At 43.2% G+C, this 71,565-nt stretch overlaps 3 protein-coding genes and 1 pseudogene across 3 annotated transcripts in view; 2 read left to right on the top strand and 2 right to left on the bottom strand.

Moving 5' to 3' along the window:
• Positions 1–2,359, top strand: part of GM2A (GM2 ganglioside activator) — a 12,633-nt gene extending 10,274 nt beyond the window's left edge. Inside the window, exons 3-4 of the mRNA XM_008692489.2 lie at positions 1,220–1,402; positions 1,782–2,359. Coding sequence (XP_008690711.1) covers positions 1,220–1,402; positions 1,782–1,937 — 339 coding nt within the window. The 3' untranslated portion in view covers positions 1,938–2,359. The remainder of the gene's footprint in view (positions 1–1,219; positions 1,403–1,781) is intronic.
• Positions 2,360–16,261: 13,902 nt separating this feature from the next.
• SLC36A3 (solute carrier family 36 member 3) lies at positions 16,262–39,982 on the bottom strand. The gene is made up of 10 exons (XM_008692729.1): positions 39,843–39,982; positions 36,737–36,827; positions 34,206–34,294; positions 31,421–31,516; positions 26,772–26,856; positions 25,597–25,815; positions 23,687–23,785; positions 23,143–23,309; positions 20,051–20,220; positions 16,262–16,530 (listed from the first exon to the last, which is right to left on the bottom strand). The coding sequence occupies exons 1-10, from the start codon at positions 39,980–39,982 to the stop codon at positions 16,262–16,264; spliced, it is 1,425 nt and encodes a 474-aa protein (XP_008690951.1).
• LOC103664580 lies at positions 29,876–31,007 on the top strand (annotated as a pseudogene).
• Positions 39,983–43,945: 3,963 nt separating the features above from the next.
• SLC36A2 (solute carrier family 36 member 2) lies at positions 43,946–68,113 on the bottom strand. The gene is made up of 10 exons (XM_008692488.2): positions 67,827–68,113; positions 64,758–64,848; positions 64,098–64,186; positions 63,454–63,549; positions 60,005–60,089; positions 57,192–57,410; positions 55,739–55,837; positions 49,812–49,978; positions 48,072–48,241; positions 43,946–45,386 (listed from the first exon to the last, which is right to left on the bottom strand). Exons 1-10 carry the CDS (start codon positions 67,988–67,990, stop codon positions 45,115–45,117), a joined length of 1,452 nt encoding a protein of 483 aa, XP_008690710.1. The 5' UTR covers positions 67,991–68,113; the 3' UTR covers positions 43,946–45,114.
• Between the last annotated feature and the right edge of the window lie 3,452 nt (positions 68,114–71,565).

The following is a 71,565-nucleotide window of genomic DNA, read 5'->3' as shown; positions in this document are numbered from 1 at the left end:
AAACACAAAAGTCCTAAATCAAGTGAGCCTGGAGGCTGGGAAACATGGAATTGCTAAGATGTCAGAACTGAAAGGGATCTTAACATTGTGGTTTCCCTGCCATAACATCCACAAGGAATCAGATGCTTGAGTGAGCTAACTTCCTCCTGCCCTTTCCTTACTGTTTTCCCTTGATACATTTTGGGGAGTTGAGGGCACGAACATGGTCGAGAGAGACAACTCACTTAGTGAATGCCTGGCACACACCAGGCACAACTGGGACTGTCTGCCTTGAAGTCCTGGCCACTTCTGGGTCGGCTGCAACTTCTAGAACAGGAATAGCATCATGATGGCATGGAGGTGTGAAGCACATCATAGATCTTCTCGTCCAGCTTCTCTCTGGATGTAGGGCTCCTTTGGTGGCTTCCCCGACTGAGTCCAGGGAGCCCACAACTTCTTGGAGTAGTTCTGTCTGTGGCAACCTAGCTATCTGTAATGGTTAAGAAGACCTTCCTTTATATCAATCCCAAAGTGATCTCCCTATAAATTCCTATTGTTTTGAATTCTGTCTTGGGGCGCCTGAGTGGCTCAGTCAGTTAAGCGTCTGCCTTTGGCTCAGGTCATGATCTCAGGGTCCTGGAATTGAGCCCCACATCAGGCTCCCTGCTCAGTGGTGAGTCTGCTGCTCCCTCTCTCTCTGTAATCTTTCTTGCTCTCACTCTCTCTCAAGTAAATAAATTAAAAAATCTTAAAAAAAATAAATTCTGTGCTTGATGGCTATACAGAGAAAATTTGATCCAAGGATAGAAAATAGGTTTCTGTTCCAATCGGCTGGCAGGAGCTGAGATCCTACACAGACAAGGGCTCTGAAGCCAAGACTGGGCTGAGAAGGGAAGTCTAGGAAGTGATGCTAGTTAGCCAATTAGCAGTTAGATGACAAGTTCATTTCAAATCCAGTGTTACCTTCCACTGATGGTAGTAACACCATAAAGAATTCCAAGACTGTGGTTCAGTGAAGGGGAAAAAAAAAATCACAGCAATGATTAATACCTGCCACGGTCACAGGGAAAGTTACCATTGGGATACGTGCCACCTTATTGTCACTTCTGGATCAGAGTATCTCCAAGACCCCATCCGATGAAAAATTCTGTGATTAAAACAAAATGCTGATCTTTTAAGAGGTAGAAGGGCTGTGATGTTTGCCTTGGAATTCATACTGATTCAAACTCTTTCTCACTAGCTGGAATTACATATAGAGAAGGAAGTGGGCGGCTTCTGGGCCAAAGTCCCATGTGTGGAACAACTTGGTAGCTGCAGCTATGAAGACTTCTGCCAAACACTTGATTCTTTAATTCCCCCTGGACAGTCCTGCCCAGAGCCCCTGCACACCTATGGGCTTCCCTGCCACTGTGGCATCCAAGCAGTAAGTACTTAGGAAAGGAGAGTATTATTTCTGTGGCTGGCGTAAAGACATGGGGTTTGGAGAGAAGGGTTCTTGCATTCTCCTCCTGCAGATCTGGATGTCTGTGGGTGTACATTGGTGTGATCTATCCCGAATTGCTTATGTCGGGGGGCCTTGGTTTATCCATCTGTGAATTGGGAGACTTGAACTGCATTGTGACCTCCAGTGCCCATGAGCTGTAACATTCCATGCTCTGTAGTACTCTGGCAATCTCTAATCTCCTGTGGCTCTCAGGAGAGTGGGAAGAGGGGCAGTTCATGGCTGCCGTCTTACAGGAGAGTTCCAGGAGAGTCCCATCAGTAGGCTCCCACTGACCTGTGATCCATTGGTTTTCCCGCAGGGCATCTATTCACTGCCCCGGACCGAGTTCACCCTGCCCAAGATGGAGCTGCCCAGCTGGCTCAGCTCCGGGTCCTACCGCATCAAGAGCATCCTCAGCCGTGATGGGGAACGTCTGGGCTGTGTCAAGATCTTTGCCTCTCTGAAGGGCAAATAATGTGGTGGCACCAGCCACAGCAGAATGAAGGGGTATGAGGAAGATGTCCCTCTTCTTCTGTCTTGCATTTGCCAAGGTGAAATTCTGTCCCCCTTCAAGCCCCTTTCTACAATGATGTCACTTCCCTCACTGAAAATCATTTTGTGCCACCGATGTTTTAGGCATGGGCAGGCAGCCCTAGCCTCAGGAGGAGCTCGGCAGTTCTAGATGGCCCACTACACCTGCCAGGCCGGCCGCTTCATTTTCCTCCTCCAACCTATGATTTTCTGTCTTAACACCTTAACTTGTTTTCTGAATAATCGAGGAATGGGACTAATATATTTTGAGACCCCAAGTTCAGACTGACCCAGTCTTGGTTTCCTGAAGTACCTTCATGATTTTCTTAAATTTTTTTTTTTTTTTTTTTTTTTTTTTTTTGGTTTTTCTTAAATTTTTTTTTTTTTTTTTTTTTTTTTTTTTTGGTCATGGAGTTAAAAGCAGAATGAGAGTATTAACAGTTTTTGTTTTACTCCAGTCCCCTCTTACAATGAAGGGACTGAAGTAATTCACCTTAGTCTCTTCCTCCATTAACGTCTGTGATTAATTCAGTTTTCTTTTCTAGATTTGCCCAATGAACAGTGAGGCATAGCGTATCCTGGGGAGGTAGGGCACGTGGTGGAGGGCTTCACTGGGAGAGGTATTTAATAATGCTCTATGTATTGCAACTAATGAATCATTGAACTTTACATAAAAAACCAGGGATGTACTGTATGGTTACTAACATAATATAATAAAAAAATATTTAAAAAAAATAAGGAATCTTTAAAATAACCAGAAGACAAATGACACCAAATTAATAAAAGTGTAGATCAAAAAAAAAAAAAAAAAAGAATGCTCTATGTATTTAAGATAGTTTACAAACTCTCATGCTTCCTGGGCCAAGCATGAGACCTAAACGAGTGAGGATGACCACAAGGAACATATTACTTCCAGGCATGTCCTTTTCCCCCTTTGTGTAGCAGCTCTTATCCACTGTTACTAGGCAGCTGAGGTCCAGTCTTGAGCTTGGGCTATTATCAGGGATGATGGGGCCTGAGTTGAATAGAGAGGGTGCCTGCATTCAGCCCTTAGGGGCAGCTGCTATGTAGTGGTGGCAGCTGGTGCCACATGAGAATGCTGTGGGCCCAGTATTACCAAATAGTCTCAACTTTTTTTCCTTGGAGAAGCCAGAAATCGAGACTTTTATATGAAATCTTACAGTTTTTAGATATTGACAACTAATTATTTTTTAAAACACTATGCAGGCCAAAAGGGCCAAACAGACTTGTCAGGGGGGAAATCTGGCCCAGTGTGGCCAGTTTGCCACCTCTGATGTAAGAACGTGCATTTCTTCTCCTTTCGGTCTTGAGACAACTCCTCCAATGCCGTTTCTTCCTCCCTAGGGCCAAATCCATAGTGTCTGACCCACAGAGCAGGCTCTTCCAGGGCTCGGGGAGGGGGAGGCAGCCTCTCAGAGATGTGAGCTGCCCCAGCCTAGGAATGTTGTCGGGGTGAATGGGGTAACCACTGAAGAGTTGGAACCCACCAGCAGCTGCTCTGTGGAGCAAGGATCCCACGAAAAGGGGTAAACTCACATCAGGTGCCTGGGTTTGTCCATCATCCCGTCCTCCACGACAGCCTACTGACCCATGGATCGCTCCCAGCTTCTGGGCTCATTTGAAGCCTGGAATGGCAATAAAGCTTTTTAACTTCCTGAGAATTCCTCCTTGTCTTGGCTGCCTATTTGTCCGTCTTGGGATTTTAGGAGCTTGTTTGCGGTGGGCTGTTCCTGCTGGAAGGGTTGGTTATGGCGGCACAGATGAGCCGAGGTGATTCCAGGGACTGTCTCTTCTGTTTCCACCTTGTGAGCTGCTTGTTATCCCTGCTTCATTCGGCCTCGCCACTGTCCGGTGTCCTGGGTTTGCTTTTTTGCTTTCCTATTACTCTGTGACCATGCCAGTCTTTACCCCTTTTGGCTTTTTTGGCTTGATTCTCAGAGTTGTTCTCAGTTCATATCCTAGAATGGAATCTCATTAGCTCAGTGTATCTTTCCATGTCATGCCAGGCTCTTGGGTCAAATGTTCCCCCAGGTCTCATTGGGGAGGGGACAAAAAAAATCTCAATTCACAGGCAAAATAGACTTTAAGGAATGGTACTGAGCCAACTCAAAGCCATTTAGAAAAAGTTGAAAATAGATTCATACTTCACACCATATGCAGAATAAACTCCAAATGGATCCAGGGTCTAAATGTCAGAAAATGAAACCATACAAGTACTAAAAGAAAACAGGTGAAAAACCCAGAGGTGATAAAAGATTGATACATTTGACTACATTAAAAGAAAAAAAGTTGCTGCTTAAGAAATACCATAAAGTCGAAAGACTGGAAGAAAACATTTACAGCACATATCATAGACAAAGCGTTAATATTTCTAAATTATAAAAGAATGAAACATTCAAGGGAATAAAAACCTAATAGAAAAACTGAGAAAAAACATGAGTAGACAACTCTCCTCTCTCTCACACACACTCACACTAACATGTAAAAATGGCCCTTCAACATGAAAAATGTACAAACTTACCCATGATTAGAGAAATGTCAATTGAAACAATAGAGAGAATGTCACATCTCAGACTGGTGAACAATGGAAGTACAACCACACAGCTAGGCAAGGCTATAGGGAGACAGACATCCCTACACCGCTGGTGGGAATGCAAAGTGGTACAATTCTTGACAGGATTTTGTCAGTACCTAACCAAACTTCAAAAACGCTTACTCTTTGACCCAACATTGCACCACTGGGAATTCCCTCTGAAGACACACTTCCAGCAATACAAAAATACGCCCGCACATGATTATTCATTGCAGCACTGTGACCACAAAGACTGGAAATGTAAATGTCTATAAGAAAGTGAGTGAATAAACCACAGTATGTCCACACTGAGTACTTTAGCTATAAAAAAGAATGCGGAAGAGGCTCAGAGAACCCCCCTCAAAATCAATAAAAATAAGTCAACACCCCAACATCTAATAGTAAAACTTACAAATCTCAGACACAAAGAGAAAATCCTGAAAGCAGCTCGAGACAAGAGGTCTGTAACCTACAACGGTAGAAGCATTAGATTGGTAGCAGACCTATCCACAGAGACCTGGCAGACCAGAAAGGACTGGCATGATATATTCAGGGTACAATAACAAGAAAAATATGCAGCCAAGAATGCTTTATCCAGCTAGGCTGTCATTGAAAATAGGAGGAGAGATAAAAAGCTTCCAGGATAAACAAACTAAAAGAATTTGCAATCACCAAACCAGCCCTACAATAATATTGAAAGGGGTCCTCTAAACAGAGAGCCCCAGGGTAACATAGACCAGAAATATACAGTAACAGTCACCTTACAGGCAATACGATGGCACTAAATTCATATCTTTCAAAAGTTACCTTGAATGTAAATGGGCTAAATGCCCCAATCAAAAGACACAGGGTATCAGATTGGATAAAAAAGCAAGACCCATCCATATGCTGTCTGCAAGTCACTCATTTTAGACCCAAAGACACCTCCAGATTTAAAGTGAGGGGGTGGAAAATCATTTGTCACGCTAATGAATATCAAAAGAAAGCTGGGGGTGGCAATCCTTACATCAGACAAATTAGATTTTAAACCAAAGACTGCAATAAGAGATGAGGAAGGACATGATATCATACTTAAAGGGTCTATCCAACAAGAAGATCTAATAAGTGTAAATATTTATGGCCCTAACATGGGAGCACCCAAATATATAAGCCAATTAATAACAAAATCAAAGAAACACATCGATAATAATATGATAATAGTAGGGGACTTTAACACCCCCCTCGGTGCAATGGACAGGTCATCTAAGCAAAAGATCAACAAGGAAATAAGGGCTTTAAATAACACACTGGTTGAGATGGACCTCACAGATATATTCAGAACATTCTATCCCAAAGCTACAGAATACAAATTCTTCTCCACTGCACATGGAACATTCTCCAGAATAGACCACATCCTGGGTCACAAATCAGGTCTCAATTGTTACCAAAAGATTGGCATCATTCCCTGCATATTTTTGGACAACGATGCTTTGAAACTGGAACTCAATCACAAGAGGAAAGTTGGAAAGAACTCAAATACGTCGAGGCTAAAGAGCATCCTACTAAAGAATGAATGGGTCAACCAAGAAATTAAAGAAGAATTTAAAAAATTCATGGAAACAAATGAAACTGAAAATACAACTGTTCAAAATCTTTGGGATGCACAAAGGCAGTCCTAAGAGGGAAGTATATAGTAATACAAGCCTTTCTCAAGAAACAATAAAGATCTCAAATATGTAACCTAACCCTACACCTAAAGGAGCTGGAGAAAGAACAGCAAATAAGGCCTAAACCTAGTAGTAGTAGAGAAATAATAAAGATCAGGGCAGAAATCAATGAAACAGAAACCAAAAGAATAATAGAACAGATCTACAAAAGTAGGAGCTGGTTCTTTGAAAGAATTAATAAGATTGATGAACCCCTGGCCAGAGTTATCAAAATGAAAAGAGAAAGGACCCAAATAAACAAAATCATGAATGAAAGAGGAGAGATCACAACCAATGCCAAAGAAATACAAACAATTATAAGAACATATTATGAGAAATTATATGCCAATAAATTAGACAATCTAGAAGGAACGGGAGCGTTTCTAGAGATGTATAAACTACCAAAACTGAAGCAGGAAGGAAAAGAAAACCTGAGCGGACCCATAACCAGCAAGGAAATTAAAGCAGTAATCAAAAATCTCCCAACAAACAAGAGCACAGGGCCAGATGGCTTCCCAGGGGAATTCTACCAAATATTGACAGACGAATTAATACCTATTCTTCCGAAACTGTTCCAAAAAATAGAAACGGAAGGAAAACTTTCAAACTCATTTTATGAGAGCAGTATTACCTTGATCCCCAAACCAGACAAAGACCCCACCAAAAAGGAGAATTACAGACCAATATCCCTGATGAACGTGGATGCAAATATTCTCACCAAGATTCTAGCCAATAGGACCCAACAGTACATTAAAAGGATTATTCACCATGACCAAGTGGGATTTATGCCTGGGCTGCAAGGTTGGCTCAACATCCGCAAATCAATCAATGTGATACACTACATTAATAAAAGAAAGTACAAGAACCATATGATCCTCTCAATAGATGCAGAAAAAACATTTGACAAAGTACAGCATCCTTTCTTGATTAAAACTCTTCACAGTGTAGGGATAGAGGGTATATACCTCAATATCATGAAAGCCATGTATAAAAAACCCACAGCAAATATAATTCTCAATGGGGAAAAACTGAGAGCTTTTCCCCTAAAGTCAGGAACATGGCCGGGATGTCCACTATCACCACTTTTGTTCAACATAGTACTGGAAGTCTTAGCCTCAGCAATCAAACAACAAAAAGAAATAAAAGACATTGAAATCAGCAAAGAAGTCGTCAAACTCTCACTCTTTGCAGAGGATATGATACTCTATGTGGAAAACACAAAAGACTCCACCCCAAAATTGCTAGAACTCATACAGGAATTCAGCAAAGTGGCAGGATATAAAATCAATGCACAGAAATCAGTTGCATTTCTATACACCAACAATGAGACAGAAGAACGAGAAATTAAGGAGTTGATCCCATTTACATTTGCACCAAAAACCATAAGATACCTAAGAATAAATCTAACCAAAGAGGCGAAGAATCTGTACTCAGAAAACTATAGAATACTCATGAAAGAAATTGAGGAAGACACAAAGAAGTGGAAAAACGTTCCATGCTCACAGATTGGAAGAACAAATATTGTGAAAATGTGTATGTTACCTGGAGCAATCTACACATTCAATGCAATCCCTATCAAAATACCATCATTTTTTTTTCACAGAGCTGAAACAAATAATCCTAAAATTTGTATGGAACCAGAAAAGACCCCGAATAGCAGAGGAATGTTGAAAAAGAAAACCAAGCTGTGGCATCACAATGCCAGACTTCAAGCTCTATTACAAAGCTGTAATCATCTAGACAATATGGTACTGGGACAAAAACAGACACATAGATCAATGGAACAGCATAGAGAGCCCAGAAATGGACCCTAAACTCTATGGTCAACTAATCTTTGACAAAGCAGTAAAGAATATCCAATGGGGAAAAGACAGTCTCTTCAACAAATGGTATTGGGAAAATTGGACAGCCACATGCGGAAGAATGAAACTGGACCATTTCCTTACATCATACACAAAAATATACTCAAAATGGATGAAAGACCTATTGTGAGACAGGAATCCATCAAAATCCTTGAGGAGAACTCAAGCAGCAACCTCTTTGACCTTGGCCACAGCAACTTCTTCCTGGACACATCACCAAAGGCAAGGGAAGCAAGGGTAAAAATGAACTGTATACACAATGGAATATTATGCTGCCATCAAAAATGAAGTCTAACCATTTGCAATGACATGGATGGAACTAGAGGGTATTATGCTAAGCGAAATAAGTCAATTAGAGAAAGACAATTATCATATGATCTCTCTGGTATGTGGAATTTGAGAAACAAGGCAGAGGATCATAGGGGAAGAGAGGAAAAAATGAAACAAGAAGAAATCGGAGAGGGAGACAAACCATAAGAGACTCTTAATCTCGGGAAACAAACTGAGGGATGTTGGAGTGGAGGAGACGGGAGGGATGGGGTGGCTGGGTGATGGACATTGAGGAGGGTATGTGTTGTGATGAGTGCTGTGTATTGTGTAAGACTGAGAAATCACAGACCTGGACCCCTGGAGCAAAAAATACATTATATGTTAATAAAACAAAAGAATGAGGAAGATCTTTGAATTGATATGGAGTTATTTCCAGGATATAGTGTTACGTGCAAAGTTCAGAGAAGTGTAATGTGCTACTTTTCACGTAAGACAGAAGGGGTGGATATAAATAAATATATGTGCATTTGCTCATTAGTAAATATGAGCCAGGACCAATGAGATTGTTTTGTGTAACTGTGACTCTTAGAACCATAACAATGTTCCTCACACCCAGAACATGATTAAGATCATCCAGGAGATGAGGGAAATTCAATATGGAATACAAACAATAACAAACGAATTGTATTTCAAATGAACGCAACTGCATTGAAGGAGGTGAGTAAGAAAGGTAACTAACTGAAGTTATAGTATTTCAATGGGATACTATAAAGCTAAAGACCAATGGATCTGCACACAAATATTGGGCTCGAATTAGTCAATCTGTTTTTCACAGGAGTAGGGGTCAGCAATTCTGAAAATATGTGTATGTTAGGATTGAAAAAATAAATATATTGTGGGTAATGAGAGCATCAGGGCATACTGAAAGGGCATGGGAGCCAACTTGAAGGAGTTTTCAATGGTCAAATCTTGGACATTTTGAGCAATAAAATAAATAATGACAGTAATGCATTCTAATCCATTGAATTAAAGAAAAATCCATGAGTCTATTCACAATAGAATCACAGTTAAATGTAGAAGGAATGTCAGGAAAAGAAAAAAAAATCACCCTTAGGCAAATAACATTGTAATAACAAGGAATACCTATGGATACTAAAATTATTGGGTCAAAGTATGATTAAAAACAGGATTTTGCAGGGTGCCTGGGTGGCTCAGTTGGTTAAGCAACCGACCCTTATTTGGGCTCAGGTCATGATCTCAGGGTCAAATCGAGCTCCCCATTGGGCTCCACACTCAGCAGGGATGTGCTTGAGATTCTCTCTCTCCCCATCTCCTCCCACTCTCCCCATCCCAGCTCGTGTGTTCATGCCCTCTCTTTCTCTCTAAAACAAAACAAAACAAAACAAAAAAGGATTTTCATGGTTTCAAGGTGTTTCCTTACAAGATACGAAGTGCAAAGGGGAAAACAGTCACTTTTTAGTGAGAAAACTGGCAGACGCCATCTTAACCAAATGTACATCACTAAGTTAACATCACTAGTAATAAGACATTGACCGTGTGCACCTCCTGATATGGTGCACTGATGAAGCACAATGAAACTGCTGTGGTCTTGTCAAAAATAGGTTAACCTCAGTGAGAAGAAAAGAGGAGACAAACCCAAATTGAGAGACACTACAAAGTGAATGGCAGTGTTCTTCAAAAGTGCGGGGCCATGAACAGTAAGGAAAGACTGAGGAACAGTCACAGATTAGAGAGAATAAAGAAACTGTGGGCTCTTGAATTGGATGCTGGATTAGAAAAAGGCCCAGAAACAGGATTTCACCTATGTTACTTACTTGGCTTTGACCCTTGTATTGGGGTTCTGTAAGATGTTAACATTAGTGAAAGCTAGGTGAAAGGTATATTGGGAACTTTGTATTATTTTTGCCACCTTGAATTTTTTTCAAAGGAAAAAGTTGTAAAAATATATTGCTGAAGTTCCCATTTGGAGGGACAAAAAGGTTATGCGCTAGCTCTCATGCAACTTCAGTCCAGGAAGGGAGACAAACAAATAAATACCGCAACTGTGATGTGTTACAAAATAGAAGTTCCTGGGGACTGCAGAGTCTGGGTGGGTGCGTGAAGTCAGAGAGGGTTTTCTTGAGGAAGTGGTAGCTGACATCTGAGAAATGAGGAGGAATGAATCAGGGAAAGAGAGGAATAGTGTATGTGGAAGCTCCGCAGCTAGGGGGAACATGGTGTTTTAGGGAACTCGACAAGGGCTGTTAAGACTGGAAGGAAAAGGTGCTGCTGCTGCAGGAAGAAGCTGGAGAGGTGGAGAGGCACCAGATCACCCAGGGCCTTGCAATTGGGTTTTTGCCAGTTTTTGCCAAAGTGGCACAGACAGTGGAGAATTTATCCTCCATTGTTGCAACTAGACTGATCAGTTTGGGTCCTGTCGGTGATCTTCAGAGTGCTGATTGCCATCAGAGAGTGTAAGCAGTACCGGTCACCTGGTGCCTGAGGTTCCTTGTCTGGTAGCTTAACAGCCTGACCTGTAAGTCCAGCTTCTTAAGTTGGAGTCCTCCTGAAGATCTTCCCTTCTAAGAGTCCTATCACCTCAATTTCACTTTCAAGTGGTATTGGCATACCAGGCAGAAGTTCTGCCCCCTCACCCATTTTCTTTATCTTTGAACTCAGGGACTTGCTTGAGGCTCTCCTGTGTAGGTTTGAGTCAGCCTGGACATTGTTTGTCAAGAACAAATTTTGTGCGTCCCTAGGAATTTGCCTTTCAGTTTCGTTGCCAGGGACACTGTGACTTATAAACCGTTGCACTTGTGTCACTAATGTACACTTGGAGTCAAGTGACTCTGAATGCCTCCATTTCACGTGGGTGACTTCTGTTGCCCAACAGCCCCCCGCCCAGGCAGGGCTTGTGTTGCCTGAGCAATCTCAACATGAGTTCTGTAGCAACCCCAGTTCTCTTATTGCTCCTTCTTTCAGTGGGCTTGCTGAAGACCAAAGAAACCTCTCTTTAAAATGATTTTGTGTATCATTCCACTCTACACCCCAACCGTAGTCCAGCTCTATCATTTTAAGGCCGATCACATTTGTCCAGCAGAGAACTGCAATGGGAAATATTTCTGAAGGTCCTGGGCAGGGGCAGGAATCCCCCTCCATCCTCAGTATCCTCTAAAATATCTCTATTCCAGCTCCTGGGTCCCAGTTTTTGCCAAAGAAGCACGTAGCCGCAGAGAATTCAGCCTACATCGTTGCAACTGGAATGGCCAGTTTGGGTCCTATCAGTGATCTTCAGAACGTAAGGTGCAATCAGATAGTGTGTGTCGCGCCAGTCATATGGTGCCTGACGTTCATTGTCTGGTGGCTTACTTCCCTAATCTGATTTTGCATTGCTTTATTTTGCATGCAAACCTTAGTGCCAAAGTAGGTTATCCACTATCTGTAGATTGTTCAATGCTATGAGAAGCGGAGATTCTTGCATTCCTTTTTCCAGAGCTTCTTTTGCAATCCAGGGTCTATTAACTTCATGGACTTTGTGATTGCTCCCGAAATTGCACATAAAACTTAGCACGTGTGTATATATGTGAATTTTATGAAGGAGGATCTATGGCTTCCATTAGAATCTCAACAAGGTGTATGACCATCCCCTACCCTAAAGTCATAAACCATACTGTCTTATCTGTATTTTATCGCTCTATATTCTATAAGAAGGCTTCATGTATTTCTCAAAGCCTCACTTTTTCCACGCTTGTGGTCTGGGTCTCCAAAGAGCAAAGATTTTATTATTGGGTTAAAGCTTTCTTATCTAGTAATAGGATGATCCGCTCTACCTCCCTTTCTTTCATAGCCACTTAACATCTTCTCCAAGAGCTTGTTGCTTGACATCTGACCATTGGTAAATGGATGATGATGCACTGTGAATGAGAACTCTGCTAACTCCAGCTGGGATTCCTGGTGTTTCATAGCATCAATCATGTTATAGAAGGGGGGGCTGAAAAGTGACACCTAGAAGTATTCATTATACTGTACATTTGTGCTTTATGTACTTTCCCATATGAGTTAAAAATAAATTTTGTTAACATTGTATTTCCATAATAGTGAAACAAATCATTACAATTTCTCCTCACATGAAGTTTCTTTAATTGTGAATTAATACATTACTGTTAAAAATACAGTAACACAGGCAAGCAAAAAAAAAAAAAAAGCATTGAATTTCACTCCTAACTCAATCAACTTGGTGAAAATAACGTTTTATGTTCTGCATACCCTTCAAAAGTGCTTGACTATATATGCAAATGACTTCTTTTTAAAAAAGAACCAAAATTGAATCATGCTTCACATTTTTAGCAGCTGTATTGGGGTACAGTTAATATTAGACTGCACATATCTAAAGTGTATAATTGGTAAGTTTTGAAATATATACACACCCCTGGGAAACCATCCTCACAATCAAAATTATGAACACATTATCCATAACATTCAATAGTTTCCTCATGCCCCTCTGTAATACCTCCCACTCACTCTACCCACCCCTTCCCCTTTCAGAAACCAGATTTGCTTTCTGTCGCTACAGAACAGGTTGCATTTTCTACTATGCTAAAGCTACCATGAACATTTATGTACAAGTCTTTTTATAGGTATTTGCTTCCTTTTATGGGAGTTCCAGTTCCTCCACATCTTTGCCAACACTAGTATGGTCAATCTTTTAAATTTTATGTATGCAGTGGTATCTCATCATGGCTTTTATTTGGATTTCCCTAATTACTAATCATGTTGAAAATATTCTCATATGCGTATTTCCCATCCATATATCTCCTTTGGTAATGGGTCTATTCAAACCTTTGCCTATTAAAAAAAATAAGTTGTTTCCTTATCACTGGGCTTTGAGAGTTCTTCATGTATTCTGGGTATGAGTGTTTCAATAGACATAACTTTGCAACAATTTTCTCTCAGACTGTGGCTTTTCCTTCCATCCTTTCAACAGTGTTTTTTGAAGAGCAAAAGTTTTAATTTTGATGAAGTCCACTTTAGTGATTTGTTCTTTAATGGATTGTGCTTTGGGTGTTGTAGCTAAGAAATCTTTGCTTAACCCAAGGTCACAAAATTTTTCTCCTATGATTTCTTCTAAAAATTCTATAGTTTTAGGTTTTATATTTAGGCCTAATATCCATAGGTCTATTTTGAGTTGATTAATATATATAATGTAAAGTATGGATTTTTTTTGGCATATTGATATCCAATTTTTGTAGTTCCATTTCTTGAAAAGGCAGTCCTTTCCTACTACTTTGCCTCTGCACCTTTGTCAAAAATCAGTTGCCCACATATGGGTAGAATTTATTCTGGGCTCTATTCTGGTCTATTCATCTATTTGTCTGTCTTGGCACCAACACTATGCAGTTTTGCTTACTATAGCTTTGTTATAATTCTTGAAATCAGACAGTGTTAGCTCCTTGATCTTTGTTCTTTTTTTCAAAGATATTTTGGCTATTCTAGGTCCTTTACATTTTCATGTGAATTTTAGAACCAGTTCGTCAACTTAAAAAAAAAAAAAGCCTGCTGATCTTGATCTTTGTTCTTTTTTTCAAAGATATTTTGGCTATTCTAGGTCCTTTACATTTTCATGTGAATTTTAGAATCAGTTTGTCAACTTAAAAAAAAAAAAAAGCCTGCTGAATTTGGTGAGAATTGATCTTAACCACAAAGAGTCTTCTGAGTCATTAACAAAGTGTACCTCTCCATTTATTTAATTTCCTTTAGCAATATATTATTGTCTTTATGAAGATTGTATAGTCTTTAACAGATGTTTCATATCTTTCATCAGATTTATCCCCCATTATTGCACATTTTTGATGTGATTATAAGTGCAATTTCTGATTGCTCTCAGCTAGTACAGAGAAATACAACTGGATTTTGTATATTGACCCTGTGTCCTGAAGCTTTGCAAACCAATTAGTAGTAGCTTCTTTTGTAGATTCCATTGGGTTTTCTATATTGGTATCATGCCATCTTCATAAAGACATAAAGACAGTTCTTTCTTTCTTTGATCTGGATGCCATTTATTTCATTTTCTTGCCTAATTTCATTGTCTAGATATCTGGCACAATATTGAATAGAAGCGGTGAGAGTAGATGTCTCTGATTTGCTTCTGATCTTTCTTACAGGGAAAGCATTCAATTTTTTCCATCAAGTATGACATTAGCTGTAGGTTTTCATAGATGCTTTTTACCAGTTGTGAAAGTTCCCTTCTATTCCTAGGTGCTGGGAGTTTTATATTAAGAATAGATGTTGGATTTTGCCAAATTCTTTTCTGTGTCTATTGAGATAATTATTTATTTCTCTTTTTTAGTTTGTTAATAATGGTGAATTACACTGATTTCAAATATTAAACCAACCCTTTATTCCTAGGACAAATCCAATTCTGCCCTGATGCATTACCCTTTTAATATATTGTTGAATTTGATTTGCTAAAATTTCATTTGCAATTTTTACATGTATGTCCATGAAACATTTTGATCTGTAACTTTATTTTCTCCTAATGTCTTTGTCTAGTTTTAGTTTGCATACTGTTTTTAATAAACCAGCCTTTTCCCACTGATCAATAACAAATATATTTGCCTATCAATGGATGTATTTTTGCAATGTGTGGGGACATCGCACCATTTTATTTTGGATGAGTCATAATTTAACCTAACGTTGGATTTGTGTTTCCAACTTTTTAATATTATAAAAAATACAAGCTCTCCTTTTGCATAAATTTTTGCAAACACAAAACATACTTAGGATAAATTCCCAGGATTAGTGGGTCAGAGCGCCACATATGTAAAAACTTATGTATTATAAAATTGTCCCTCAGAAAAGCCATAACAATGTATACTCCCAACTGCAGAGTACGAGGTTGTCTGTTTTTCAAAACCCTTTCTAAAACTAGGTATAATTTTTTTTAAGTAGGTCAGTAGTCCTTGCACACGATGAAATCCTTCTCTCTCACACAAATTGCACAGCCTCTTCAGCCTAAACAGTTCTAAGTGGCCTTCAGATATGAGAGAAAAAAGAGAGAGAAAGAGATAATGTCCTTCTAGGTAGGGAAGTCACCATAATGACAGATTGCTAAGAAATATGTTGGTATCCTTTACCCTACTTCTGGTAGGCCCACATCTCCAGGGCAATAGTATGGCTTGCTAGATGGCAAACATTTTGATTTTCACACATGTGGTTGAAGGATAAATTAATTTCTTTTTTTCACTTTCAGAATGTTAGATCTAGATGAACCCTTAACAACCAATTAGTCCAGTCCCTCATTTCATAGATGCGAAAACTGAGACAGAGAGGGAAGAACTTGCCCAGGATCCCATAGGGAATTAGTGGCAGAGCCAAATGGTTGGATAAAATTACTGCTAAGTTCTGTTTTTGTTCTGTCTGTGACTCTTCCACTTAGAAGAACATTCAAATAGAAAACCCTACTTCCCCCAACATCCACTTCTCTAACTCTTGCACTCTAAGGGAAGCAACTGCAGAAGGTAGAAAACAATTGCTTTTGCATTTACATTTATGCTTGGTCTGTTTCCAGGGATATCATGGGCAAATGACATCACTTTTCCTAGTAAATGAGGCTGATGATACAAATGGTTGAATGTGGTTTTGGTTCATAGGTACAAAAGACCTCTGAGGAAAGCCAAAACCAAAAAAGGCATGGTCTGAGAGGAATGAGTACTGACGTGTGTCACGTACATTTCTCTTAGAAAGACGAAGAAGTCGCTAATTAATATAGAGATGTTGGGGTTTGATGAATGTATATAACACCCACAATGGAAGTAAAGTTGGGGAGGGAAGGGAGCGTTATTAGAATAAAAATATATAATTATGCATAGACACCTGTGGAGTTGGTTATGGAATGGTTGATGGGTTGGATCAACTCATAGAGGGCTTGGTATGTTCCAAATACACACCCCAAAAGGCCCAGGATGCTGATTATGATGTCCTTTGCAATGGTGACGCAGCTCATGTCTTCAGCATAAAAGGTGATGAGCTCCAGAAGGGGTGGGATGATGAGGGCCAGGGCACTGCTGCTCACGGAGCCCACAAAGGAGATGACCAGGTCCAGGCGGGGGATGAGGATGGCTGAGACACCTGCAGAGAGAGAAGAAATTTAGAATCACTGATTGTTCCTGCAAGAAAGAAGTTCAGAAACCAACCATTTCTTTGGAGCCTTATAATCCCACGGATGCCAGACCATTTTGGAAATGTGGGAAAGAGTCCCATTGCAGATATGAGCAGTAGGTCAGGCACTGTGGTTCTGGACTCCCCCCTCTGTTTTAAAAGCCAATATAGGGGCGCCTGGGTGGCTCAGTCGTTAAGCGTGTGCGTTCGGCTCAGGGCGTGATACCAGAGTCCTGGGATCGAGCCCCACATCAGGCTCCTTCGCTGGGAGCCTGCTTCTTCCTCTCCCACTCCCCCTGCTTGTGTTCCCTCTCTCACTGGCTGTCTCTCTCTGTGTCAAATAAATAAATAAAATCTTTAAAAAAAAATAAAAGCCAATATAGATGCTCTCCTTTTATGTTTTATCTATTGGGTTTTTCACATATAATGGTTATTAGAAAGGCTCCTCTACCACCTATTATCACCTTCTCATTAAAAAGATGGGAGAATCTAGAGTTCTGGAGGGAATGGGATGTGGCCAAGGTCACACATTCTCTGAGATGGGAATCCATCGAACGCCTGTCTAAGGCTCTTTCCACTCTCCTATGCTGCATCCCTTGTATATGAAAGAACTTGTACATCATAGGCGCTCTCACCCAGACACGGAATCTACTGTGAATTTGTACTACTCTACAAAATACAAACACTGTCTAGAAGCAAGAATGAATAAAAAACGAGAGATGGCTTTGTTGTCAGAATCTCAGCTACTTGTTTTCTTACTCCTAGAATGATTCTGGTAATTAAAAAGAACATAAAACATGAAGACAGCAATAGCTGCCCCCTCCGCATCTCTTCTAAAACACCATCTTCTTAAATCTTTTATACAGATGATGAACATACATCATGAATTTTCCAGGGGCGTCCAATTTCAATAATGTATGAATGAATAACTATACTACTTCTGTGATTTCACTTTGCATAACTGTATGATTTTCCTATGAACAAATTAGGGAAAAACTGTCCTGGAAAGCACTCATAGTAGCTCGCTGGATTTGAAGAAAACCTCACCTCTTTCTGAAATTGCTGCAACAAATCCAATCAGAGAATGAGAGAAACTCATCAACTCTCGCAGTTGAGAATTTGTCACCCCCTCTGATGGGATGGTTCCATCTACAGCTTTCCCTTCTCAGATATTTAATAAATTGTGCCTGGAGGAGGCACAGAGAAGAATCTGTTCTCCAGGAGATCTCACACTGACAGGGCAGAGAAAATATTTTAAAGGAAAGCTATAATGCAAGGTAGACTGGAGGAGTTCTCTATCAAGATCCTATTTGGTCATGCCAACTCACTGCTCACAGACTTTCCATGGCTCTCCATTTCCTGATCTCCTTAGCACAAGGTCTCTGACAACTTGGGCACTGCCAGGTCCTCTGGCTTCATGTTTTATCACTGCCCACTGTTTTTAGTTCTCCAAAGAGGCCATACGTAAGTACTTGCCTCAGATCTGTGCACAGCCTACTTCCTACACGTGGTACATTCTTCATTCTTCCTTCTACCTTCTACTTATGTCTAAGGTTTATTTTATTTTATTTTATTTTATTTTATTTTATTTTATTTTATTTTATTTTATTTTATTTTGGTGGAGGGGCAGAGGGAGAGAGAGAAACAGACCCACTGCTGAGGAGGTAGCCTGATGCGGGGCTCCATCCCAGAAACCTGGGATCATGAGCTAAACTGAAGGCAGACGCTCAACCAACTGAGCCACCAGGGGCCCCTATCTCTTAGGTCTTAACTGAGATATCTCTCCACTGGAGAGGACTCCCTGACCTGGCCTCAGCTAAAGTATAGGACCTTCTAATGTGTTCTCAGAGCACCCTCTTCTTATCTTAACCATCATAGGGTACATCATTAGGTACCATCTTAACATTCATCACAATGTGTTTAATTATTTCCTTGCATATATTTCTTACTCAACATGTCTTCTTTATTATTCATTATGGTATCCCCAGTGCCTGGCACAATGCCAGACATACAGTAGGTGCTCAGCAAATGACTGTTGAATGAAGGAAGGATAATGGAATTGACAGCCAAATAAAGGAGGAGGAAGGGGTCATCCGGCATATAACAGAAGCAGGGCCTGTCATTAGACGGTCAGCTCTGTCTAGCACTGCCTTTCCTGATCTCAGGTGGCCTGAACTACTCAGGTTTTCTCTTCAACTCAGACCCTTCCTATTAGGAATGATCTCAAAACAATAGAGCTACAGGTCCTTAATGTCTTGGTACAGACCGGAAACTCTGTAATACCTTAAGCCAGCAGGTGTGTTGTTTCTGCGTCTAGAAATCCACTGACGTGCAGCATAACATCTGATAGCATATTCTCCTGATGCAGGCTCCAACAATCACACGGTTTCTCCTGACCTTGAACCGAAACTGCATTTCCTCAACTTTAAACTCCAACTCCTGGAATCTTTAAGACTAAATTTTCTCTCTCTCTTGCACAATATACCACAGGTGTTTGAGGACAGATAAAGAAGTTCCCCAAGCCTTTGCTTCTCCAGGCAGAACGTCCCTAGTTCTTTCCCTCTTTCCTCATGGGGCACCTTTTCTGATGTTCTTTCTCTGGACATGCTTCAGAGAAAAAAGTCCCCAGCCCTGTTCATGATGTTTCCCAAACATCTACAACAGTGCCTAATGTAGAATGAATGAGTGAATCAATGAATGAAGAAAGCGTTAAGGAAGGAAGATGGGAGGAGGAGAGGAAAAAAGATTGCACCCAAAAAATGATCTCCAAGACTTTAACAATCAGCCCCTTGTTTTCTCCTACAGTTCAAGGCCACTTTATGATAAGGGACTTGATCTTAATTTATGACAGGAAGGAATACGGCACACGATGGAAAACAGGCTTAGGTGCTATACAACTTGTGCTCAATTCCCAGCTCTGTCACTTAGCAGCTATATGATTTGAGTGTGTTACCTAAACTCTCTAGGCCATTTTTCCTCAAGTTGGTAATATTATGTTGCTAGGCTGCCATGAGCAATGTCAGTATGGTGCCTGGCATCCAGCAGGCACATAAGAATATAGTTGAATGAATGGTACTTCTTTCTCCTATAAACCAGCCAATGGATACTTCCATGTGTAAGCCCATTTTTCAGGTGGAAAGTTGAGGTTCAGGGAGGTGAAGTATCTTGGCCAAGGTCACAAAGAAGATAAGTGGCAGAGCCAGTGATAGGGGAGTAGATGCCAATGTGACTAGCAGCCACAGCTTGGAGCGAAGAGTGCCCTTTTTTTTTTTTTTAAAGATTTTATTTATTTATTCGACAGAGATAGAGACAGCCAGCGAGAGAGGGAACACAAGCAGGGGGAGTGGGAGAGGAAGAAGCAGGCTCATAGCGGAGGAGCCTGATGTGGGGCTCGATCCCAGAACGCCGGGATCACACCCTGAGCCGAAGGCAGACGCTTAACCGCTGTGCCACCCAGGCGCCCCGAAGAGTGCCCTTTTATCCTACTCACAGGTCAGACAGACCAAGGCTGTGCGGACAGACAGGTCTATAAACAGTGTCCAGCTCTCTGACACCTGGGAGATGACAAAGGGGATGATGATCTCGGCTGGCACCTGGAACTGGAGGGCGTAGGTGAAGAAGATGCCGATGGAGTACATCAGCTTGACCGACTGGTACAGCCTGCAGGCAGATGGATAGGACGTGAAATTTGATGTGGCTCCTGGGCAGGGCCATTCAGGACTCATTCAATGCTCAGAAGCTGGTACCTGCCACTGAGTTACAGAACTGGCTCAGGCCTGACCTGCCATCAGAGCCACCTGGGAAGCTCATTAAAAGTACACATTCCCGGAGATTTGGATCCAATAGGCCTGTACAGGCCTATTATTCTTTTACTTTCTGGGTATTTATTCTTTTACTTTATTCTTTATTTACCTTATTCTTTTACTTTATTTTTTTTACTTTTACTTTTAGTCTTTAACTTTCTTAAAAAGTTCTATCTACATAGAGTAAAATTCCTAGTTCAAAAGTCATAGTGAAAATCTTCCCTCCCACCCTTGATTCCCATTCTTCTTTCCATAGGCAGCTCCTCTAATAATTTTCTTGTAGCGCTTTCAGAAAGAATCAGTGTATATAAAAGCTTATACCGAATGTAGGTAGACCTACACACACACCATAACATCCTCTACACACTACTAAGCTCCATTTTTGTTCATTCAATATTTCTTGGAGATTGTTTCTTATCAGTGACCTTGGCCAAGATACTTCACCTCCCTGAACCTCAACTTTCCACCTGAAAAATGGGCTTACACACACAGAGATTTGGCTCTTCTATTTATTAGCCGCTTGGTATTCCAATTGCATAGATAGTCTATAATTTTTTTTGACCAGTCCCCAATTAATGGGTATTTAGATTATTCCCAGTCTTTTGCTAGTAAACAATGCTGCAAAATACATTCTGTTACATAGATATCTATGCACATTAAACATACAACCTGAGAGGTAAAAATGCTGGCTAAAAGTATCTGTGATTTAAACTTTGGATAGCTATTGACATATTTCCCCTTTGTTGTCATAGCATATTGGAATGCTTGCTTCCCCGTGTCCTTGTCAAAACACAATGTGTGAACGCGTGTTGGTCTTTGCCATTCTGTTTTTTCTGGCATTTTATTGTGAGGGAAACAAAGTATTTTTTCAAATATATAAAATGGCATTTAAAAAATCTGCTTGTGAACTGTGTGCTCATGCCCATTTTTTTCTTGGGTTGTTGGTCTTTTTCTTATTGGGAAGGGGTATTTGTCTAAGGCTCCTCTGGGGAATCTGGTGGCCAGCCAGGTTCAGAGCAGATGTGAAGTTCTCATGCTACCTGATGCCCAGGTTTTCCAGCTGATGTCCCCCACAAGGAAAGTGCCCTGTCCAAGGTAGCCAATGGCAGCTTGAATGGCCCAGAATAGGAACAGCATATTAGAATGATATCCTACTTGCATAAAGTAAATTATGACTTCAAAGAAATTCCACATTATTACCCCACCTAGTCATTACCACAACACAATGAGGTGGGTTGGGCTGGTGGTATTTTTCTTATTTTATAGCTGTGGACTTGTGGGAAATGAATACCCTACCACTCTACTCACCTCTGAAAGAACCAGGCTGTGGGGAGACATAACAATGACAATAGCTAATACTTGACAAGTACTTACTATGTGCCAGGCATTTTTCTTTTCTTTTTTTTTTTTAAGCAGGCTCCAAACCCAGCATGGAGCCCAATGTGGGTCTTGAACTCGTGACCCTGAGATCAAGACCTAAGCTGAGATCAACAGTTGGACGCTTAACCAACTGAGCCACCTAGTTGCCCCTGTGCCGAACACTTTTCTAAGCAATATGTATATATTAAGCCAGTTAATCCTCACAGTCACTCCCCGAGATAACTCGACAGTCATTTATTTATGCTCTTCATTAATACTTCCCGTTCTTCCAGGCAGTGGTAGAATTTCACTTCCTTGCCCTTTAGATGAGATGTGGCCATGGACTTCCTCTGACCGATGAATTGCAAGCAGAGGAGATGTATGTCACTTCCCAGGGAAACCATTAGCAGCTTCACGGTGAGGGGCATGATTCACTGCGCTCTCTGCCATGGCAACATTTGAGGGAGTGGCTGTCTCATCATTCTGTGTCCTTGAGTGGGGATGGTGCAGAGCCGAGCCCCATCCACCCCATAATGGGCATGTAGCACAGGATTAAGCATTTGTGTGTGTTCAGCCATTGAGATTTTGGAGTCGTTTATTACTGAAGCATAACCAACCCTATACACATAGGCGTTAGTATAATCTCCATTTTCCTGACGATGGAAATGAGGTCTGCAAGATTAGGTAGCTTGTCCAAGGTCACGTAAGAACCAGGATGTGAATGCCTTTATTTAGCTTTAGAACCCGTGCTCTTCAACACTTGGCACTACTGACTGCTTAGTCGCAATGCACTCACTATCCTGACAGAATAACGATAATAGCTAACACTCGATGAATGCTGCGTGCCAGCCCCCCAGATGTTAGCTGGATGAATGAGTGGATGAGTAAATGAATGAGTGATCAAATGTAAGAACTCCAAACTAAATTCCAACTGGGGCATAACAATGGCAGCCTAGGTCCATTTCTGGAACTGGGGGCCTGAGTAGTGGTCCATCTGCAGGACCCTCGATCATTATTCTGGAGTTATACTTTTTGTTGTTGCTGTTTATGTTTCCCAAACACTCCCAGATCATTCTGTTTTAGGGTATTTGAACCATAGAGTCAGACAGGTTCAGTATTAAGTTTCAGCTTCTCACAAACAATGTGAGCTGGGAAAGCTCCATACAGCCTCTCCAAATAGCAACTTCTTCATCTAGTGAATGGACTTGATAATAATTATGCTAACTCATAGGGCTATTGTGAGGGCTTAACCAGATAATGCACAATGCCTGGATTAGTAAACCTACTAATAATCATCCTACTAATACTGGCAGTTAATATATGGTGCTAGTGACAATGCAAAGGAAAGCCACATTCTGTTGCTAACGCTCAGATCCCATGACTCTACTCCCCTCATCACCCCAGGCAGGCAGGGACATACCAGCAATTGGGCAAGTTGAGGGTGATGCTGGCCTGGGTGTTGGACCCAAACTTCATGTAGCCCAGTGTCCCCAGGCAGATGTAGAGGATGATGACAACGGACATCCCCAAGTACAGAACAAAAGAAAACTGTTGTGGATGCTTCATCTGATTTTTGAGAGGCAGAACCTAAAGGTAAAAAGGAGGTTGAGAAAGAAAAGGTAGTCAGAGATGTGGCCCCTCATGAAGGAGAAGGCTTCCCCTGTGGGCACAGATGTCCTTGTCCAGGTGGCCCAGGGTCAGGAAGGGCCACACTCCTTTTTATTTTCTTTCACTCTCTATTGCCAGGAGTGCCCTACTCTGGCTGGACTAATGAGTACATTTGCACTCAGTCTTCAAGGCTGAGTGGTGCATGGAGTGGTTGGTGCCCAGGACGGTCCTGATTTTCCCTTCTACCAGGAAAAGATCATATGCTGCACTTTTCATAAATACTTTCAGACATCTGGAACCACTGGCTTCCCCAGAGGGCACCAGGGACCATTCACCAAACCCCATATCCATCTTACCGTACCAACGCCTTCAAATGTGAAGATGGCTGTACCAAAAAACAGCAAGAAGGTCTTCCAGCTTGCCATCAAGGGGAGGCTGCTGGGATCTGGAATCTCCTAAAAGGAAGTAGAAGGGCATTGGTTTTGCCATAGTTTTAGATTTGTCCTCTAACTTTTCCTGGTAGAAAGTTGGCCCACACCTGCCATCAGCAGAGACAGTCATGAGCACCTGTGAGATAGCTAGAGCTGAATCAACCTTCTTATCTTTAAAAAGTTCTTGGGGCGCCTGGGTGGCTCAGTCGGTTAAGCATCCAAAGATTTTATTTATTTATTTATTTGACAGAGAGAGAGAGAGCGAGAGAGAGAGAGCGCGCGCATGAGAATGGGGAGCAGCAGCAGGAGAGGGAGAAGCAGGCTCCCCGCCAAGCTGGAAGCCTGATGTGGGGCTCCATCCCTGGACTCTGGGATCATGACCTGAGCCAAAGGCAGGTGGCCAACCAGCTGAGCTACCCAGGTTCCCAAGCATCCAACTCTCGAGTGTAGACCAGAAGTTCATTCCTTCTTAAGGAAACCATGGCATGTATTTACCACATTTTGATTTGCCACATTTTTACATGTAGGCCAAGTGGAACCCAGGGAGGAGAAGGGAGTTGCTTGAGGCTACTCTGCAAGGTAGTGGCCCAGCCCAGATGAGAATTCAGGTCTCCTGTCTTCCCATTCTCCAATGCCTCTTTCTCATTACTTCTACTACAGCAGCAATGTGCATGCAGAGAGAATGGTTCTTTTAATAGACTCCTGTGGTGGGCAAAATAATGGCTCTTTCCCAGAGATGTCAGTGTCCTAGCCCCTGGAACCTATGAATCTGTTATGTTACCTGGCAAGGGAGAATTAAGTTTTCAGACTGAATTCAGGTTGCTAATCAGCTGACCTTAAAAGAAGGAGATTATCTTGGGTCATCTGGGTGGGTCCAATGTATTAACAAGGGTCTTTAAAAGTGGAAGAGGGGATCAAAAGAGAGAACTAGAGAGATGGTGGCATGGGAAAGACTCAGCCTTGTATTGCTGACTTTGGAGATGGAAAGTCGCCATAAGCCAAAGCATGTGATCGGCCTCTAGAACCTGGAACAGGCAAGAAAACAGATTCCCCCATAAGCTTCCAGAAAGAAACCCAGCCCTGCTGACACCTCAACTTTATCCCAGTGAGACCTCCAGAACTGTAAGATAAATTTGTGTTGTTTTAAATGGCTAGATTTGTGATAATTTGTTACAGCAGCAATAGGAAACTAATATAGCCCCTAAGACTTTCAGATTCAAAGAAATGAAGCTATAATGGTGGAATTTCAGGGCCTGTGATAATAGCAAAGCACGGGCTTGGGAGGCAAACTGATGGGAATTAGTGAAAAAATTAATTTCTGCTTATCAGTTTCCTTGTCTATAAGCTGAGTACTTACAAAATATAAAACATAAAATAGTATCACTGGAAAGATTCAATGAGTTAATGTATGTTAAGAACTTGACACCAAGTAAATAAAATTTCTTTATCATACATGCATCCCTTGTCAACCTACCACTGTTACAACTTTTGTTGGTTATTAGTTGAGGTTTATTTCCCCGAGTGAATGTGACCTCTATGAGAGCAGATATGCCACCAGTTTCACCTACCGCCGAATCCCAGGGCCTTGCACCATGCCTGGATCACAGAAGGTATTCAATAACTAATTGTCAAATGACTCACTGTTATCCAGCGTGACGACAATGATGATGATGTCAATTAGCTCTTATAGCTTGTGGGGCCAAAGCGTTCACGGATGTCACTTTAGCAGGTGCTCCTCAGAGCCGGTCACCTTCCTCACCTTCACCTGCCCATAATGATACTAACCTTCCCCAGGTGTCTTAGAACCCCTTCTGTAGTCGGTTTCAGGCACAGACCTGTATAATATACTCAAAGATGAGAGCCATGCTCCCCAGGGTGGTGACGTTGGCCAGCGTCGAGAAGATGGACAGCATCCTGAGGTTCTGGATAAATACCAACAGGACCAGGAAGGGCAAGATTGTCAGCATGTAGAAGCGAATGTCCAGGATGGGGGTCAGCACCAGGATCTTCCTGGGTTGGCAGTTGTTGGAGGTCATGTGGGCTTCTTCCACCATCTGATGTAGACATAATGAGGGGCAGTGGAGTTAGAGTTGTCAGATTAAATACAAAACACCCAGTTAAGTTTCTATCTCAGATAATTAACAAGTAACTTTTTAGTAAAGTACGTCCCAAATATTCTGTAAGACATACTCATAGTTAAAAAAAAAATTGTTGTGTACCTGAAATTCCAATTTAACTGGGCATTGTGTGTGTGTGTGTGTGTGTATTTTTTGTTTTTTTTTTTTGTTTTTTGCCAAATCTGGTGACCCCAACTGTGGTGCCCATGACTGTGACAATAAGAAACCCTCAGAATCTTAAAATCTCCTTTTGTCATCTTACCCAACCTCTTCTTCCCTGTCAGATGATTTCCTTTCATATACTCAGAGAATGGAAGTTGATTACACAAGAATATCTTCTCTAACTTTAGATAGCCCTTAAAGTTAGAAAGCTCTGAATACTGAGCAAAATCTATCTGCTTGAATATTTCATCCACAACACTTGTCATAGTTCTGGCTGTTTGAATGCACAAAACCAATTATGCTCCCTTTATTCCATGAAGCCGAGAAAGAACGCTATGATTGATTCATAATGCCTCTTGGGAATGCAATGAGGGCAAGATTGCAGCTTGTTTGTCTCATATTTAGTTGGTTGTCTTCTATGTGACAACCTGAGATACCAAAAGTGAATCTCACCAACACTTTTCAGGCTAAAAATTCTCAATTATTTCTGATTGGACATGATTACAAGCCTCTCTTTCCATCCTGGCTACCCTCCTCAGATGTTGCTTTGGCTTCTCAATAATCCTCTTAATAAGTGATTTCCAGGACTGAGAGAACTCCCAAGTAGTCTGATGCGGAATGACAAATGAAACCATCTCCTCCCAAGATCTGAATGCTATGATTTTGCTAATGCAGCCCTAGCAGCGGAATGTCTGCTTTTCTCCCACTCTGCCCAGAAAAGTCCTCTTCACCTGTTGTAAGTTGTCTGCCATAAACATAAAATAAACACTGCAGAATCCCAGCTGGGTGGTGATTAGTAAGAAGCTGACAGTGTACCTGAACAGGAAAAGAAGAGACAGCCAGAGGGAGAAAACAAATTAGTTTTTTAAATGTATTTCTTTTTATTTTTTGAAATGATTATTTCTGTTGTTATTATTTTTAATACTTAGCTACATTTTCTTATTTTGAAAATTTTCAAGCCTACAGAAACAATTGAAAGACTGGTATAATTAACATCCATATGTCCTTTAACTAAATATGCTAATTGTTAACTTTTGGCCCTGATTATATAAATACGTACGTGTATGTGAATGCATGTATTCATCCACACACACATCCATTCTTTTTCAGACCCACCTGAAGGTCAATTGCAGATATTATAATACTTCAACCTTAACTCCCTCAGCATATCCCTCTTGAGGCTATGATATCCAGAAAATCAACTTTAATGTCCTCAAATATATAGTCCATATTTTAAATGACCCAATTGTCTCCAAAATATCTTTTAAGGTGTTATTTATTTTTTGGATCAGGATTTAATCGAGGTTTATATATTGCATGTAGTTATGTCTCTAGTCTTTATCCATGTAGACAAGCCCTGTGAACATCCACATTCTTTGGTTTTCCATGACATTGGTTTTTTGGGCAAGAATTCAGGCCAATTGTCTTGTAGAATGTCCCACACCGTGGACTTGGTGATTGCTTCCTCATGATTAGATTCAGGTAAGTATATTTGGCAAGCATACCACATAGGTGATTTTTGGTACTTTTCCCATAATATTGGGATGCCCATGGTGTCCTGTGGCTCCACTGCGATGACAAGTGTCAGACATCTCTATTGCAAATGCACATTCCCCTCATAATTTGGAAGTAAACTTTGAGATGGCATGAATATCCTGTTCCTCTCCAACCAAGGGTTTTAACATTCCTTGGTGATCCTTGTCTGAATCAGTTATTTCATCGGTGACAGGGTGATGGTTTTCTTATTCTATCTGACATTTTTTCTAAATTTATCAGTTGGCATTTAAGAAAGATACATTCTTCCTCTTTTTTGGTATCACAAAAAAAATCTCACATTAATTTTTAAAATTTAGCATATTATACTCTATTATTGTCATTATTGTTTTGTGTTCTTCAATTGTCCCAAATTTGGAGATGCATTTGTTGTTTAAGAGAACAAAAATATGTTCCTCTACTTAGATTGGTTTAGACGAGATTGGGTGCGTTCAGGGTAGTATGGCCTTAGATCAGTGGTTTTCAAAGTTGGGTAGCAGTACCACTTGCATCAGAATTACCTGAGGTTTATGCAAAAAATACAGATTCCTGATTCTCGTCAGGAACCTATCAAATCAGAGGCTCGGTGGTATCATGTGAGACCAGGATAGAGATGTTTTCTCTCTTTATTATGGAATTTTTCAAACATATACAAAAGAAATGACAATAATCCATGACTCCTCATCTGCCAATCCCAGCTTCAACAATTATTAACTTTTTGCCAGTCCTCTTCTATTCCTTTACCCCTACCACACACATGCTTATTTGTTGGAGTATTGGTAGCAAACTAGAGAATTAAAAGCACTTCATCTGTAAATAACTCCATACGCAACTCTAATAGATAAGGACATATATATATTATGTATACAGCATGCCATTATCACCCCTTGCAAAATTAGTAATAATTTCTTTATATCATTTAATAATAGTCCATATTCAGATTTCTCTAATTGTCTTAAAAATATCTCTTTTACTGCTGGTTTCTAAACAAGTCTATACATTGCATTTTGTTATTACTGCTGTATCTCTTAAGTTTTTAAAACTGCTACATTCCCCTTGCTCTGCTTTCTTTTTTTCCCTTGCAGCTTTTAACTTTTTAGGGGGTGTTGATGATACCAGATAATTTATCCTATAGTATGTTCCACTTCCTGGATTTGGTTGATGACTTCTTCATAATGTCAGTTAATGTGTTTCTCTATCCCCTGTGTTGCCTGTAAACTGATATTAGATCTAGCATCTTGACTAGGTTGAAGTTCTTTATTTATCTCTCTGGCAAGGATATTTCCGTGATGACACTCTGTACTCCGTACTGTATCCCATTAAAAGACACACTGTGTCTGGCAATCGCATGTCTAGACATGAGATGCTATGATTACCCGCGGTCAGGTGGTGTCAGTGTTGTCTTCCTTTATAAAGTTTCCCAGTGACTTTTCACTTACTGGCTTGAACATCCGTTGATGATTGTTGCCTATATCAAGCTCCCAGGTATCCCTTAGCATGCTAAAAATTACAAGTCATTGTTTAAAATATGTTCCCAACTCTTTTTCAGTTACTGGGCCTCCCAAGAAATGGTACAATGTAATGGGTGGGAGCTAGATGCTCAGGATTCTAGTTCTTGCTCTGCCACTAAATTCCCATGTAACGTTGGGCAGTTTTATTGCCCTATCTGGGCTTTATATTTCTCCATTGAATAGGCGTGGATATAGTGGCCTCTAAGGACCCTTCTTACCCAAAAGTTTTATTCAGGGGGTCATAGAAACATAAACCTTGGTGAGAAAGGATGAGCGCTTGTGAGTCATTCATTATTACTGCCCCATGACCTCACCTGTCTGATAATCAGTGTCTCCTGATCAAGAGAGTGATGACCTACTCAGAGTCCCAAGAGAGGAGCTGCAGAAGGGATTTTGGCAGCCACAATACTGACTCACTACCACCTGAAGGGCTCTGCTGGGAAAGGCTGAAATGTTAGGTTTGGGTCAAATTTCTGTGCAACCACTATCTATACTTGTTTGTGTACATGTTATTTTTTTTTTCCTTATGAGCCTTGGTCATCTCATATTTCCAGGACAATGAAGACCCTCCCTGCCTATCTACAAAGTCAAGGAGATGATTAGAGGAGCTAAGACACAGAAAGCATCTTGTATATGAGACACTTTTTATCAAGCAAGGGAGCAAGCCTGAATGTTCACCATTAGAGGAAGGCTTAAATGAAACTATGGCACATGTCCCCACTGAGGAACATCGTGAGCCTTAAAAAATAATCAGGTAAGCCCAGCACCATCCTTAGCTGCCACAGGACACCATGAAGCTGCTGCCAGTCTTGGAGCCTAGAGACAAGTCCAAGGAAGCAACATGATACACCTTGACCAACCCCTGCCCCCAACCCCGAGACAGCTCCTGTGCTCAGGTTGGCCACAGTCACTCATATTTACCCCCAGTTAGTGATGCCAGAAGAGGGAAGCTCTTCATTGTTGGGGGAGCAGATCCAAGCAAGAGCTTCTCAGATGTGCACAGCACAGGTCCAGGAACACACCAGTGGGATGTAGCCACCCTGGAGGGCCTCTTGCCCCATTATAAGCATGCCAGCTTATGCACCTCATAGCATCTGAGTGTTTGGAGGTGTTGACTAGTCAGGAGACTGAAATTGCCTACAAGTTCTGAATCCTGAAACTAGGACTTTGGGACCGTGTCGGAGGAAAGCAGCAACCCCCTCCCCTGCACCATCCCCAAGAACATTCCACACATCATCTGCAGCCATTAGAAACCAGTTGTATGTCTTTGTGGGTGGAGAGAGAGGTGCCCAGCCCATGCGAGCTGTGAAGTATGTGTTTCACACAGACACTCTGACCTGGTCACAGGCAGACACACTTGGAAAACCTCCATCCCTGTGGCATGGTCATGTGATGGAGGCAGCAGGGGACAAAGCTCTTCATCCATGGAGGCTTGGCAGGGGACAAATTCTATGACAACGTCCATTGTACTGATATAAGTGACATGAAGTGGCAGAAGCTAAGTCCCACTGGGGCACCTCCCATAGGCTGTGCTGCCCACTCAGCTGAGGTTGTGGGGAAACACCTGTATATCTTTGGAGAGGTGATGCCCCTAGGGGCACTGGACACTATGTACCAGTATCACGTAGGGAAGCAGCACTGGATGAACCTTGCTTAAATTTGAAACTTTTCTACCACCTGGATGTTCCGATCATTCTATGTGTGTCATTCCATGGCCAATGATGTGTACTTCTGAGAAAGAAGATTCAAATTCTCTCACTCTGAACTGTGATACTGAGAAAGGGGCTTCCGCTGACAAAGGAATGACCCAAGGTGGTGACTCGCATGAAGAAAGTCAGACTCACACAGCTCTGTTTTGCATTTGGTGGGATGAATACAGAAGGGGAGATCTATAGTGATTGCATTGTGACCGTAGTTGACTAATAAATCCCATATTCTTATTAAATGACAAAAAAAATAATCAGGTAGATTTCTATGTCCCAGTGTGGAGAGAAATTAGAGACATATTGTTAGATGAAAGGGCAAATTTCAAAAACAAAATTATAATTAGTGTACAAGAAAATGCAAAATGAAGTCTGTATTTCCACTCACACACATATTTTCACATAAATGCAGAGACAAAGAGTATTTACTAACTAGGTATCGGTGGTTACTTATTGGGTGAAGAGTGGGATGGGGATGGAGTTATCAGAGAAGATTCTCTGTATTGTTCGATGGTTTGTAATAACAACACACACCCTTAACCCTGTGTAACTAGGAACAAAGGAAGATCAGGTGAGGATTATTATTGTTCTTACTACTCCCACCACTACTACTACAACATCTATGAATACTACCTGCCCCACACCGAGTGGGTCCTCAGCCAGGCGTTTGGGCAGGTTTCCAGGCTGTACATCATGGCCTCTCCGTAGTTCACAAACGTCTTTTGCAATCTAGGGAAAGTGCAAACAATGTATAACTTAAAACATTTTTGTTAAAGGTTACTTTACTACCAAAGTGAGTCATTATTATATATTCCGTGTGTTAGCACGGAACATTCTGGAAATTTTCTAGCAATGGTATTAACAAGATAATATTTTATAACACACTTTTACAACTTTCAGGAGACTGCCTTTTTTTCTTTTTTGTAGTTGCTTTCTTAAACACCAGTATTTAAGTGAAAAAAGATTTTTAAGGACACAGTAGCTTTGCATTGACTTTAGTCTACAAACCAAGAAAGAGTGGTCATGAAAGGTGTGAGGTGTGCAAACTTAGTCAGGGGGAGGAGGAAGTAGAAGAAAGGGAATGGGTATTGCCAAGCTAGTGATGGTTGTTCTTGGACTTTATTCCCTCCTTCCCACTGCTGAGGGTGTTGGAACATTTGAGATGCCTGCCTCAGACCAGGTCCCATGCAAACATGGTACATAGGCTCCTGCCTAGTCCTCCCGTAGGAAGTGACACCCAAGTTGCATTCTGTCTTGTCCCTCTGCCTTAGATGGCCCTTCCTAAGGGTGGGGAAGGCCCTACTGAGGAACCGTCTGTGAACAGTGGGAGCAGCAGCAGGTGGCTGAGGGATGGATCCCCACTGCTAACTGCGTGCTTGAGGGGAGTAGTTGGGAGAGGGAAAGAGNCCCAGACTTGGGTCTTGGTTTTAAATCCCAAACCGCCCCCCCACCTTAAAAGGCTGAGAGACCTTGAGCAAGTCTCTTTAGACTTCTGAGCCTCAGCATTTTTCACACACAGTCTGGGTTTGGGGGAGGAGACGGTGAGCAATGAATATGGAGACATGCTGGAAACATGGCATAATTCTATTTTTATTATTGTTCATTGTGCTTGACATTCCCATACAAATGAGGTCACATTGCATAGGAGTGGCAAATTCATTAGTCTGAGGGTTACAAATTCAAAAGATATGGGGCCAGTGAGGTATCAGTGATATGGGGAGAAGGGCTGGTGTACCACAGAAGGGGGAGGAGTAGAGACCATGGCAAGCCCCTGGCACACATCCTGTTGTAAGAGGGATCGACCAGGACTCGGTTCTCCCTGAGCAATGAAGGAATGAGATCCCAAAGATGCCAGATTGTCTAATTGGCAAGGAGAAGGTGGAGTTTGGTTTTTTTCCTAATGTGAAACCTCCAGGTTTTTAAACATAGGCTAGAACAAAAACAAAACAAAAATTGCGAAGCTCTTGGGTCATCAGTCGGTAACCTCTACATTAGAAAAAAACAAAAACAAAAACAAGGCATCAAAAAAAAAATCAGGGGGCACCTGGGTGGCTCAGCCAGTTAAGCATCTGCCTTCAGCTCAGGTCATGATTTTGGGGTCCTGGGATTGAGTCCTGCATCAGGTTCCTTGCTCAGTGGGGAGTCTGCTTCTCCCTCTGCTCCCCTCCAACCCCTCATGCTCTCTCTCTCCTGAATAAATAAAATCTTTAAAAAAAATCAGGAAAAGACTTATCAAGAATGGCTTAGGCATCAGAAACATACAAGGTGATATAATTGTCCCAGCAAATGTGAAGGGAGAGAAGATTTGCAGAATGGTTGGAATGGATCCCACAGGCCTTAGAATACTGGCTCGGCCACTTCCTAGCTGTGTGACCCTGAGCAAGGCATTTAATCCACCTAGGTCTCAGTTTACTCATGTGTAAGATTGGGATAATAATAGTGCCTGCCATAAAATTTTACTGTAAGGAGTAAATAAAAGAAGGCTTGTAAAGCTCTGGCCATGCACCTCGCACATGTAATCGTGCAATACATTTAATTGTTGAATAAGTAAATGCTCTTAAAAGTGTTTTGCAAGCTGGAAAGTGCCCTACAAGTTAGGTGTGACTGATGTATATTCCAGGTACACCTGTTTGGGTTTGATAATTTGGCTTTATGAGGAATTTCAATTACTATCTCTACTTTGACCTATGGGGAGTTCCTGCATATCTACAAGGACCCCTTTCAATTTGCGTGCTTCCGGAGCAGCTAAGTGTTGCAGATAGAGAGCCACCAGGCAGTTCATTGTAAGGTATTACTAATCACCCATGAATTGTTGGTTTGTAAATACGAAACTCTCAGCAATGTTTGTCTTCATTGGATTTTGTCTTCTCTTTCAGGATTTTTTTTTTTTTTTTGCGTTTAAGTTTCCGATATGGAAACACTGAGTATTGTATGTATGCTTTATTAATGACTGGAGTCATTGTGAATTATTCATTTCAACTATGTTTTTTGCTGTTACCGAGTGGTTCCAGAAAGGGCTTACCTGGAACAAATTACCCTTACAAGGTGTGTGTCTTGGAGTTGGGGGGAGGGTGGGCGTGGGGAGATAAGAGGGAAAGAAGGGCATCCTAAGTATCTCGCATATTCACAGTAGTTTATAGAGCATGCTTCCATCTTTTATCGTTATTGATCTTTCCAGGTACAGCCATTTAGGGTCAGAGGGTGCAGGAACTTGACAGTCATCCAGCAGGTTAGCAGAGTTGAGCTGGGACCTAGGAGTTTCCAGTTGGGATTGTAACACCCTCTCCACCACCTCTACAGAACCTAGAGCAGTAAGTGCGGTGGCTGGAGAAGTGGCTGGTTAATTGGGTCAGTGGCCAAAGGAAACTCAACACAGATGGGACCTGGCATTGGGGGGAGAGAGAGGCGGGATTCTCACCTCTGACTGAGGTGATGGGCGCAGTTCAACAGGATGACCATGCAGTGCACAGTGAGGATCCCGATGGCCAGCAGGCTGATAGGACCCACCTGGAGGGAGCCATACACTGGTCCTTCCCATAACTGGCCCTCTCCCAGTCTGAGAGCTAGGGCCCCTCTCATCATAAAGCTGCCTCTGGGATGGAGGTCCTTGCCTGAATGTCCTTGTGCCCCTAAACACTCTAGTTCGAATGCCCTTCTTAACATCACTGCAAAGTAGTTGGCCAATCTCTGCTAGGGTGCTTCCCATGACTACCCCACCACCTCCACAGACAGCCCATGCCTTTCCTCATCTGCCTTGGGTTCTGCCTTCTAGATGCTTCTTTCCTTTTTCACACTCCAATCCTCACCTCCTCCAAGATACTTGAAGACCAAGGTTTCTCTTAGGACTTGGTTCTCTTCCTCTAGCATAGAGTTGCCAACGGGGACATTAGTGATATTTTGGACCAGATGATTCTTTGTTGCGGAGGCCTTCTTGTGCATTGTAGGATGTTCAGCATATTCGTTGGCCTTTATTCAAGGGTCAGCAGCAATCCCTTTCCCCATGAGTTGTGACAACTGAGAATGCCTCTAGACACTGTAAATGTCTTGGGAGGTGTGTGTGCAAAATTCCCGTTGAGAATCATTGCTCTAGTATGTCTAATTTGTCATTAGCCCTATTATTTTTTAAAGATTGTACATATTTAAGGTGTACAACATGACAATTTGACATACATATACATAGTGAAATGCTTACTGCTGTCAAGCTAATAAAACTATCTTATCCTCACATAGTTTCCATTTTTTGTGTGACGAGATTAAAAAACAGAACTCATTATTAATCCTAATCTCTCAGATATGATCAGAGGAACATAGAGGAAAGAGGGACTCCCTCATCTCCTCTGTGCTGGACACTTGTGCCTTTATAGATGTGACCCGATGTAACATTATCACAAAGTTACAAATGAGAGATCAAGAGCACCCCTAGATTTTGCTAGACCATAGCCTCCATATAACAGAGACTTCTGACCTTGTTACTTCTACATTCCCAAGGCCTAAGAATGCACATAGTAGGTGCTCAGTATGTATTTCTCAAATAAATTATGGTCAGAAGTTCTGGTGGGAGATGAAGGGCAGAGAAATCATTGAATGATTCTTAGGAAGCAAAAATGAGAGGACAACAGAGCTATCTTCAACAGCTAATTCCACAGTGGCAAAGACAGTTTGGCTGAGGGCCATGTGGTAATAATACTCTTCAGAGGTTCTAGAACCCTGAGGATTTCAAAAGGGGAGAGTCTCATCTAGTGGGGTCGTAACTGCCACAGATTGCAAGTCTCGTCAGGAGAAGCCAGAGTCTTGTCATGCCTTCTTTTGACATGCGGGCCACTTACCAGGCCTGGAGAGAAGGAGAAATTAGCATCATCTAAATGGAAATCATATATTTGGCATCAAGTCAATTCCATAGACATGAATTGGGACTTCCTGTGTGTCAGTCTCTATAGCACATACTGTGAGGAGGTGTAAAAATACATCAGAGAGTTCCTGCCCTCAGGGCTTTCAGGTAAGTGAGGAAGGTTGGTATTCAAAAAATTGTGTCTCTTTGTAAGAATTCTGTAAGAATTCTGGGTGAGGTAGATATAAGTTCTAGAAAAACACAAGGGGAAGGTGGGATTAATTTTAATAGGAAACAGTTAAAGTTTCACAAAGGAGGCAGATTTCAAAAGACAGAAACAAGGGAGAAGGAACAGAAGCCGAGAGAGAGGCGGGATGACACAGGGTGTCAGGGGACTGGAAAGGCCTTCACTACCCTCCTCTTCTCTGTCTCTCCTCCTCTCCCAGCCACTTTCTTGGTTAACCTCATGGTTTGAAACAAGAGCCAGTGCTCACATGTCTGCAGGGACCAGGCTGCTAAGGTAAATGAATGAAATGGGACGGGTACAGTTCTAGGGACTGGGGTGGACTATGGCGAAGTGGATTGCATACCAGTATGTGAGTATGGTGGATCTTTAAGAATAGTGCTGATGTGGGGGAACTGGATGAAGAGGGTCAAGAGGTACAAACTTCTGGTTATGAGATAAACAGGTACAACGTGATGACCATAGTTAATACTGCTGTATGGTATGCCTGAAAGTTGCAAAGTACATGATAAATAGTATATATACATGTAGGTGAAGAGATGGATGTTAACCAAACTTATTGTGGTAATCATTTTGCAATATATGTATACCAAGTCATTATGTGGTACACCTTAAGCTTATATGGTACTGTATGTCATTTATATCTCAATAAAACTGGGGAGGGGAATAAGAGTAATGACCTGTCTCCTCTAGGAACACTCCCTTTGGCTCCAGGCTGGCTCCAGTAAATTGATGCCAAGAGGCACGTTTCTTATTGCAGAGGGTACCCCCAAATTGCTCATTGATAAACAGTGCAGAGGTCTTAGGGGCCCACTACCTCTTTCCCTCTTTCCCCCAAATGGGTAAACCTAGTTTCCATTGTACAGGTCCCTCTTACCAATAAGCCGGCATTTTTCATGGCCAACGGAAGCCCCAGGAGCCCTGTGCCGATGTTGCATTTCAATAAATGGATCAATGTTTGCATGATCCTATAGGGGGAGAGTAGGGAGACAAGAGGGTATGTTAGTGGACAGGAAAAGTGACCCAAAGCTCAGGTCCTTCCAGCATCTCCAGCACACTCTGTTGGGAAGAGGGACAAAACCAAATGAAGTGGACCCTGGAACATCTGATCCAGGGCTGGTGCTAGTTTAGGTGACCTACCAAATATTTAACACACAATAGACTCTAATGAAAAGATTAACAATTGCTACCATTCTGGATAACTCCCTAGGAGCCGTTTATGCATTAATTCATCCAATGATCTCTTTCATAACTCATTCACTCACATAATATTTATTGAGACCTACTAGCTGCTTGGATTTTAGATGAACAGTGAACAAAATTAATAGTAATTTTCTCAATTTCTAGAGTAATTCTTGATGCCAGGTCATTTATTAATTTCACTCACTGGTTTTAGTTCACTTCATCCATTTACTCAACCAACATTCCATGAACTATTTCCATGCTCTGCATTGGATACAACTTAATAAGAATTGTTACTGTGCCTACAGAATGCTTATTATGTGCCTGGCAGGGTGCTGGGTACCAGGGTTCTAAACACTCTCCATGCCTGTGCTCCTGCCCAGGCACCACCCATCCACTGGGAAGGGGGAAGGTGGGACAGGATCAGGAAAAAATATTCAAGAAGGAACTGAAAAAAATGAAAATCTGAGTGCAAGAGCAATGAACTCAGGGTAAGGAGCCCTGAGTTCCGAGTTCTAGCTCTGCCATTAACCTATGAAGTTTGGTCACTTCTTTGGAAAGACCCTTAGCTGCTTACATCTTCTGTCTCTTCATCTGCCAAAAGAGAGAGAGAAGAAAGGAATAATTCTTGCCCTTACTTCCAGGGAAGTGGTTAAGAATCTGAAGAGGTAATGACATGCTAAATCTTGGAATCATGAAGTACTTCTAAGATGTGAGGCAATCACCACCACCACCACCATCATCACCATCCTCTTCACCATCTGCATCACTACCACCTTCGGTCTGACCTTATGGTGCTCACCTCCTAGAATGACTCCCTTGAAGGGGAAGCTGAGCTGGGTTGATAGAAAAAAGGCAAGTAAGGGCTGGTTTAAGCAGGTAGAGGTGTCCCCTCCTCCTGGAATAAAAGGGACCTTGAGGAGGCCATTGAAGGTACCTCCTTGTGCAGTCTTAAAACTGTCTAGAGGAAGCCTACCTTTGGTCACAGAGCGAGTCCCTTAGAGACCGTGCTCATGTCTCCAGGCCTTTGTCCCATCGGTTAGGGAGTTAGGGCTGTGTCCAATTTTACTGTTCAAAACCGACCTGGAAGAGGGTTGGGGCTAAGAGAACAGGGTAGGCTGTTAGGACCCCCTGACTTCCCGAATCTTCATTATTTTGGTCTATTCACCTGAGGATGGCGGGAGGGGCACCTGTTTTCCCTTCACTCCAAGAGGCCATTTTTATGGCTTTATTTCTTTGTAACTGCAATTACTGGAAAATATCTCAAAGCAAAAAACAAAACAAAACACTACTTTTTATGTTTTGTCAATTTCTTGGTAGTGATTTCTCCAACAGATGTGCTCTTCTCCCCCTTTCCTGCCCTCTGTCCTTCCATTCCTTACTTCTTGCCCACAGCAGTGTCTTGTCCAAGTTGGATCAGAGCTCCTGGAAAAGATGAGACCAACTTTTGGAGAAGCCAGGTGCACTAGCTAATTGCATTATAGATCAGGGCCTTGGAGAGTAAAACACAGGTTAGGATTTAAAAAAAAAATAACTTTTTTTTCCTTGAGAAATGACACATTGCCATCATAAAACAAAATACCAAAATTTCACTAATTGGAAATAACCACTGTTAGCATTTTGACTAGCATTCCTCTGGGCATTTGTTTTTAAAGGTACACACTTTGACACATGCAGAACCATTATAATATTGTATCCTAAATTAATTTTCTTTATGAATAGTATGTCCTACACATTTTCCACAAACAGATTTCCTTCATCACTTGCAATGACCGTATTGCATTCTACTGTATGTGTACCATACTTTATTTAAATAATGTCTTATCATTTCCAAATTGTCAATAGTATAACCCATGCTTCAGTAAAATTGTCATGCATGCATACCTGTGTTATTCTCTCATTAGGAAAAATTCCTAGAAGTGGTATTTATTGATCAAAGGATATACGTATTTGTATCTGTGCTTAAGAAATACCTAAGTAACACACAGTATGAAATTCAAAAGGTAAAACAAAAACAAGAACCAAAAACCATATCAGTGAATATAAATCTCTCTGCCTCTCGGTCTCCCAATTCTCTTACCCCCAAACCGCCACTGCTTACAGCTCTGTGTGTGTATATGTGTATACTTTCAAAGGAAGCATATGCCAAGTAAGTATTTGTGTATTTTATATAAATAGGTGTTCGGATTTGACATACATTACAACATCGCCATTTGGAAAGGTACCAGTTTAATTCTTCCTAGAAGGACAAGCGAGGGCATTTCATGATGTCCTTATCCACACTGGCTATTGCCATTTACAATCTCATTACACCCAAGGTTATTATCTGATCTGATTACTGGATAATAGTCTTATTGGCAATAAAGTTCTAAGAAAAAGTTCCATGTGTCTGAGTTTATAGCAGTAAAAGTGAGGACATGGGCCTAGGTGGTGACCTTTTGTTCCCTGGGTAGGTTTGTAGGAAGGAGGGAGGGAGGGAAGATGAATAATAGCAGATGCAGAGAGAGAGGACAGCAGTCTAAAACTATGAAAGGGCAAGCAGCCAGCCTATGATAAAAATTGTCCCTAGAATCAAGCTCATGTTGGGATGGCTACTCTATTTGGGTTCTCTGCAAAAACTAGGAGATAAGCCCATAGCCACATGATCAACCTTCTTAGATTCGGCTTTCATCTTTCCTCCATGCATCTCCTGTTCAGTGGGGCTAAGGGTGTAAGGAAGAGAGAAGTAGGCAGATGTGGCCCAGAGCTGTGATGGCAGCAGCACCTGACCTCAGGTCTGGAAGGACAATGCGGCCACTTACGACAATCCATTGGCTTCCTCAGCAGGATGGATGTTCTCTGAAGCAACACGGCCCCTACTCTCCGAGAGTGACTTGGACCCATTGTCCAAGGAGCTGGGACCACTGCTGAAGTCCTTTCCAAGCAGTGACGTCTTCAACATGGTGGGTAGGGGGTGGCAGCTCAGGGCGAAGGCCTGTAACAGCCCTGAACCAGCCTCCCATGGGTTTTTCTCCAGAGAAATCAGGGCTGCAGGCCCAAGATGCTGGTTCCTGTTTCCCGAGGCTGCCTGATCCAGACTGAAGCCCAAATGTGCAGATCAGTGGAGCGCTGGTGGCAGGGCAAGCTGATGTTGACTATGCCTCACCTGGCTTTTGGGGGACTTAAGAGAGTCTCATCTCAGCATGACCCTCAGTGCCCCTCACAATTGGACGACCACACGCCAGGACTCACCTGGGCTTCCAGTTCCTCCCAGGTCAGGGCAAAGCCCTCCCAGGGCTACAGGGCAAAGTGAACAGTGTGACTGGGAGGAGGAAGTCACCATTGGACTGCAGGTCCTGGTGCCTGGATGTGGGGCCAGGCTCAGCGCTTGTCTACCTCTGCGAGGAGGAAGCCAGAGCTACCTCACAATGAAGGCTGCCCGGCCAATAAGGTGCTGCAGAATCTCAGGATGCAGGTGTGGCCCAACCAAGACTGACCCATCCACCACCTTCCCTCGGTGGGAATGAAGAGCAGCTTTTAAGGCCCAGTTCAAATGCTGCTTGCTCAGAATTTCTGTACAGAAAGGGTGTATGTTCTGTACCTACTTGGAAGGGAGTACAAGCAAACTTTTAAAAAAATCATTGGTTCAACAAATATCTATTGAGCACCTAAGATACCCTTGGCACTGTTCTCCCTGATGGGAATACGTTAGGGTAGGAACTTATTACAATCTCATGGAACTACAGTTTAGTGAGGAGACAGACAATAAACAAATATGTCAAGTTGTGTTAGTTGGTAGTAAGTACTACAGAGAAAAATAAAGGAATAAAGGGGAATGGGAAGTGTTGGCTGGGGGGAGGGTTGCAATCCTAGATGGGGTAGTCAGAGAGAGCCTCACTGAGAAAGTGACTTCTGAGTAAAAGGCTGAATGGAATGAGGGACATGTCTTGTGTATGTCTTGGGTAAGAAACTTAAAGCAGAGGAAACAGTAAGTGCAAAGGTCCTGAGGTAGAAGAGGGCTTGCGAATTTTGGGAATGGTAAAAGGCCATGTGGCTGGCTCAGCATGCGCAAAGGAGAGGGGAGATGAGTAGAGTGGACATATGTCTGGTTTGCCCAGGACTGTGCTGGTGTGTTTATTGCCCTGGCATAATTACCAACAGTGCCTCTTTTCGTTATCGAAAGTGTCCTCGTTCAGATGATAAATTACATGGTCACACTAGAGATGCAGTTAATGTAAGAAGAAGTAAAAGGAAGATGGATGGAACGGGATGGGTAGGATCTTATAGGTCACTATAATGCCTTTAATTTTTACCCTGAGATGAGGAATCATGGAAGGGTTGAGAAGAGAAGTGACATGACTTGCATTTTAACAGGATCTCTCAGGGCCATTGGGTTGGGAGCAGACTGAAGGAGGGCAAGGGCCAATGCAGGGAGATAATCAGGAGACTACTGCGATGAGCCAGGTGCCCGTCAACAGTGGTTTAGACTGGGGTGGTAGCTAAAGAGATGGTGAGAAGCGCCTAAAGTCTGGGTACTTTAAAAGGTAAAGCCAAGAGGATGTGCTGAGGGATGGACGTGAGGCAGGGTATAGAAGAGATGGAGGGGTCAAGATGATGCCAAGAATTTAGACATAAAGGGAAGGATGGTGCTGGCGCACACAAGCCTTGTCTTGAAGATGTCTTTGCAGAGAAAGCCCGGGTACACCGTACTTGGCCTGCATGTTCATTTGGGATCTAGACAGGCTACTACTTATGAAGATTATGGGAGCCATGTGCTGCCCATGTTAACTCAGTACTGCTGCAAAATCTGCTCCCAGAGTCGCCTCCTTCCTCTGAATGTCCAATGAGACCTCTCCTTCCTCTGATGCCCCAAAGGCTTTTTCTCAAGTTGGAAAGAGTTTCCCCTCCCCTGCTGCATTTAGTCACTGCCTTAATACTTTCTAGTGAAATGTCTACTCCACATTAGGCACTGCAGGCTTAGCAACAAACACTTTCAGGGAGTCTACACTTGAGTGGAAAGTAGGAAGACGATACTGCACATGTAAGCTAGACAGTGAGAGATGGTAATGAGTCCCCAATCACCCAGGGAGGACAACTGTGAACATTTGGACGTGCTTCCGTATTTGCACACATCCCACCACTGAATTACCGTGTAATAAAAATAATTGTGTTACACATAACATAAAATTGATCATCTTAACCATTTTTAAATGTGCAGTTCAGTAATGTTAAATAATCCCCAATGTTGGGCAACCAATCTCCAGCCCTCTTTTCTTCTTGCAAAACTGAACCTCTGTCTCCATTAAACTGCAGCCTGCTCCCCTCTCTCACTCCCACCATTCTATGTTTCTAGGAGTCTGACTACCCCAGGTACCTCATAAAACTGGAATAATGCATTATTTGTCTTTTTGTGACTGGCTTATTTCACTGGACACATTTTTCCTCTTTTTCACTTTGACCATACCATTCGAGGTCCCTCTTGGGCCCTACAAAGTGAGGGGTGTTGGTGCACAACTGTGTGAGTCTTGAACCCAACTATATGTTTAATCATCAGCAACTTATTTCCTATCTTTCAGCCTGTTTCCTTATCTGAAAATAGGGACAATGACAGTACATATCTCCTAGTGTGGTTGGAAGGATTAAGTGAGATAATCCCATGCAAAACACAGTAAGTGCTCGGTGAGGGAAGGAAGAAAGGATTTTCCAATTCTTGATTTAAGAGCAAGCTCCACAAGTTAAAGAATCAGATGGGATGGGGTGGGGGTGGAGGGCGTGTGTGTGTGTGTGTGTGTGTGTGTGTGTGTGTATAAACCAGTGCCAAACAAAAAAAAAATTTAATATCCTTACCACTCAAGCACAATTCTAGCAATTGGTATTTCTTTAGTGTTGCTGATAATTACTAATGAGTCTCCCCAGCTTACTTTTCTTGGTCACACCTATATTACTAAATTTATTTTTTCTTTTCAAAATTGAACTTTAGCCAGATTAGTCTAAATGATAAGACTGACCTGAGCATCTTACACAGTAGGGGCTTGTCCCTGGCCAATGAGTGTGACCATTTTTTAATAACAGAGGACAATCTTAAACTGAGCAAGGCTGGTTGAGGTGATGGTGGAATAGGCTATGAATGCCCTGCATCCCAGCAGGTACTCTGCAGTCTATGGGATCTGGGTGTGGTCTGCTGGCCCTTCACTTACCTGAGTGGGGCTGATATGCATGAAGTACCTTTTTGAAGTCTAGCAGGTAGAAAGTAAAACACAAAAGGAGCAGACCAGGATTTAGGAATTAGGGCAGACACTCTCCCCCAACATCTTCCCTAGGCCATACAGGAAGGATCATGGTTGAAAATAAGGAGGAAAAGGGCTTTTTCAAATATTCTCTTAAAATGAAGGTAGAGACAAGCATGGGACATTCCCATAAATTACAGGAAGTATGATGAGAAACTCTCTCCCCTGGGAATATAGATCTGCCTATAATATCTACTCGGTTATTTGGGGGCGTTTTCCTAATTCTAGTGATTTTAAGGAGGAAGGAGAAACACTACCTGGAAGGTTGAGATGGTGTTTCAGGTTGGCTGGCTCCAGCTACCAGCCAAGCTCAGACATGAGAAAAGGCCCAGGACTGTCAAGGAAGCAGGTCGGAGTGGAAGGAGGGCAAGATTCAGTGTCAGGAGACCCAAGTTCTACTCGACATCCAGGTCAATGGCGCCACCTGTGGAAAGCCATACTTAGTACTCCAGAGCAATTAGTGTCCCTCTGCCCTTATAAGGACCAATGATGCTATCAGCTTAGTAGATTACCTGTAATTCTTCCCCAGTGGATAGTGAACTAGCTTTTTGAGGGCAGGGATGCTTGTCTCTTTGGTTTATCTCCTTTAGAGTGAGTATCGGTTAACTTTTCCTGCATAAAAACTCCCACACTTTTTGGCTTAAAACCACATTTATTATTTCTCACAATTCTGTGGATCATCTGGGCAATTCTTATGAGCTGGGTCAGCCTGGCTGGGGCTGGGTGTAGTCTACGCGGCTTCCCTCGTGTGTCTTGAAGTGGGCAGGCTGTTTGATCTGAGGGATGGGTTCAACCGGGATGATTCACTTCTGCTCCACGTGGCCTCTCGTCCTCCAGGAGGCTAGCTCAGGCTTCTTCACCTGGTGGTCATGGCTCCTCAGCACAGTGAGAAACGAAAGTCCTGATGCACAAGCTATCACCAAACCTCTGCTTGCATCACAGTTGGCCCAAATAAGTCACAAGGGCAAGACCAGATTCAAGGGGCAGAGACACAGGTTTCACCTCTTGCTGAGAGGAGATGCAAAGTCATGTTGTCAAGAGGAATTTGTGGCCATTTTTGCAACCCACTCTAAGAACCTTGAACTATGCTTGACAAACAGTAGGCAGAATGCTTGTTGCAAGAATTAAGAGGTAAGTAATGTCAGATACTGTAATAGTATTGCCCACTCCCCTCCCCTCTGCCACTGACACATCTACTTCCACATCTATTTACTGTTGGCATCTTTGAACTGGGCCAAAACTTTATCCAGTGTTTAGAAAGTTTATTGCCCTTGACTTAAATATGATGGCTCCTTTCTGAGAGTTGCAGCTCACACTGGACCTCTTTGCCCTATCTATTTTGTCATAGGAGTTGTGTATACCTTGTTGGATTATAGGTTATGTCCCCTAGTCTATGTTCTCCGAATAGATCTGGAAAAGAAGAAACGCTTTGTCTACCAGATCCTAGTCAGCATTAGCCAGCTGCACCTCCTTCTGCCAGTTGCTGTCACTTGCTTTCCCCCTGGTGGCCCCTTCTTGCATAGCACCACCCAAGGTACAAAGTCCACCTTCTGAATTGCCAAGAAATTGGATGAATCAAGAGCCTTCCATGGGAGACTCCCAACTTAAGGGAAAGCTAAAGATGGAAAGAAAAGTAATAAAACAAATTTGTAAATGATCATCTAGACCCTGTAGCTGGTGAGTCCTTGCTTGCTTCACCGTGACTTGGCCCAGAAAAAAGATAAAGAGGCAAAATAAAGGTAAAGCATACAAAAGATATCCATATCAGTAAAAGTCAGGTGCTGGCGGGTTAGGAGCAGTGCCATTCTCACTGAATAAAAGCGGTGGAGTTGGAAAAGGTGAGGGGGTGTCCCGAGAGGATCAGCTCGTCCAGGGCCTGGTAGGTCCCCGTCACAAAGCCCACGAAGCCCAGGATGCTGATCAGGGTGTCCTTGGCGATGGTGAGGGGGCTCATGCCCTCCGAGTAGTAGGTGGTGATCTCTAGGAGGGGCGGGATGATGAGGGCCAGGGCACTGCTGCTCACGGAGCCTACCAGGGAGAGGACCAGGTCCAGGCGGGGGATGAGGATGGCCAAGGCACCTGTGGAAGATGATATGGGACACATGGATCTTCGAGACTTAGTCAAGCTTTCCAAGCTTGGTTTTAGAATCCTTTTCTTAAAACATAAATGAGTTGTTTCTCATTTTTAGTTACGTAAGGAAAAACTGTAAGTCCTATAATACTCCAATCATGTTCACTAGAGGCTATGCATTAAAAATTTGGTGTGTCTCCTAATAAATTCTCCAAAATATGCATTCATATTGTTGGGAAGAGAAATCTTCCCTCTCCCTACTTTTAGGTTCAATGATTGGAGGAGCGGGGACTGGGGATTTATTGACAGTAGACAAAATTAACAGGACAAAAGACAGAGTTTACTTAGGGCTAGGGAGCCTTCAGAGGAGTTGGCTCCCAGAACAGCCAAAGATAGGGGTTCACATGCCCATTACATAAGGGGAAAGGCGGAGGCAGAAACAGCATATGTAAGAACAAGTGGAAGTTATGACTGGTTCAGATAGTTTATTTAGGGAATTACTCGGTCTGTGATGATGGTTAGTCTCCTTTCTGGCCGAAAACCTTCCAGAGAGGGGATTTATGGAGGCTGTACTTTGTCAGAAGGTCTTGCTTAATTCAGCAAAGGAAGTTCAGGTAAGGATTTGCTTTTCCCCTCCCTGTAGCTGCTGTTTGTTCAAATGTTTTTAGCTTAAAGTAATTTTTATGCCTCTGGGGCACACTTCAAATCCCCACATTATCCAATAATGATTAAGGGGCACCTGGGGGGCTCAGTCGGTTGAGTGTCCAACTCTTAGTTTCAGCTCAGGTTGTGGTCTCGGGGTGGTGGGATCCAGCCCCATATCGGCCTCCCTGCTCAGCAGGAGTCTGCTTGTCCCTCTCCCTCTGATCTTCCCCCCACTCTTTCTCTCAAATAAATAAATAGAATATTTTTCAAAAGACAATGATTAAGCTCTTAATAAATAACATTAAATAACAGTTCTGGGAACTGTCCCATCTGTTTGGGACATATCAACGTACAAAAGATGCAAAACTTTTTAAAAACGCCTTCATAGAGTTAACACTTTAGTGATTAACACGACGACACGCACCTCTTACTTGCAAATGATTAGACTGTGAAATTATTTATAGGAGAAGGGTCTTCAGTTGGAACAAGATTGCAGGGTCTCATTAAAAGAATGTCTTCTCCAGGTTTTAGTACATGTCAGAAAACAAACAAACACCAGAAGCTAAAGATTTTGAAATTATCTATTTTTTCATAGGATGCTTTATAGGCCTGGGCTTCCATATTTTTTATTTGACTTGTTGGAAGATTTTCACCAAGAAAGCCTTGGAAGCCTCTCCAGGCTTCCTGTGGAGGAGAAGTGTGGTATATCAGAACCAAAACAGGTCTGGGAGGCAGGATTCTGGCTTCCCCTTGTGTGGCCTTGGGTTAGGTCCCTACATCTTCCTCAGCTTGTTTCCTCCTCTGCAAAATGGGCATAAATGCTATATTTATCCTTTTAGGTGTTATGGTTCACATTGCAAATGGTGTTCAAGTTTTAAACGCACTATAACTCAGAAAAGTTATCTTTATTGTTATTTCAATTTATTTCCTCATTTGTCTGGATTGGGGCAATGCATGCAGAAGCTATAGGCTTCAGGAATTATTATCTTCATATTTAGGACAAATGCCTCGATCTCTCTGGAGTCTCTAAGGTTCCGAATGGCAGTGTCCCTGCTTCCTGGGGTAAACTGGGAACAAATCATTTCAAAGAAGGAAAACTGGTGTCCACTGAACTGCATGGGTTGGTCTGGTCCAGCAAGAAGCAAGAATCTCCCTAAGGAGGAGTCTTAGGATCACAATTGAAAGGAGCCTTAGGGAGAGTCAGGGAACACCACACTCTGTACAGGAATCTCTATCCTCTTTCACCGCTGCTATAACACTTGCAGAAGCGGGGCACCCTGGATCATGGGGCCTGGGGCATGAGGAGGACTGTGAGGGGTGAGCGGGGCCAGCTGAAGCCCAGGGGGCAAGTCCGGCTCACTGCTGCCGGTGGGGAATGTGATCCTAGGCTTGCCAAACCATTTTAATTGCTCCCCCCCACTGCAAAACATTAGAAATTTGGATTTGTATGTGAGATCTCGAACATTTTAAATGTTGGCACAAGTTTATACAACACTCTGAGGCTCGGAAACACACCTCTACTATCAGATTAGACTAAATGGCCACTGACCTCTGTCTCAGGGGTGAAGGGTGCTGACTCCAGACTCAGATGATGTGGGTTCAAATCCAAGATCTGGCACTTCCTGGCCAATTACTTATCGCTCCCTGCTTCAGTTTTCTCATTTGTAAAGGGAAGCTTATCATAGTCCTACCTCATAAGAGTTCCTGCAGGGCTGAAGGAAATACTATGAAATTCAGTCTAAAAAGAGCACAGGGGCTGGTACACAGTAGGTATTTAATAAATATCAGGTCTTATCCTTATGATTATTATTCAACCAGCTGTGTCACTCCCTCAGGCTGGACACCTGTGAATCTGACTAATTAGGTACATGGAAGAATTAGGTTGTCCCAGAGGCTTACATGAATTAATACTTGTAAAGCTTTAGTAGAGTTCTTGAAATACAATTAGTGCTCAATCAATGCTGGTTATCAGGACTACCCGTCACCATCTGGCGGATTCCTGACAGCCCTCAGCAAAAGAGCAACATTTGGCTCAGCTGTGTACTCACATGTCAGGCAGACCATGGCGAGGCGGATAGACAAGTCCAGAGGCAGTGCCCAGCGCTTTGACACCTGTGAGGTGGCAAAGGGGATGATGATTTCTGCAGGGACATAGAACTGCAGGGCGTAGGTGCACAGGATCCCAACGACATACAGGAGCTTGACCGACTGGTACAGCCTGCAGGACAAACCAGAGCAATGCTCGCTAAGGCCATCACGCTCAGGCACCTGGCCTCCTTGGAACATTAACCTTTGACCTCAGGATCGTCCCTTGGTCTCCAGTTTCCTTGTCCGAAAACAATGGGCAGGGATTTCCCAGAGCCAAGAGGGAGTCACTGCAGAGCACCAGGTGAAAACAGAGTAAGGTATCATGGATTCGAATGGCAACAGAGGGTCATCTCTAAAGAAAAACAATCTTGAGTGTGGCTACATGTGACACCTTCACAAACCACTTATCACTTGATGGTCAATTTTAGATTTGAGGAACTAGAGGCTCAGGCCAGCTACTTTGCCCAGGGAGACACAAGTGGTAAGTAGTGAAGACCAAAAAACCTGGCTCTAAAACATAGCAGTCCCTTGTGATCTAATGTCAGTCCTTAGCAATTCTCTGGATTCCCCCAAGGCTCTTGGCACATAACAGGCCTTCAGCACATGCTTCTAGTAGGTTGAGAGAACTGCAGAGTCCTGAATCCTTGGGGGGAAGAAGCAGTCTACAAATAGGGTTGGGTGGGGGTTGGGAGGTAAAAGGAGAGGCCGGGTTACTTGCAGGCCTTGGACTAGGGGCAGAGACAGGGTGTGATGGGGGGTGTTGAGTTTTATCAAAGCCTTTTTTGACTTATGGAGTTAGGACTTTTTCCTTTATTCCATTAATGTGGTAGCTGCATCTCACATGTTTAGTAAACCTGTGTGTGTGTGTGTGTGTATGGGGGCTGGGGAGCCATTCCTTAGAAAGATTAACTTCCACATTTCTGAGTTCCTTGCTCACACTAGTCCTGCTGCCTGAAACACCACTTCACTCCATTTCTGTCCCATCTTTTGAGGTGGACTGCATGCTTGATGAATGACATCTACCACCTTGGGAAAGGAGCCCCATTTAGGCAAATTAAGCCTCCAAGTGACCGTTAAAAAGACAGGCATCCTGTAATTAATGACATGCCTCGATGTGGGAGACAGTGCTGCACAATGCAATATGGGTTCATGTGTCCATTTAAATGTGGTACTGTTGAAGTCTGGGTCAGCTCACTGTTGCATGAATTAGGTGCATTTGAACATAGAATTTTTACAGTGGTCTTCCCAAATTGTTTCTTGCTTTACTACTTTTTCATCCTAGCTACTCTAACTCGGAAGATGTGAACCCTTGGCTGTGGCAAGCAAGGCTTGTAGCACAGGCCTTGGGAAATGTAATCGGAGATGAGTGTTGCCACCCACCAACTCCTCTTTCTGTCTCTTGTTCTCCCTGAGGGCCCCTCCCTTCTCTCCTTAGGTGACCAAGAACTGTCACTTCTCTCTCTTCCTAAATCATGTCCTTCTTCATACTGAGCTATCAAGGCCTCACTCAAAATGGCAGGCTATTGAAGGAGAAGCTCCTTGGACAGAGAAACCAGAGCCCAGGGTTTTAAAGACAGCTCTGCTTCTCACTGTGAAGGCCCTCTAGACCTTAGTTTGCCATCTATGGAAGGGAGGAGGGAGTCACCCACACATTCCCACCAAGCCCTGAGTCCCCACCACATGGGAGCCTGTGAAGTTACCAGCAGTTGGGTAGGTTAAGGGTTATGCTGGCCTTGATGTCATCTCCAAACCGCAGGTAGCCCAGAGACCCAATGCCGATGTATAGGGCAGTGATGATGGACATTCCCAGTGACAGGATGGCTGGGAAGCGGCGGGCATCCTTCATCTTGTTTTCTAGGGGCAGAACCTACAGAAGGATCATAGTGTAAAAAGAGAGAAGGAGAAAGAGGAACATGAACAAAAGAAAGGCATGCCACTTCTGAGTATATCATAAAAGAATTGGAAGTAGGGACTTGAATAGGTATTTGTACAACTATGTTCATAGCAGCATCATTTACAATAGCCAAAAGGCAGAAGCAACCCAAGTGTCCACTGATGGATAAATGGATACACGAAGATGGTATATACTTATAATAGATATTAACCAGCCTTTAAAAAGAAGGAAATTCTGACACATGCCATAACATGGATGAACACTGAGGTCATTACACTCAGTGAAATAAGCCAGTCACAAAATGACACGTACTGCATGATCCCATTTACATGAGGTACCTGAAGTTGTCAAATTCAGAGAGTCAAAGAGGAGCATGGTGGTTTCCAGGGACTCAGGGAGGGGCAAATGAACAGTTATTGTTCAATGGGTACAGAGTTTTGCAGGACCAAAAGATGGATGGTGGTGATGGTTGCACAATAATGGGCGTGTACTTAACGTCACTGAACTGTATGCTTAAAAATGGTTGAGATGGTAAATTTTATGTTAGGTATATTTTACCACAATAGATGAGAAAAAAGGGAAGAAAGGAAGGAAGACCTGGAATCACAAGATGAGCCCTGGACCATCAGAGCTGGAAGGGCCCTTCTTCAGGTTGTGCAGACCAAGGAGCTCAGCCCCTGACACAGCCTGATCTGGCCAGCAGATGCATTTTGTTTGGCCAGCATAGGCTTTTAGACAATTGAAGGTGAATGCCTTTGGGCAAACTATTCTTACCCCATTCACCAGGCCCACATCTCCCCCTCATACGGACATACACCTGGTTTCTTCACTCACATTGCCTTCTAAAGGCATTTGAGTTTGAGACTTCCAATTCTAGTGCATTCGCTGCTCTCTGCTCAGATAGGAAGGCTGCGACTCAGGTTACACAGCGGACTGTGGCAGAGCTGGGACTGGAGGTTCCTGGTTCCCCAGTAGGACATTTCCCTATACAACATGTTCTCGGGTTCCTTCTTCCCCAGATGTATACCTGGCTCTGAGAGAATCCAAGTTGAGACAGACTACCAGGAGCCTGCTGGGCATCCCAAGGTCACTTCTGTTTTTGGAACCAACCTTTTGGCTTCTCATACCATAAATTCCTCCTTAGGCTTCTATTGGCTGACAGCCCCCCTCCACCTTCTCCTTCTCCTTGATCAGGCCATGGGCTAAAGCACACTTTGCATGCATCATTAGGCTGATCTGTGCCTCAGTTTCTTTATCTGAAAATTTAGCTATTGGAATTTTTTTGAGATTTATATGAGCACCAATGGCATACAGTAAGGGCTTAGTAAATGTCAACCATTCCTATTTTTTAATACTGTGAAGACTACATCTCTATGAAGATGGTGCTTGTATAATTCTTATTTTACAGACAAGGAAAACAAGACTCTGAAGATGGAGTAACTTGCCCCAAGTTACACAGCTTGAAAGTTGCAGAGTGAGGCTGCAGACTGGGGCTGTCCTCCGAAGTTCAAGTACTTGCTTCTTCCCAATCTCCAGCATTGGATATATTTATTACTCAGTTGGACCTGAGCGTCTACTCCCTTGTACCGTTAACTCCTTTTTTGTCCTATATGCATGTCAACCCCCATGCAAATGGAAAATACTTGAAGGGAACGCCATGTCAAGGTCATCATTGTGCCTTTCGACTTTCCTCCAGATTAAGGGCAATTTCCTAGTAGCAGTTGGTGCTCAGGAAAACGTCCAGGGGATTATGTGGAGAGTGAAAAATCCAACCTGAGCTTTCCTACCCTGCAATACATTTTCACTGCATAAATTCTCTAGGCTAAAAATTACCTTTTTTACCCGGTAGTTGGCTTTCTCCTTTTCTCCTCCCACAGTCAATCAAATTGATAAATGGCCATTTACAAAAAGTGCTAAAGTCCCTGGAGTGGGAGTAAGGAGCACCTGGTTTTAGCCACAACTGCTGCTGTTACCAGCTGGTGACCTGGCTCGAGTCCCTTTCCTCCTCAGGGCTTAGGCTCTTCTTCTGTAAAGTTGGGAGACTGGGCTAGAAGATTTCTAGAGCTAATGTGAACTGATACTAATCATCATTAGTACATAGTAGGTGTTCAATACTTACTGAACAATTACTACCATCATTTAGTTGGGGAATTAGAGTTCAGAGAGTAACTCATGGCCAAAATAAGATTCCAACATATCCTGCTTCCAAAGTCATTTGCTCAACCACTGCACTCTGCTTTTTGCCATGACTATCCGGAATTCTAAATATAAAGAGCTTGCACTTTCATTAAGATGGTGTAGGCACATTCCACCATAGCTCTCTTACTGATTAAAATTAAAAGCCCTGGGAAGAATACATAAAACAACTAGCTATGGACTCTGAAAAGTATATGATAGCATGTGGATTGATCAAAACCAGTAAAAATGACCATTATGGTACCGGGTTTCTTGATTTTTTTTCTTCCTGTATCTCCCAATTTAGACTCAAGAGGATCTCAAATCCTAGAATCCTATGCAGTGGATGGAGACAGAAAAAAGTCCAAGAGAAACCCTCTTTCTGGCCAGAGGACATAGAATAGAGGCCCCTGTGAGAGAGACAGTACGGAGGGGGCCCCTAGTTTTTTTGTTTCCTTTCTTACTCTCAAGACCACACTCCCAAGGCAAGTCCCAGTCACAAAGCAGCATCCTGGTATATCAGTGACTGTGGTGGTCACACAGGCACCTAAAAATCCAACACAAATTTTTCTCTTTGAGCAAAAGAACTAGCAAAGGGGGCTTTGGGAGTCCAAAGAATGTGGGGCTAAATCAGCTCTGGTACATAATTTTCAGGATCCAATGCAAAATGAAAATGCAGGGCCTCTCGTTCAAAAATTAAGAATTTCAATATGATGAAAGCAGAGTATTAAACCTTGTGGGACCCTTCCAAAGGCAGGTCTCTTTGTGACTGCATAGGTTGCATATCTATGAAGCAGGCCCTGGAAGGAATCGCTGTTCATTCACTCATTCATTCATTCATTCATTCATTCATTTTTATTTTAGTTTTTCCCTCTCTCTTTCCTCTCAGTGCTTAACCCCAGTCAGACTCAGTCACAGGAAGTGCATAGCACTATAGGGAGGCTATAACTCTGGCTTTCTAGCCAGAAAACCAGAAAACTAGAAGCCCCTGGAAGCTGGTGAGTATACAGGAAAACATGGATAAGAGGATGCTGGAGAAAGTGGTCCCCTAAATCTGTGAGTGAAGTCCTGGGCTCTGCCCTAAGTTGTGAATGTGTGGGAGTGATGTGAAGCATCAAAGCATTGTTTAAAACCGCATTGAGTTACCACCTTACACCAGTTAGAATGGCAAAAATGGACAAGGCAAGAAACAACAAATGTTGGAGAGGATGTGGAGAAAGGGGAACGCTCTTACAATGTTGGTGGGAATGCAAGCTGGTACAGCCACTTTGGAAAAAAATGTGGAGGTTCCTCAAAAAGTTAAAAAATAGAGCTACCCTATGACCCAGCAATTGTACTACTGGGTATTTACCCCAAAGATACAGATATAGTGAAAAGAAGGGCCATATGCACTCCAATGTTTACAGCAGCAATGTCCACAATAGCCAAATTGTGGAAGGAGCCAAGATGCCCTTCAACAGAGGAATGGATAAAGAAGATGTGGTCCATATATACAATGGAATATTACTCAGCCATCAGAAAGGATGATTACACAACATTTGCATCAATGTGGATGGGACTGGAGGAGATTACACTAAGTGAAATAAGTCAAGCAGAGAAAGACAATTATATGGTTTCACTTATTTGTGGAACATAAGGAATAGCAGGGAGATCATTCGGAGAAGGAAGGGAAAAATGAAGGGGGGGAATTCAGAGGGGGAGATGACCACGAGAGACTATGGACTTTGGGAAACAAACTGAGGGTTTTAGAGGGGAGGGGAGTGGGGGGATGGGCTAGCCCCGTGAAGGGTATTAAGAAGCGCACGTACTATATGCAGCACTGGGTGTTATACACAAGCAATGAATCATGGAACATTACATCAAAAGCTAATGATGTACTGTATGGTGACTAACATATCATAATAATTAAAAAAAATAAAGAAATGAAAGAAGACCCAAATAAATGGAAAGACATTCCATGTTCATGGATTGAAAGACAACACTGTTAAAGTTTTTACAAAGATGCAAAGGCAATTCAACAGAAAATAGACAGTCTCTTCAACAGATGATGCTGGAACAATTGGGCAACCTATTAAAAAAAGAACTACAACATACAAACACCTTTATCAAAAATTAACTCAGAATGGATCATAGATCTAAAAGTACAATGAAAACTACAAAATATTTAGAAGAAAACATAGGAGAAAATCTTTGTGAACTTGGGTCAGGCAAAGTGTTTTTAGATAAAACACTAAAAGCAGGATCCATAAAATGAAAATTTTGATATATTGGACTTCATCAAATTTAAAACATTTGCTCCATGAAAGGCACTGTTAAGAGAACAAAAAGACAAGCTACAGACTACAGAAAATATTTGCAATTATATATCCAATAAAGGACTTGCGTTTGTAATATATAAAGAATTCTTAAAACTCAACAGCTCAGTTTTTTAAAAGTGTGCAAGAGATTGGAACAGATACTTCACCAAAGAGGATATACAGATGACAAGCCCACAAAATGATGATCAAAATCATTGGTCATTAATAAAATGCAAATTAAGATCACAATCAAATACTACTATGAACCTATTAGAATAGCAGAATAAAAAAAACGCTGACAGGACATTGAAGAGCTAGCAATGATGCAGAACAAGTAGAATGTTCATCCATTCCAGCGGGAAAGCAAAATGGTACAGCCATTATGAAACCCTGTGTGGCAGTGTGTTATAAAGTTAAACAACACACATTAATATGTGACTAGCAAACCTACTCCTAGAAATGAAAACATAGGTTCACACAAAATCCTGTACACAAATGCTTGCTTATAAGCATTATTCATAATTGTCAAAAACTAGAAACAACCTAACTGTTCTTCAGCAGGTGAGCTGATAAGCAAATCATGGTGTTGCCGGTAAGGCGGGCACTCAGCAATAGAAAGCAAGGAGCTACCGATGCATGCAACAACACAGGTGATCTTACACGCGGTCTCAAAAGGTTACATACTGCATGATCCCAGGTATGTGACGTTCTGGAAAAGACAGAACGATAGAGACAGAACAGAAGGTGGTTCCCAGGGGTTAGTGGGAGGTGAGAAACTGACTACAACGGGACAGCACGAGGGAATTTTTGTTGGTGAGGGAGCTGTTCTGTGTCCTGACTGTGGCACATCTGTGACTTTACTCATTTCAAAAACTTACAGAAATGTACACACTCCCCCCCACCAAAGTGAATTGTACTATATGCAAATTAAAAGTAAACAAAATTACATACACAGCACTATCCTTCCTCAAGTGTGAAACACAAACTATGTAATAAACCATCGTAAATATATCGTACTTCCCAGCTTAAAACTCCTTTTGTTTGTTTCATTAAATCCTGTAAATTGTATACCTCCATTTGCCTTGAATTTAAAAGATTAGGAAACACATGTTGGTATGAAGATAAATGTCTAATAGATGTATTGGGACAAGAGGTTACTTTCTCCTGTGTGCACACGGAAACAAAGAAACCCAGAGTTCCCGGCTCCTGTTCAGAAGGCCACCCACAGCACAGGGGAAAGATTACCCAATTCAAACCTTACCACACCAATGCTTTCAAATGAAAAAATGGCTGTTCCAAAGAAGAGAGGGTAGGTCTTCCAACTTGCTATCAGCGGCAACTGGCTGGGGTCTGGAATTTCCTACAGGAAAGAGAAGTGAAATAAGACCTTAACTCTCAAAGGGTGCTTTGGTTCATTTAAGAGGAGAGTATTCCAAGAGTAGACCTAAATTAAAACAAAACAAAACAAAAGGAATGCCAAGAATTCAGAAAACTTCAAAATGAAGTAGGCATCAAAGTTGATTTGAACACGTACAACATGGAAGAGCCAGAGGACAGAAACATTGAGGTATTGTCAAAGTACTGAAGGGTCAGTACCTCATGGGGGGATTACCAGAATCCTCCAGAAGAAAACCTTACACACCACAGGTTGGTACCAGCCTAAAGTGCCCATGGACACTTGGAATGTACCAGTGGTTATGGGTGACAGAAACTGCTGTGACTGTAGTTAGTCATATTCTTGGGAGTCCAAAGTAATTAGATATGAAAGTCCCCTTTTCTTCAATGAGCTATAAACTGAAGGGAAAGAAAGTGTGTGGAATAAATATGTTATATACCCTGTGACCTGAATGGGACAGTAATTACCGAGCCATTTCTCTAACTGGGCGACTTCAGGAATGGTCCAAAAATGAATCGAAGGTAGCTGTCTTATTAGGAAATTCAATTTTGTAGAATTTATCGATGTTGCCTTAAGGAAGATAAGACCTATTTGTAGTTACCATAAAATATTTGACTAATTTGTTATTTTTACTAAATTCCATGGACAAGATAACTTTTTTCTTGTGACTTCTGAAAGATAAAAACATCTGAATGGTATGAGAGATATGCTAAGGGCCTTCTGGGTTTAATTTCTGTGTAGTCTTGTCCAGCAAACAAACATTAGAAAGGATACAAAAGTAGGAAATTGAGAGAAAATCAAAATCCACAACTCAACCTTGAAGGTGTTGTAATTTGCATTATGATAGGTTTGCTTTCCTCTGAGACTATGCCTCTGTGACTAAGTATTATTATTGTTCTCTCTTGAGTTCCTATGGGTAATTTTGGACACCTGAAATTGTAGCCTAGAGGATGTGAGACTACGGGTAACTTGGTAAGTTTCAGCTTTAGTAGGAGATCCTGCTTTTCATTTGCCTTTTGCTGCTATCCAACCATTATAGGAATGGTCTGTGGTTCACCAATTGAGATGTTTTCCTTGCAAAGCAAAATTTCTTTCAAAGGTCAGAATTTGACAAGGGTTGGAGGAGCAACATAAAAGAGGACCTATCCAGAAGAATGAGATTGCACAGAGACATCTTTGTGGAAATAGTGGTACGACGGTAGGAGACCGAAGAGTGAGGTACACACCTACCCTCGGGACTGGCCCTAGGGAGGTATCAGGCTATTCTTGATAAAAGGCTCTGCCCAGTGGGGGAGTCAGGTGTGTGGTGTGCACTAACCTGGACGATGTACTGGGTGATGATCATCAAGCTGACCAGCATGCTGATGTTGGCCAACATGGAGAAGATGGTCAAGACCCTGAGGTTCCGGATGAGGACCAGCAGCACCAGGAAGGGCAGGAAGGACAGCATGTAGAGTCGAGAGTCCATGGTGGGCGTCAGAATCACTGTCTCGTTATAATGGCAGTTGTTGGTGGTCCCATTAACTGCTTCCACTACCTGAGGAAGGAATGGGAAAAGCAAGGGGAACATTCAATACATCTACCGGCGACTTGATTAGCTTAGTGCCTGGCCCATAATCAAACTCCCTCACAAAAAGCTTGTCTCACATGCCAGGGCCTCACAGTGAGTTAGTTAGACTTTCTTTTGGTTATAACCAAAAAACCCATCACTTACTGTTCCTTAATTGGACTGATGCTGGCATTTGAGTGGGAGAATTATTCCTTGTGAGGACTGGACCATTCAGTGAAGGGTATTTAGCATCCCTGGACCCCCTAGTAAGAGCTATTTGCATCCCCCAATCTTTGTGATAAACAAGAAACACCCCTCTGCACACAGTACAAACACCCCCTGGCAAAGTCAGGCGGGATGGGGTAGGAGAGGGATGGTACTACCCTTATTTAGAATCAGCCTGACTTAATGGGTACAGTCTTACTGTGCAAGCAATACTGCAGAACACCGCAGAACAATTAGACACTAGAATTGGGCAAGAAGATGATATAAAAACAGTGATGATCTCAGTACACATTGGTAGCCAGGGTAATGTCCTGGAATATATTCATCTATGCGTTTTCTGTACCATATTACAAATTACATGTATTATACTCATCCTTTTCTTTTTTACACAAGACTGCAACTACAGCATATGCTCTTATTTTGAAATCTCCTTTTCACTTAAGAACACACCACGATTACTTAAATGAACCATTAAGTCTTATTTCTTTCTGATTCCTTACCTTCTGATTCCTTGCAATAGGAAAAGTACTTGAAACATTAGCCGGCATTCATGGCCCTCCATCATGGGCCCCATTCAACCTTGAAGGCTCTTCCTCTCCCCAAGTCCACACCTTCTTCTACAACCAATTTTATTGCCTCTCCTGAGCCAGGCCTGTACATTCCTATCTCCATGTGTTCACTCCTCCCTTCCTGGCTGCCACCCCTTCTTCTCCAACCTGTCCTTCAACACCCAGCTTGGACAAACCTCTGCAAGGGAGCCTTCCCTTGCTGCAATGATCTTTCCCGGCCCCCACACATTTCTGTCCCTTAAGTTCACCATGAAGCGGTCTTGCCTTCAGAGTGTTGTTAGTGGTGTCCTGACCCAGCACCAAAATATATTCAGAGCTAACTCGTTTGCTTTAGAACACATCCTACTTAGCCTGCGAACTCTTGGAGAGAATGCTTGCCTTGTCTCTAGACAGATGACAACGTTCTACTGATAGTAGATTGATTTCCAAGCGGCAATCTGGTGACATGTTTTTAGAGCTTTTAAACAATCACTCTTTGACCCAGTAATTTTACTTTAAGGAATATATGCCAAAGAAATAAAGGGGTGTACAAAGACTTCCACAGATTATAGTAGAAAAACAAAGGGAAACCAATAAAATATCCAACGTTGGAGACTACGTCCTGGCCAGTCTGTGTGATGAAATATTATGAAACTGGTAAAAATTACATTAAAAAATGTAAGGACAAAAAAAATGTAAGGACATTATAAAATGCTAACCAGCTAATTCTAACTTAAAACAATAACCATGAGTGGTTGAATTAATAATAATTTCCTTCCTTCCTCCCTTCCTTCCTTCCTTCCTTCCTTCCTTCCTTCCTTCCTTCCATATTTTTTTAAGTAGGCTCCGTGCCCAGCATGGAGTCCAACAGGGGCTTGAACTCGCAACCCTGAGATCAAGACATGAGCTGAGATCAAGAGTCAGATGTTTATCTAACTGAGCCACCCAGGTGCCCCAATTTTGTTTCATTTTGAAAAGTAATATAGCATAGTGTTCAAGAACTTGAGCTCTGATGTCAAAAGGCCTGGATTTTTAACCTTGGCTCTGTGATCTTCTATACATTACAAAGTTTATAGCTTCAGTTTTCTCATCTGCAAAACAGGAATAGCCACAGTGCCTACAGTGATACGGCCACGGAGAGAAATAAATGGGGGAAAGCATTATGTAATGCTCCCTGTTACTGACACACAATAGCAGCTAACTCTGAATGCATGTTTTTTCCCTTTTTTCTCATTTCTTTACATTTCTAAATTTCTGGTATTACTATAAGCAAAAAAAAAAAAGAGCTCTAAAAAATAATTTCTTTTTTAAGCTTACTGATTGACTAAGGATGGCCTTTGTTATTACCCACAATATTTTGCTTAAATTGCTACAAGATAACTTCTGGGCTAGATCAAAACAACTTCCTGGAGACCACAACTGTTAAACCAGAGGTTAAGCAGCTAAAGGTAGATAAAGATGGTCCAAGATTAGGTATCATCCCAAAAGAGCCCATATCAGTCTTAGGAGAGTTAAGGATGATTAGGACGCAAGGCAAGACAACTGACAAAATCCAAGGTTTCTTTCAGCTCAGTTTTAGTGACGGGCTTTGAGAACAGGTCCAAGATACTGGGAAAAAGTAACCACTTGTAGAACAGATAAGTGAACTGGGGAAGTCTGGATTCTTTCATAACATCTAGTTTAACTTCCTTTGTTGTACTGATGAGGACTCTAGGAGCCCAAAAGAAGGAGCCAGATTTGCTGAACAACGAACAGAGGACCCTCCTTTTCCACATCCTTTCCCCTTCCACCTTCTCTAGAAGACTCTACCTGTTTTAAATTATCAGCCAGAAACACAACGTACACACAGCAGAAGCCCAGCTGGGTGACTATAAGGAAGAAGCTCACGATACTCCTGGAAGAGAGGAGAGAGAAAGAAAACATGTTATAAAAGAAGAGTTGGTTTGTCATTTCTATTTCTGTCCCCAGGGGTTGGTGACCCTGTACCAGCATCCTGGCTTCTGCTAACGCAATCGACAATGGGGCAGTAAGAAGCGAGGTAACAGTAGTTCTTTAAAAAAAAAAAAATGTTTCTCAACCACCCTCACACTCCCAGCTCAGCAAGTGGAGGAATTCTTCATGGTCGGGAACTTCCCCCTACACCTGGCTCTGTGGCATTCCTCATAATTGATACTAATTGATGGAGGGAAGTAGGCACTATCATTAGCTATCATTAACATGAAAATTTTTTCTACCATCTGCCAGACACCATATTAGGCTCTGAGGAAACACAAATAACATATAGTCCCCTCCTTGAGTGGTTCATAGATTAGTGACCAAACAAGAATATGGCACTAAGGGCCATGGTGAAAAGGACATTTTATCCTAATTAGAGAACAGATAGCCTTCATAGAAAAACAGGTACCCGAGCAGGAGTCCCTTGGGAAGGGGAAGAAACAGAGACATTTTTTAAAAGACGAGGAGGAGGAGATGGAGAGGAAGGAGTGAGGAAGGCATTTCAGCAGAGGAGGATTCGGCAGATTTCTCTGGCTGTGGGGAATCCACTGAAGGGGCAAGACTCAGGATGGGTAGACCGCATAGCAGATTCCTACAATAACAGAGGTGTCCAGCAGCCTGGACAAAGACATGGTCATTAGGAGGAGAGAATTAAAGCACTTTAAGAGGTACTAGGAAGCTAGAACTTAACATAACTTGGTAACCACTAACATCTGGGGGAAAGGAAAAGAAATGATCGAAGGTTCCTGATAGGCTTTGGCTCGGACAATGAAATGAACCGGAGGGAAGGAACAGGTTTTAGGGGAAGGGGAAGAACTGACACATTTAGTATCTGAATTGTTGAGCCTGAGGCACCTACAGGAGATGACTATGTATGAGGGTCAAGAACTGTTGGTTTGTCAGTAATGGAGAAAGCCTTGAGAAGGCAGGTCAGTGTTGGGGAGTGTGCAGAGGGAGAAGAAGAGAAGGCCATGTTCCAAACCCTAGAGAACACCAATGTTTAAAGGGCAGACAGGAACAAAGGAGCCTGCAATGAAAGCAAAGGGCTGGCCACAAAGGTAGGTGGGAAACCAGGGGTGGGGAAGGGTTTAATTGGAGCCAAGGGAGGAGAAAACATCGGAAGAAGAGAATAGTCAATTGTACCCACACTGTTGAGAGGTTCTCCAGGGCAAAGAAGGTGCAATAAGGAGGTCTTTTAGGACACTGGTGGAAAGAACTTCAACAGAAGTCTAAGGACAGAAAAGCCAGGTGACCCACGGAAGAGGTGTGAACCAGATGAACAGAAGTCAAGTCAGAGGGTGTGCTGTTCTTTCACAGAGTTCAGTGTGAGCTCCAGTCTTGATGGTGCCCATTCTGTTCATCATCATAGAGCCATTGTCACAACCTGTCCTGACACACTGCGGGTGTTCAGTGGCTAGCTGCTGAATAAGCAGCTGCTGAACAGGAGATAGGATGGTGGCTAGAGGACAGTGCAAGGTCCAGGAAATTTTATGAGTTTATTTTACTATTTTCAAGATAGAGATATGTGAACAATTTAAATGTTAAGAGGAAGAGCCCATAGATCCCAAAAGAAGTTCAAGTTATAGGAGAGGAGATGATTAGTGGAGCTAGGTCCCTAAAAAGAGCAGGAAAAGCTGCTTTATATGTCGAATGATGGGTAGAAGGATTCAAAGAGTAAGAGACAGGCACACACTGGGAAAATTCTGGTTATTGTCCCAAAGGCTTCCTAGTCTGCTCAGAGGCTGTATTTATTGATTCAGTACATGAATGGGCTTTGGGCCAAGGGAGGTGTCAGAGCCACACTGCTCTGCAGACTATATTTCATGAGAGGGCACACAGCAGGGCTGTAATGGTTTAGAGTATCACAATTCAAGAGAGACTTTGACCTAGATGGTACTCAGAAAAAAGTATATAGATGGGGTGGGCCCAGGCCTGAAAACGAAGAGCAGATTTAGTCCCAAGTACCGAGGATGGAGGGGCTTGACTTGTTCTGTGTCAGCCCTGAAAGCAAAAGGCAGGAGTCGCGGGAGGAGGACGTCAGCTCAGCAAAGGGTCCTAAACATCTTGTGTTATTTTTACACTTTTCTTCTTACTATAAACTCTCTCCCTAAGGAACGTCTTCTGCCCCCTGGCTTCGTGGCTGATGACTTCAGGTCTGTATGCCCTGCATGAAGACAGGTTCAAACCTATACATATCACTACCCACTTGACATCTCCACTTGAACCTCAAACCCAATTTGTCTAAACTAAAAGTCATCAGAAATCTGAGTCAACCTTGACTTTCCTTTTTCCCACCGTCCTGGGACCCAAAGCATAACCAAATTTGCTTGTCTCCATTACCACTGCTACCAGTTTGGTCCCAGCTGTCATTGCTATCTGCGTGGACGTTGCCAATAGCCCCCATGGGTCTGACTTAATCTACGATTGCTCGCTTACAATGTATTCTCCTAACAGAAGCCGGAAAGATCTTTAAACAATGCAAATATGATCACTTGCCTGATTAAAACCCTCAGTGGCTTCTTCTTTGTTTTAAAGAAAGAAACAAAAACTTTTAGGAGGGTCTAAAATGTACAGGTTGCATGGACCCCTGGATCCTTCTTCAGCTTCATCTCCTTGACTCTGCCCTCAAGCTCCCCGTCACTCTATCTTGAAACTGTCATGCCTTCTGTCTTGCTTCAGACCTTCACGCTCTGCTCTTTCATATTCCTGGAAGGCTGTCCAGGCTCCTGCCCACTTTCCCCTGGGTCATTCCTTACCCTTAAGAATTCCTTCTCTCAGGGCTCATCTCAACTGTCGTGTCCTAGGAAGCCCACATGAGCCCACACACGTAGCCTTACCTGCTCGATAGCAGCTAGTAATTCCTTCCTTCATCACACTCATCCCAGTGGTTATTAAGTGACTGTCTCCTAAACCGTGTAATGCTTGTCTTTCCCCCTGGATTATGTGTGCTGTGAGAACAAAGCCTGTTTGCCTTGCTCCCCACAGTATTTCCAGGGCCTGGTCCATAGTACGACAGGATAAATATAGTTTAATAAGTAAGTGAATACTATTAAAGCTGCATAACAAAGGAATGAGCACGCTGTCACTGGGAGGATACAAGGAGGGGGACTGGATCAGGAAGTTTGCCAGTGAACCCCTTCCATGTGGAAAGCCCAACATTCTGTGCCACCTGAGCCAGCTTTCCAGGGAAGAAGGCATCCCTGCCAGCCGCATTTCCTCCTCCTGTCGCTCACTCCTCTTCGGGCAGAGCAAGAACAAGGTACCTTCCCCAGTGGGCATGGGTCCGCAGCCAGGTGCTGGGGCTGGCTTCCAGTCCGTACATCACCGTGTCGCCATAGTCCATGAAGGGCTTGTTAAGCCTGTAGGAGAAAGTTCATACATAGTTACCAAGATGGGGTTTAACTTCAGGTCCTGTACTAAAAAGTCAGGAGACACACAGCAAGGCAGGACCCAGCTGGAGTAGAAAAAACACTGGGAAGAGACCCAAGTTCTGGTTCAGACTTAGACACCTGGCAGTATTTCCCGGATGGCTTGTTTTCCTTACCTGTCAAGTGGGGTGGTTACTATATAACCAGGGTAATAAAGCACACTTTGCATGGCTACAGTACTTTTCACATCCATGATCCCCAATGGATTCTCATCACAATTATCTGAGACAAGGTGAGGCATGGATTGTTTGTGGCCGATTTACAGATGAGCCAAGCAGATAATCACAGTGGCCTGATTGAGATCACCTAATGAGTCACGTGGCAGAGCCTCACCTTAGGTCTCTGTCCCAAATGATTTTCTCTTTTTCTTAGCCTTGTTGGAAGAAAGAAGTACACTCTTGTTTTATGTAGGATGTTTCTGGGACATCCCTGAGAACTGAGTACCAAAACAATCGACATGAAGATGCTATTTTCCTCACCTGTGGCAGAAGCGCTGGGCACACCGGACCAGGATGTGCATACAGTGGCAGGAGATGAACCCCATGGCCAGCAAACTGAGCGGGCCCATCTGAAGGCAGGGGGAGCCAAGGGAAATGGGAAGAGAGAAGAGAATGGGTTTATGAAGAACACTTCAAGGAGAGATTTGGTAGCACAGATACCATTTAGCACTCAAGGAACTTTCTGGCAAACTGGTTTGCAAGTCCTTTTTGGCAGCAGCAACTATTCTTTCAAATATAATGTCAAGTAGTATGCCAGTAAAGTACATAAAGCAGTTACAATGGGTATTGTGGTGGGAGTGGAGGACTAGGGATTCTGACCCCTGGTGGCCTCTGAGGTGCCCCTGAGAACTAGTACTTCATTGGGCACAACCGGAAAACTCGTCATCATCCAACCCCTGCATTCTACAAGGGAGAAAACTGAGCCCCAGAGAAGGGACAAATGACTCACCAGGACCACTCAAAGTCTGTGGCCGAGCCAGAACTCAAACCGTGGCTAGATGTCTAGACTTCAAGTCTGGACCAAGCTGCCTCCCAGAACGACTGCTTCTTGCTAGTCATTATAAACTCTGAGAGCTTCTCCTCCCACTTCCCCTGCTACAACCCAGTCATGCTGGCCCCACCTGCGGCAGCCCCTCTTACCAGGATGCCTGCATTCTTCACAGCCAGGGGTAGTCCCAGGATCCCTGTACCCATGTTGCCTTTCACCAGGTGAACCAAGGTCTGGAATGCTCTAAAGGAGAGGAAGGAGACACGAGGGTGTAGGTGCATGAAGGTGAGGAGGTCCAATAGGCATTCCCTCACGGCATGCCAGTGATGGGGTTTTGCACCTGAGTTCAGCTGGATAACTGGGCTCCTGGCCATCTCTCAGTCCTCGTAGCCTTGACTGACACCCAGAACCTCTGGGTCTCCTATAGGGTGACCAACCATCTCAGTTTGCCAAAACTGTCCCGGTTTTAGCAGCTAACACTCGACGTATGCCATGCTAGTATTTACTATATAATAGATACTATGCTAAGTACTTTACCTGTATTACCTCATTTAATCCTCTTGTCAAGACTAGGAAGTAGCTTATTGCCTTTATTTTGCTGATGAGAAAACTGAGGCATAGAGATTTTTTTTTAAATGACTTGTCCAAAGATATACTGGGGTGTCATGATTTGAACTCAGAAATGCCTCACAGACCCTGTTCTTCACCCCACGTCTATGGGACCACCTCCCAGAAATAGGCCCAGAGAGATACATAAAGGGGAAAAATCCCATTTTGTAACGAAGGAAATGGAAACTCAGAAAGGGGATGGCCCAAGATCATAAAACTAGTAGCTGAGACAGGATTGAACTCAAAGAAAAGAGAAAGGGCCAGCAGCAAAGAGACTTCATGGTGATTCTGAATTAAAAAGGTCAGATGACTTGGGTCCCCTGATGGGGTCTGTTGAGACAGGGTCATTTGGGGATTGGCTCCAGAGGAATTTTTTGGCCCTCAGGCCAGGACCTCAAGCTGGGGAAAGGCATGTCTTCTCCCAACAAAAACAAAAATAAAAACTTAGACCCCCTCTTTAAGACAGATGGGAAGGTGGTCAGAAGGACACCTTCAGGGACAAGTTCCAGGGAGGTACCCTCTGTGTTGATGAATCCCAGAACAATCTATTACTATACCTCTTTGTACCTGGACCGGGTTCAAGCAAGGTGAGTGTTGGGTTTATATCCACAACTTTAGACACATCGGAAATTCCCTGGGAGAGCCTTTCAGTGAGGACACTGACTATGAGGGGCACCAGAGGTATTCTGGAAGGAGCCTGGTCTCTGAGGTTGGACGAACCAGGGATTAAATCCCAAGGCCACTACTTAACTAGCTGTGTCATCTTGGGCAACAGGTCTACTTTTCTGAGCCTCTGTAAATGTTGGGAGGAATGATATTTTGAGGATTGCCCCAACCACCCTTATCTTTATGTTAATCCCTAGATCCTCTAGCTTTCTGAGGATCTGCCCATCAATTTGTTATGGGTTAAAGAGAACAATTGAGGGAGAAAGTGGGTGGAGACTCCCGGGCCCTTCTCTCTCCCTGTGGGTGTCAACATCACTGACAGAGCACTTGTGCCCTACAGCCCTCCAATAATGGGCTTGTTTTGCAACAAGGAGAGGGTCAACAGGTCACTTTAGAAATTTCTAAACAAAGGACTCAGGAAATCAGAATTTAACTTTGGGCCATACAGCCAACTTAAAAACTTAGTGTGGTGAGCTGGGCAGAGCACTGGGCTGGGAGGCAGGAGACCCATATTTTAGCCCCAACTCCTTTGGTGACCTTGGACCTTCAAGGTATTCGCAGTGGCCAGCTTGTAAGGGTGCTGTGTTTGGGGGCTTTATGCGCAAATCACCTTTGCGGCCATCCTGGGAGGAGTGAAATATCATTTCACAGAGGAGAAACTGGGGCAGACAGTTCTGCTACTTGCTTGAGCCGGTTAGCCGCTAAGTGGGCTTCTGAACCCGGGTGAGCTGACCTGAGTTCCATGCTTGCCCAACTTGTTTCTCTTCAGCGCCAAACTGGGAGGGCCCTTCTAGTTCTCTCATGCTTTATGTCTTTGATTCTTCAGTAGTTGAAATTGCCACCAAATCACGTGTCAGTTTAGGACACAAGAGCTAGTTGGTTCCCCCAAGGCCTCTGATTGAGAAATATCCCTGCTCCTTAGTGGATGGCCCCAAGGCCTGGAGAGTTCATTCTCAGCGTCAGGAATTCACAGCCCCCAGGACTAGCTCCCGAGGGCAACTGAACCCTGTTAGGTGTGCTGACAATGGAAAGGGACTTCGCCAGCCCTTGTGGTAACTTCTCCCTCCTTGCTGCACACCCCTCCTGACAGATGTAATTCCCACAGGCGGCCTCTTTAAATTCACACTGCCACCTGTTTCCCCCTGTTTTGCATATGGGGGACACCGAGGCTGGGGGAAGGGAAGGTGCAGAATCACTAGTTGAGTGCAGGTGTTCTCTCTACCAGTGCTGTCAACATTTTCTTCTTAAAGCAGCAGGACTCTCCAGCAGGCCACTCACCCACATTTCCTAAGTGAATCGGCCACTCTGCTTAAGGGGTCGAGGTGGAGGTTGCTGAGCCCTGTAGCGTGGCTTCCCCACCTAAACTCCTTCTGCAGACCCTTCCTGCTCATGGTTTGCAAGCCTCTCCCACCCCCCCACACCCCAGGGAGGTGGAAGAAAGTCTTCCACATGCTGTGCTTTTGATGTCCTCACAACTGAAGTACAGGCCAAAGTAGAGGCCAGAGTAACTGGAGGAAGGAGGCAGAGAGGAGTCAATGCCTGGTTGTCAGTGAGGTCCAGTTTTAAGCTCAGATCTCACCTGCTTGGAGAAGGTAGGGATTCTGCCAATGATCAGGATTGCCCAGGAACAAAACTGACTTAGGGCCAGCACTGGATTCCAGCACCCATCCTGCCAATGACCCAGTGCGTGGCCTGGGGTAACTGGGCCTTAGTGTTCCCATCCGCGCCTGTTGAGTGCAGGACCATGAGAGCCTAGGACTTTCTGAGTCACCGCTCCTGCCTCTGTAAGCTCTCAGCCTGACTCAGTCTCTGCCTGCACTTTTCTTAACCTTGGTTTTCCCCTCTGCATAATGGGTTGGAGGTCAGACACAGCCACGCCAGGGTTTTGTCAGTGCAAGCTTGCAGGCTCGGAGGCAGAAATTGGGGTGGCAGAAAAAAACACTCACGTTATGCCCTTGGTCTTCTCTAAGCCTGGTGACTCGGAAGGGCGTCCATCCCAGAAACTGGAGTCCTTGCTCTGCAGCTTCTTGGCACTTTTGGGAGGGGACCTGAGGTCCAGTTTGAGGTCAACAGTGCCCTGGGGTTCCCTGGCACTCTTTGTCACAGGCATGACTGCTTCCGAGAAAAGGCCCTGGGTGTTGAGGAGGTCTGCTCTGGAAGGAGGCAAGCAGGAAGGTGTCCGTCAGGTGCAAAGCCCAGATCAGCAGCCCATGCCGCAGCATGCTCTGGCCGAGCTGGAATGAGGCCCCGCCTACCTCCCCCAGAGTATGCTCCTCCTGCCCAAAGAAGCAGCTCGGTGCAAGAGAAGGGGGAGCAGAAGAGGCAGGAAGGGATTTGAGAGGGGAGTCACCCACCTCACCTCATAGCAGTGACTGCCATACCCCTCATTTTCATAACTAACACGTATGAAGCACTTCACTAAGGAACAGACATTCTCCTGAGTGCTTTACCTGTATTTTCTCATTTAATCCTATAAATTAAATAATGAAAAAATCAGATTCTGTACTAAAGGGACCTGCCCAAGTTCACACAACTAGAAAGTGACAGAGTAGGGATCGGTGCCCAACTCGGCAGGCTTTTTAACTAACACCCTATTTCTGTCTCCAAGAGAATACCTCCACACCCCATCTCCTTATTCATCCCAAGTCAGGGGCTCCACTTCCCACTGGCTGACATCTGTTATAAGGCATCCTTCTGGGAGATCCCCTTCCCTGGGAAAAGTTGGGGGAAAACGGAGCAAGCACTCACTCACCTCCAGCTGCTTCTTAGCTTTTGTGAGGCTCCAGGGAGAAAGCAGTGGGAGTTCTTTGGCAAAACGGCAGAGATTGTACAACCCCCAGTCACATTTCACTGGGTAGGACACTGACACCAGGAGAGCACGTGATTTGCCTAAGGTCGCACATGACATTCAGGATAGAACTCCGCAGCTAAAGAAGGCCTTGCGGGGGTTTCTCTAGTGTTTCATTCTCTGTCATTATCTCTGCTTCAGTGACAGATGAACGGGCCAAGATTTCCTCCTTCCTCAAAATTATAGCATTTTACTCAAGCCAGACCTCTCTCCGTACCATCATCTTGAGTGCCAAGAGCTTTACTCCAATGATCTCTCAGCTAACTAGCATCCAAGACAGATTTGTCCGGCCCCTCCCTTACATGGGACCTCTTCCAAGGTCCTGTGTGCAATTTTGAATTTGTAATTTTGTATTCCTTTTCTTAAAGAGGCCCTCTCCACCCCTTACCAGTAACCCCCACCCCCACCCAAGTGATACAAGCTTCAGGCTCCAAAAAGCCTGGCTCCTTCTCTGGGTAGCGTTGTCATTCTGTTTTTACAGATGTGGAAACTGAGGCTTAGGGAGGTATAGAATAGCTTGCCCGAGGTCGCCGCTCATCTTTGGCAGAGACCCAAATCTACCCCAGCCAGATCTTTCTGTCTCTGAAGTCTGTGGCTGTGACCACCACACTGACCTCTTGGTTTGAATCCTGGCCCCACCCTTCAAGTTTCTTGCCCTGAATTGACTGAGACATTTGCGTGGTTTGAGGAATGTCCTCTCTTCACTCATCTGGCAGCATTACGTGGCAGCATTCCTGGTCTGTTGGGCGGCAGGTTTCATCCTCGGTCTGCTCATTTGCAGCGCTGAGATTCTGTAATTCAATTCTAATCTCGGCTCTCATCCCACCAACAGATCTTTGTTCCCGCTTAGGCAACAAGATGGATGAGTAAGATTGTTAAGGAGCTTGAGATGTTCAGATATGGGGCTATCTCCTGTTTTCCTCCCCAGGTTGTGAGAAGCCTGAGTTAATCTTCAGACCTTTGAGAAAGGAGATGCTGGAATATGGGAATTTGCTAGGGCTGTTCCCAGACGTCCTCAGCTACAAGGAAACTTGCAAAGCACTGCCTGCAGATATCCCACATGTCATACCACCTGTCAGCAGGCAAGAGGGCTCCTTCCAGGTGGGGGCCTCCCAAGCAAGCCCTTTAAGACTGGCCCAGGCATCGGTAGCTCTCGGTTCCACTGCGGCTCTTACATGAAGCTGGGAAAGGTATGGTTTCTCTTTCCCCCAACTTTGTGAAATGGGTGCTAGGTTGTAGGGGACTTCAGAAGCACTGAGGACCCTAGGGCCTGTGCTTTTCATCTCCCCTGGCCACTGAGCTGCAGGCCCAGCCTCCCTTGGGTTGGAGTACACAGCTCTTGTGTGAGCACAGCCTACTCACTTGGCATTGCCCTGGTGGGTGGAACAAATGGGATTTAAATAATGATAATAATCTTTTATGACCCTTTAGAGTAAACAGAGGGCCTTGTTTCTTTCACTCTCTGATGGCCCTTTTGAAAGCTAGCGTGTATCAGAATCATCTGGGGAGGTAAGAAGGCACAGAGAGACTCTGACTCATTGAAGTAGGGGGGAATCTGGGCCTTTGCATTTTGACCAAGTTCCCCAGGTGGTTCGGACGCTGGCCAGAGTTTGAGTTCCACTGGGCTATGGGGTAAAAGTCATTGTCCGCTTTTAATAGATTAGAGGCTGGAAAGTGCTTTGCCTGACATTGTAGGACTTGGCGGGAACGAACACAAAGCTTTCCTTCAGGTAGGAAGTTGGAGACTGTAGAAGCAACACTAAAACCCCTACCCAGATGGGAATTCATTGCCCATCCTTGTTCCCCCAGGGTAGGTCTTCACAGCCTGTGGCTGATTACTATGACTCTCTCTGCACAACAGTGGCAATAATCATAACTCACTACAGTGAGTCTCTTCTGTGTGCTAACTCGAGACTAAGTGCATTACATGAGGAAGGCGCCATTATCACCCCCACTTTACAGATGAGGAAATGAGGCTTAAGGAGGTTACTTGACTTGCCTAAGGCACTAAAGGCTGAGCTCTGATGTGAATCCAGGCCTCTTGGAATGTGCCTCTGGAGCTGTAATTTATCCCCGTGTGCCTTGATGATGCTTAATGTGTACCAGAAACTCCAAAATAAAAACAGTAACAATAACAAATCCTTCCATGCACATAATTTATGTGGTTGAAGACTTCGGGATTTCATGCAGCTATCAAATTTCCAGATGAATTTTAGGGACTGGCATAGATAGCCAAATTCTCATTTTTCTCTGTAAGTATCTCAAAAGAGTCATTTCTTGGGGCACCTGGGTGGCTCAGTTAGTTAAGCATTTGCCTTTGGCTCAGGTCATGATCCTGGAGTTCCAGGATCAAGCCCCACATCGGGCTTCCTGCTCAGTGGGGAGTCTGCTTCTCGACCTCTCCCTCTGCCTGACGCTTGTGTTCTCTCTCTCACTCTCTATGTCTCTTTCTCAAATAAATAAATAAATAAATAAATAAAATCTTTAAAAAAAAAAAAAGGTCATTTCTTAAAAGAAAGAATATTTCAATCCCCAAAAGCTGGAAGGATACAATCCCAGGATAAAGGACAATGTTTTTAATGCTAAAAGCACTCCTCCCCCTTTCTGGAGGGTCACTGTTCTGGACCTTGGTGAAATGCTGACAAGTGTGTCTCTACCTCTCTAGGCAGGAGTGAGAAAAGGGACAAGTACAGTGCCTAGATCACCATCAGTGCCCCAGATAGGAGAGCTAGCTTTTTTTTTTTTGAGAGAGAGAGAGAGAACGCACGCGCGCACACACACACACACACACACGCCCGAGCTGGGGGAGGAGCAGAGAGAGAGGGAAAGAATCTTAA

Source organism: Ursus maritimus, unplaced genomic scaffold (genome assembly GCF_017311325.1).
Source record: "Ursus maritimus isolate PB19 unplaced genomic scaffold, ASM1731132v1 scaffold_15, whole genome shotgun sequence".
Classification (NCBI taxonomy): Eukaryota; Metazoa; Chordata; class Mammalia; order Carnivora; family Ursidae; genus Ursus; species Ursus maritimus.
This window is presented reverse-complemented; position numbering and strand designations above follow the sequence as displayed.

What these genes read in the sequence shown, in the direction of transcription:
- SLC36A3 (XM_008692729.1), bottom strand. Translation starts at nt 39,982, where the DNA reads ATGTTGAAGACGTCACTGCTTGGAAAGGACTTCAGCAGTGGTCCCAGC. An exon ending in GAGGAAGCCAATGGATTGTC is followed by an intron (nt 36,828 to 39,842) that starts GTAAGTGGCCGC and finishes CTCCCCCTATAG; the next exon opens with GATCATGCAAACATTGATCC. An exon ending in GCCCATCACCTCAGTCAGAG is followed by an intron (nt 31,517 to 34,205) that starts GTGAGAATCCCG and finishes CACTTTCCCTAG; the next exon opens with ATTGCAAAAGACGTTTGTGA.
- SLC36A2 (XM_008692488.2), bottom strand. Translation starts at nt 67,990, where the DNA reads ATGCCTGTGACAAAGAGTGCCAGGGAACCCCAGGGCACTGTTGACCTC. An exon ending in TGAAGAATGCAGGCATCCTG is followed by an intron (nt 64,187 to 64,757) that starts GTAAGAGGGGCT and finishes CCCTGCCTTCAG; the next exon opens with ATGGGCCCGCTCAGTTTGCT. An exon ending in CGCCATGGTCTGCCTGACAT is followed by an intron (nt 45,387 to 48,071) that starts GTGAGTACACAG and finishes CATCTTCCACAG; the next exon opens with GTGCCTTGGCCATCCTCATC.